The sequence below is a fragment of the Rhinopithecus roxellana genome, chromosome 1 (genome assembly GCF_007565055.1).
Source record: "Rhinopithecus roxellana isolate Shanxi Qingling chromosome 1, ASM756505v1, whole genome shotgun sequence".
In the NCBI taxonomy this organism is placed as follows: Eukaryota; Metazoa; Chordata; class Mammalia; order Primates; family Cercopithecidae; genus Rhinopithecus; species Rhinopithecus roxellana.
The window spans coordinates 110,737,197-110,806,905 of NC_044549.1; the positions used below are offsets into that span (position 1 = coordinate 110,737,197).

A 69,709-nucleotide genomic window follows, 5' to 3' on the forward strand; every position below is an offset into this window, starting at 1 on the left:
CAGGATTGCCTGGGAACCCTCAAGTATCTCCTCTTGGATTTTGGGACAATTTGGTAAGTCTCATGACACCTACATATATGTGAGGAATGCACAGATGTTGGTAAGTCAACCACAATCTCTACTCCCTCACTGAATAAATACACCATCCAACCTAAATTACTTAATATTCATACCTAATATTTACCATCCCAACTCTGAGTCAATACATTTTAATATGTTTTTGTTTTGTTTTAAAAAGACTTCCCTTTAAGTCTTTTGAGGGTTTTTTCCCCACAACAAAAAGTTACCTTCAACTCCTGAGCATACCTTTTTATAATATAGACATAGGTAAAATCTACATCCTTTTGAAAAAATAAACATGAGGAAAATATTTCACTTTCAAAGTAGCAAATATCCTTAGTTCTAGTATATGTGTACACTGTATTTTTTATACATAGCTTATACATGCATTATGTACATTTTGATAATTTAGACATAAAATCAGTTACCTATTCTAGTTAAACTTTTTGTGCCTCGCCCTAGACTGTGTCAAATAAGGCTAGTTTTTAAGAATGTATTTAAAGATAATAAAGAGCCCACTTGAGGTGAACATGCATTTTGAGGGGCGTTGTATACAGGGTTTGAGGTCCAACTGGTTCACACATTTGCATGTAATGAGCACTGGTCATGTTGTTTTAATTTTTTAATTCTTCCATTGCATCTACTCTCTCTTCACATAATATTTGCCTCAAAAATAAGTTAACCAATGTTTTAAAATCAAATATTTACTTATCACAGTCATGATTACATTTAGAGCAGATTCATATTCTGATTACATTTTTTCCAATTGTTTTAGATTTATTTCATTATGCAAATTTAAGATCAAGATGATGCTTAGCACTTCACAAAAAAAAGTTATACAAATTATTTTAAAAAGAGAAGGATACTTATTCTACAAATTAAATTGCCTACTTTGCTGAATTATCAAAGAACTCTCATTTTCTAATCTCCAGTGAGAGTGATTTTTAATTTTTTACCATTTTGTTGTAACTTACTTTGTATGTTTAATTTATGTGCTTTTTCATACACATCACAAGGGTAAATAACATCTTGACTTTTTTTTTAAGTTATGGACATTATGTATTTCCCATCAACAGTTACATTGATGATCAGGCATTTTCCATCTCTATTCTGTTAACTTTAGGATGTGTGTTTCATGTGCAATAAGGAAAGTCTCCATGTCATTCTGCTCAAATCCATATTATCTTTCATTGGTTGTTTTTCATAAGGAGAACATCTGGCTTTATCACCATTAAAATGCATGAAGTACTCTTTTGGATGCTTATTCTTAAAGGTGGCTGTGTGGCCAAATGCTGGCAGTCTGGTAGTTTGCCAAAGGTCTGTGGTCTAGTCTGCTGTGATGGTTGTCGAAATTTGTCCAGAGCTGTTCAACCATCAGGCCTGCAATTCCTGCACCTTCACTCTCAGTTGAAACTCCAAAGCTTTTGCTTTGAGAACAAAAGAGGATAATCCTTCCCATGTTTAAAAGAGAGATCAGAGAAACTGTGTTGGACTTGCTAAATGATAGCCCTAAAATAGTCAGACACCTTAGCCCGTCACCTACCACAAGGGTGTATAAGAGGCAGTGAGGATAGTGATTCTTGGATGACTGTGAGAGAACAGGTTTTTGGAGAGAATTGTTAGAGACCCATGCTATTTTCCAGCTCTGTAGAAAGTGGGAAAATGTGCTTCCTAGTCACATCAAAACAACAGGAGAGCTTCAACCCTATCACTTGGAAAACTTGATCTCAGATTTTGGGAGTTCATGGGTTGCTAGAGTCAGTGACTGATTCTCAATTGGAAATGTGTGAAAGTTAAAAATGCAGCAGGAGGCATCTTGACATATGAATGATGGGTGTGGGATGGGCAAGCATGTGTATGTATACTTCTTATAAGCCACATTGACCCAGGGAGGTTTCCAAGTAGCAGCACATGAAGTGTTTGCAAAAAGGATCCAGCAAAAAACAAAAAGAAGTTTGACCTATTATAAAACAAATAAATTCAAGGAGAGTCTAAGTCATCAGGAATAGAATAACTTTTCTATTTTCTGTGTGATTATGCAACCAATAATATTTAGTTAGACTTATTGCATTTTGAGTTTGGCTTTTCAGCATTGAATCTTTTAAATTTAAATTAGTGTTACAATCATTGAAACAAGTAGATGGTTGAAAAGCCAAATCTACAAAACAAAATATATTCAATGACATCTAGCTGATAGCCTATCCCTTCTGCCCTGCTCCTGCACTCTGTTTCCTCTTCTCCCATAGGTATATATTATTTTGTGGTTGTATTTGAATACACACCCATAACATATGTGGCATAGAATATTTACACACATAATGCACATCCATATGTGTGTGTACATATGATATATACATATGTAGTATATTATGTATACATATGATATACACATATAGTATATCCTGTATACATATAATATATACATATATTGTATATCATATACACATATTATATAATATATACATATATTGTATACTATATATACATATATAACATATACATATATTGCATGCTATATATACATATATTATATAATATATACATATATGGTGTGTTATATATACATATATAATAAATACACACACACACAGAGAAAATGAAGTTTTCCATAGAACTCCATTGTGTGGCTATACCAAAGTTAATTCAAATTATTCCTTATTGATGTATATTTGGTTATTTCCAGTTTTTGCCATTACCAATAGTTGTTGGAGTTAAGACAGAAACTTGGAGAAGGGAGGAAGATGAGCCTGAGAGCTAAGAATGGAACATAACTTGTAAGGCTTAGAAGGTCATAGTAAAACGTTTTGACATTTTTTCCAAGGGCATCCATAAGCCATTGAAGAATTTCAAGCAGAAAACTGACGTGATGTAATTTTGCCTAAGTCTGTGTGAACTGAAGAAAAGAGGAACAGGAAGGTGGCTATTGCACGAACTGCAAAAGCAGTTCTCTTGTAGGAAGATAATTTTTATTTTTGAAGTATGTTCTTTGCTCATCCTGAAGGCTACAATTTGGAATCATTTCCTAGGAGAGCAGATTGATATAAACAAAAAAAGTTTGTAAGACACTTCAGAATAGATTTCCAAGAATAAAAGCTCAAAATAAACTTTGATATTATAATATATTGCCTAGTCAACATACTTATATTTATCTAACATAGAGTATATCAAAAGTTCTATATAAGTTATAAACTAAGAAATATGCAAAGTAATTTCTATATGTATGCGAAGATATAAATCTAAAATAATTTCGTGGTCAATTAGACTACTAAAAATTATTTAGTTTTTCAGAATCTCTGATATGATTTGGCTGAGACCCAAGTCTTTTCTATATCTTTTTTCTAATCTCCAGTAGCTACTGTGGCTAATTTCATTGTCCACAATATCTGTATATATCTCCATAAGTACACTATGTCTGCACAGAGTGGTGGCATATGACCAGCTGAAGGAGGGTCCCTGGATTTGGTTTATTAATGGGTTAGCACAGGATATCAATTTAAAATGAACATGTACTACGTTGCAGTCATATTCATGTGTAGTCTCGAAGCTATTACAGATGGAAAACTTTCCAACACGCTGAGCTGCAAGCAGTATACCTGTTCATCTATTTTGTGAAGAAGAGACACAGAGTCCACTTCTGGACACAGATTCTTTGACACTAGCCAGTGGCCTGGCTTTCTTGTCAAGGAACCAGAAGGAAAGGATCAAGACAAAAAGTTATGGGGTAGAGTTATGTGTCTGGCTATATGGAGTGGGCAGAAGGTATGTATATTTTTGTGTCAATGTTAATGCTCACCACAAATCATACACTATGGAAAGGGACTGGAAAAACAAGTGGTCAAAATTACTTGACTAACTGACATTAGCATACATCATCATCGACAACCCCAGATCTGTCACAGAGGGTATATTAAAGGAATAGTCATAATAGCAAAGACGGACACGACATAGGGATCCATGAGCATAGACGTCCACTTACCAAGTTCTACAGAGCTATTCCTCTTTCTGAATGTGTAACTCGTTCAACAACAGAGACCAACTGTGCACCTGATTGCTGAAAAACAATTCTCCATGTGTCTCTCACATGCCTGCATGTCTGCAGTGGCTCGCTTTTGTTCAGAATCATCTTTTCAAGGGTGTTTTTATAGCAAATAACCTTGAAAGACAGATCATGTCTTTCGTTGGAGGAAAGGGCAGGTTTGTTCACTATCTGGTAAAATAATTACTTCTCCCTCTAGGGAAAAAATACAAGTTACTTGTCACATAAAATACCTGTGTTCCCTAAAATTGCCCTGTAGTTTAGCTTACTGCATGTGTGTTCCTTCTCACAAACCTCTTTGGGAATTGGAGCTGGGGAAACCAGAACAAAAATGATGATTACTTTTAGAAGAAGAGAGTTACCAGACGCTGGGGGTTCGGTTGGTGAACAAGGGAATGGGGAGTTGCTGGTCAAAAAGTGCAATGTTTCTGCTACACTAGAGGGATAAGTTTTGAGATTTATTGCACAGTTGGGTAACTATACTCAGTAGTAATATATTGTATATTTCAAAATATCTAAGAGAGTAAAGTTCAAATATGTCAACACAAGAAATCTTAAATGAGATGATGGATATGTTAATTAGTTCGATTTAATCATTCCACATTTTATACATGTATCAAAACATCACATGGTACTCCATAAATGTAATACAATTGTGATTTGTCAATTGAAAACAATATTAATTTTTTTTAAATGATCCTCTGACTAATGCTATTGCTTTAAGTATTAAATGGCACATTGTCTCTTATCCAAGAGTCTCAACTTTTCTACCAAAATCGATGAGACGATGGCAGACAAATTAATTACTGAAAAATTAGGTAAAATGTCAGATCCTCCACAGTTCTTGACATCAATATGGCCCATCAATATGGCCTTATTAGTTGGGGAGAGCAATCAACCACTTGGTCCCTCCCGTACTGGAAAGGCCATCAGTACATCTCTCTTAGAGGGATATATGCCTGTTCTAGGTTTGATTTTGCCATTTTTACCTACACAATTTCAATCGGTCACTTTGTAAGAATTTATGGAATTTCTAATCTAAAAGCAAGAATTTCACATAGCATAGAATCTGAGCAGGGGTTCTACAGAGCAGAGGTATAAGAGTGGGCCTATGACCATAGAAACTACAGATTAAATCATATACCTAACATCCAGAAGCGGCTGGTTTTATCAAAGCCTGGAACAACTTTTAAAGGCAGAGATTTAGTACCAGCCCAAAAGTAATTCTCTGAAAGGATGGGATGCCATTCTTTGGTATGTTTTATATGAATTAAAACAGAGACCTCAGTATGGTATTTTGTCCTCAATAGTAAAAAATACACGGATTCAAGAACTAAAAGATATACACAAGAGTGACCCCACTTATCATCACTCCTAATTACTCACTGGAGGATTTTGTGCTGCTCATCTCTACAATTCTGGGCTGTACAGGAAGGGGGGTCATGAAATCCCACAAGAGCATCCTCTTACCGCATAAAACAGCAAGAGTCTTATTAAATTATAAGCTACAACTGCCCAGAACACCATGTCCTCCAAGTCTCCTTATATCCAGGGACCAAATGACAAGAATAGTAATCAACATGCTAACAAGAATAATTGACACTGAGCAGCAGGTGAAGGTAGGGGTGTGTTTGTTTGTTTGTTTGTTTGTTTGCTTTGCAATAGGGACAAGGAGAAACACATGGAACTCAAATTATTCACATAAATACCTCCTGGTACTCCCTTGCCCATTTATCATGCAGCAACCCAGGCTTGAGTAGGATATATTCATCAAGCATTCAGATCCTCAGGAATGAAAATTTGACTCACACCACCAGGCAATCAATCAATATTTACCGATGTGATAGCTGAGCACAGGGATTTAGAATGGATTTTGTAGATGGAAACGAGTAAGTACCAACTGCAGCCCAAGATCCACTGCAGTGACTGGGGCTATTAGAGGAAAGACCCCTGGGAACAAAGATACAACTTCTCCCAAACCTGGGTAGAGAAGTAAATCTATTTGGAGGAAGTGGTGGGCTATGGCAGCCATGAAAATGCACCACTCAGACCTCTTGCTAAAGGGATTGTAATTGACTGACAGCCATAACTGTTGCACCCAAATCTGCCAACATTATTATGCTGAGGTCACACTTGAGAAATTCCTCTAATGGGTGGCTTTGGCTCAAGCACTCCACGTTGGCTTGACCAAAACTTTCTACAAACTACACTGCAGACGCTAATTTCTACTTTTATTCATGTGGGTCAGAACAGCATTATGTATAGTCCCAAGAATTCCCCATCTCCTCCAGCTCTTTTACACTTGTCCCTTACAGAAGTTTTCCCCAATACATTTCTTGCATGTCAAATTCTATCTTTGTGTCTGCTTCCTTGGGGACCTGAACTAACTCAGTGACTTACTGTCAATAAATACAATGAGAATAAAAGGCTTTGTATTAGGTAAGCCACTAACAGTAGTGTCAACAGTGATCCTCATTGTCTCTTGTGGATACAATCATCATTAATTTGGTGAATTTTGATAAGAAATAAAAGCTGAATATCCTGATTTGCATTTTAAGTTCAAAGGATATTTCCATATTTTAATGGAAGGAGGTTCTATCTAACCTTCAATTTTAAGTGAATAATCTGAAATGCAGTGACATACTAAAAGGCAGTATCTAGAGAAGAATCTATCAGAACTCTTTAAGTGCTTTCCATATGCTCTTGAGTTAATATCAGTGTTTGTCAGTACCTGTCTGTATGAAAGATATTTTCAAAGATTAAATACACAAAATCTCATTAGAGATCAGTATTAACAGATGAACACTTGCAATTTAATTTGATCATAGAAAACACTAATTTTGAACCCCAATTAAATGAAATAGTAATTCTAAAAGATAATTCCACCCTCTTAATTAGTAGGATTGGATTCCCCAAAATTATCTTCAATTTTTACGTTTTATAATTTCATAAATAAGATTTTTAGAAACCTATTTTCCCATTTGTTACAAAAAGACCTGTAAAACATTCCTGATTTTGCCTCTTGACTGGCCCACAAAGCCTAAAATATTTATTATCAGTCTGTTTAACTGTGACAACATACAGTATAGGTTATAACTACGACAGAGTCAAAAATTGAAACCATATAAAAATCCACAGTTTTGTATTTTATATTAATTTAATATCAGAGTTTTATTTGAGAGCAACTCTATGATGCCTTTTTCTTTAAAGGCATCATACAGACAACAAAACAGATATGTGAATGGAAAAGTTCAATGAGTAGTTTCAGAATGGTGCCACTTAGGTATATATAACCCAGTTCCTCTAATACCACCTGAAGCCATTGTTTGTGGCTTGACATATGACAAAAGTTATTTCAAATTGTTCAATATTTTCTATTGTATCAGAACTTTCACTATGCTGTCAGATGCACTATTAATTTAATTTGTTAATTATGTTGCTGCCTAAAATGTTTTAGCTGTATTTAAGACAAAATACAAGGACATACCAGTAACAGTAATCTAGGGTAAAATATATAAGTGTGCAGAAATTTTATGTTTGGTCAGACCAGGAAATTATTCATGGATTCTACCTGTTTTCTGTCATATTCAGTGGCACATCAAAAAAAAAAAAAAAAAAACCTATCTCAGAGTGAAATAAATATATAGTTCATATACAATTTCATGATATAACATGTTTAATGAACTTGTGTTCACATTAGTAATATTTAAAAGGTGTAACATTAGAAATACGGTGCCTCTAATAATGAAGGTTTTAAAAAATATACACACCCAAAATAAAACTTTAAATTAAAAATAATAGATATTACTTATATTGCTCTTCTGAATGGAATTTCAAGACTGTTATTAAAAGTATAAAACAAATTAGACTGAGATTGTTAATGTCCTTTTTATTATTATAGAAGATAAATGCTTTGTTAGAATTAAATTCATCTCAAACTTATTCCTTCAACATGCCAATTAATAGAACCGGACCATGGATTTGTTAATTAAGATGAGATACCGCAGGGAATTGAAATTAATTTTGATGTCCTAATAGATACCCTTATATCAATAAATCTCCCAGATGTTTTGTCAGCATTATACAAAAGTGTATAAAGAGCATTTTTATCTTGATTTTGGCTAAAATGAGAAGGAATTATTCATTTTAGGCTAGTTACAATGTATGAGGTAGATTAATGTAGTTTTTCATTAAGACTAATCTCTATGGATATGTTAGAAATTTTAGAGTAAGCTCTCAAACACTATATATCTAAGTCATTTGTTCAAATGTGATCCTGTTTAATAGTTACTGAAAGCTATAACCATCTGGCAGATGTTTTCTGGCCTATGTGAAATGAGTTGAGGGGCTCATTTCTGTTTCTATTGAACACATGTCCAGGTCACCAGAAATACCACCACAATTTGTACCCTAATTAGCAATCTCAACCGTGTTGTGGGTTGCATGGTAATGGAACATGGGCTACTCTCCAAATTTGAATATAAATCTATTCAGATACAAATAGAAATGCCCTTGTAGGGTCAACATCAAGAGAGCTTGCATTTCTGTGTAGTGTAAATTTCAAGAACAAAAGAGACATTTTGGCTTATTCATTTGGCATTTTCTCTGAAAATTCTTCTTTCTCGGTAATAATTGTAGAATACAACACAGAGCAAAAGAGTATTGTGGCTTTAGTTCTTAACATTTGGGAAACACAGACCCCTTTGAGAATTTGATAAAAGCTACTGAGCCTTCACCAAAAAATAAATTTGTATATACATATGCCAATATTTATATATAATTTCAGAGTTTTCACAGAATATCCTTACTTTAGCATAATTAAAAATCTTAAAATATGATCAATATTTTCACTATGATGCATAGGCTAATATCAATAAACAGGGCTTTTCACTGCAATACTAAGGCCAATAAAAATACATCGTAAGAATTTTTAAATAAAAGTCAAGAAAATCTGTATCATTTCTTTTACATCCTAGCTAGAATCACACACACACACATACACACACACACACACACACATAAATTCCAGATGATTTCCGAAGTTAATAGTTCTTTAACATCGAAAGCTACATTTAAAAGTCTTTGGTCATATAGGCCACATGTTTATCAAGTCACCTGCATTACATGAGTCCTTCTATTTGGTTTATAAATATCAGACACATACTATGAATGGCTATATAGAATGTTCTTGGCCTGCTCGTAGAACCATTGTCAAAGTATAAAAATAAAACTCATTTAATTGAGGGAAAGCAAGAATTTTCCTTTTACATCAAATGTATGTAATAGTCATGTGGGTGGTGCTATGATCTGAATGTTTGAGTCCTCTATCTTCCAAATTCATATATTAACATCTTAACCCCCAAGATGATTGCATTTGGAGAAAGGATCTCTGGGAGATGATTAGGTCATGAGGATGAAGGTCTCATGGATGGGATTAATGTCCAGATATCAAATCTTCCAGTGCCCTCATCTTGGACATCTCAGTCTCCAGAACTGTGAGAAATAAATTTTTGTTGTTTTTCAGCTTCTGAGTTTATGGTATTTGTTTTAGCAGCCCAAACACACTAAGACAGTGGGTATGTGGCACTTGGGAAAATTCACTCAAAACCTTTATCAAGTTATGATGAAAGAAACAGGATAGGGGGAGTTTCTGTCCTTTTGACAGAAATGAACTTCAGGAAATAGTCAGTTATAGCATAGCATAACAAAAGCTTTGCTGGGGAAGGACAAGTTGGCATGGTAGCCTCTGAGAAATAGATCTAAGAGAGAGCTGAGGGTCTCTGGACTTTGAGCTTCAAAAGGTCATGTGTGTATTTCATTTGATTATAAGTACTTTGTCCAGGACCATGACAGGTCCATAGAAAGGCTATAACAGAGATGTATTGTTGTTAAAAATCCGATTAACAATGGAATTGGTGGTGGTGATGGTGTGCGTGTGTGCGTGTGTGTGTATATGTGTGTGTATAATTTATAGACCATCTGAGTTTTTTGAGTAATCAATGTGGATAATTACTGTTATATTTTATAAAAATTTTTATAGAAATCTGAAGATCAGAAGAGACGTATGAGCTAATATCATAGATTTTTGAGTTGATAGAGATTAGAGCCAGCATGTAGATACAATTGTTCAGGGAGAGGGTATAGAATGAAAAAATTAAAAGGGGGATCAAGGATGAAGCATAGATAACACCAAAATTAAATGTTAGGTAAAAACAAGAAAGCCCTCAGTGTCATAATAGCAAAACTAGGAGGAAACACTATCAAATAAGCTGGAGAAGGAAAGTGTTTTGAAACAAGGGAGTTATTAATAGTCAATGCCAAGAGAGGTCAAGTGAGTAAGGATTTCAAAGCATATTTAGGTTTGGCAACCAGAGTGCCATATGTTACCTTGGAAACAGCAGTTTCAGAGAAGTGATAGACCTTTGAAATAGCCAGTGGAAGCAGATTGCACTTGTGTCAGTAGAGAATGGTGGGTGGTGGGTGGTGAGAGAAAGTTGACAAGGCAAATATTGACACATGTCTTAGGAAGCTTCTACTCAGATGAAAGACAAAGCATTTGACATTGCAGAGCTGCAAATTAGGAAAATATTTATTCACATTTTCTGCCGTATGATATTTAAATCCTGAGCAAAGCATTCCACACAGATTTATGATCTTCATGCCAGGAATGGGAGGTCAAGAAAACATTACAATGAATTACTAGAAATAGTTTATGGAGCCACCTTTCCTCTAAGTTTATCTGCCCAAATTACTTATAAAATGTGTCTGAGGTTAATGAGATAAAGCAGATAAGCCCTGGACATTCCTTAAAACTCCGTAGCACTATCTACTACTTCTGTTTTAATTAGTCTTCTGTGGAACAACTTCCAAAGCTAATGTAACATTTCTCAGATTCTTCTTGGTTATAAAGAAGATAAAATATGAGGGAAAAAATTAAATAGAGATGATGTATAAGCCCTTGCTTCAATTTCCTTATCTACAAATACTTGCAACCAAATCCTGGCCAGATCCTACTACAATTTTCACATTTCTTCCTTGCCATTGTTTTGTTTGTTTTACTTAACAATGGGTTTTCTTCTTGCGTTCTCTTGTACACTAATATGTTCAAATGTAAATAAATTGAAACAGTCCAAATGAATTAGATGAAAATTTACATATTCCTTTTTTTCTATATATAATAATTTTTAAAATGGAAAACTCTCACATATAGTTCGTTTTTCATCATTGATTTAAACTGGAAGATCGTCTGACCCTTCGCTTTCCTCTAGCGTGCCAATAAGGAGGAGGCGGATGATGGGCTTCTGTGAGATTCCCTATGGTCTCCTCCTTGGGAAATCCTATTTTAGTTATAAATAAAAGATAAATTTATCTTGAATTATTTTCCTCTCACTCTTTTTTTAAATTGTTTGATTTATTTCTTTTTATTTTTAAATTTCTGTTTTTAATTTTTTGGGGTACATAGTAGGCTTATATATTTATGAGTAATATAAGATATTTGATACATGCATGCAATGCAATATCCATTACCTCCTTTGTGTTACGAACAATCCAATTATCCTCTTTTATGGAGGGTTATATGTGTACAAAAAAATGGAAAGAAAGACTAAGACCTGGTGTGTGGTAGCACAACAGGATGACTATAATCCCCTCATTCTTTTATCAAGATATCTTGGTGGCAGAGCCACTTAAGGCATTCTGTGTTACTTGATAGACAGGTTTCACACCTCCGTCTGCCTGGATAAAATCACAGATTACTTCTAGATTCAGCATAGACATGAAAATGTATTTATACAGTAAAGGGACAAATTATGCTTGCTTATTAATTGAATAATAAATTTCTTAAAGCTATTATCTTGATAAATGTAAGAAGACAATAAGAGAACTCCTTAAAATTGACAAATGCCAGGTTTTAAACAGGAACATGAAAATAATCTTTAGCCTGAGAGGTCTGGTGGTACTCCCTTTCTCACTTTCACTTTCTGAAGGAACTGCTCACGTGGGATCGCATATTTGTTTCATAAACTATCTGGCTTTCAATGACTTAATGGATCTTTGTTTGTGGAGCAAAATAGGTAATACTGAGTTTTATGTGAATAGCAACCTGTTGATCTAGTTTCTTAGTTTATCACCTTTCATTCCTTTTCCAACTTGGGTTATTTTATGGCTCATAATCACTTTCAACTGAAAAACAATCAACAACGTGGCTGGAACCAAATTTTGTAGAAAACATACACAGCATTTATGAAATTAAGAGAAAATTACTCACTGTATCAATTCACTGTAATTAAATCTGTGTGTGTGTGCGTGCGCGCGCAAGCAATCCCTTATTGTAGCATCTGATGCAAAATATGTTAAGTGCATGTGAATTTTCTTCCTTCTCTTTTCCTTCTTCAAGTACTCCCTTTCTCACATGAAACAAGGGATGTAGAGATACACCTTAGGCTTATTTTAAGAAAACAATCTTTATTTAAAGTCATTATTCTCTAATAAGAATTATTTTCCATAATGGTTGAACTAGTTTACAATCCCACCAACAGTGTAAAAGTGTTCCTATTTCTCCACATCCTCTCCAACACCTGTTGTTTCCTGACTTTTTAATGATTGCCGTTCTAACTGGTGTGAGATGGTATCTCATTGTGACCATTATGGAAAACAGTATGGCAATTCCTCAAGGATCTAGAACTAGATGTACCATATGACCCAGCCATCCCACTACTGGGTATATACCCAAAGGATTATAAATCATGCTGCTATAAAGACACATGCACACGTATGTTTATTGTGCCACTATTCACAATAGCAAAGACTTGGAATCAACCCAAATGTCCATCTGTGACAGACTGGATTAAGAAAATGTGGCACATATACACCATGGAATACTATGCAGCCATAAAAAAAGGATGAGTTTGCGTCCTTTGTAGGGACATGGATGCAGCTGGAAACCATCATTCTTAGCAAACTATCACAAGAACAGAAAACCAAACACCGCATGTTCTCACTCATAGGTGGGAACTGAACAATGAGATCACTTGGACTCGGGAAGGGGAACATCACACACTGGGGCCTATCATGGGGAGGGGGGAGGGGGGAGGGATTGCATTGGGAGTTATACCTGATATAAATGATGAATTGATGGGTGCTGACGAGTTGATGGGTGCAGCACACCACAAGTATACATATGTAACAAATCTGCACGTTATGCACATGTACTCTAGAACTTAAAGTATAATTAAAAAAAAAATTAAAAAAAACTCTTAAAAAAAAAAAAAGAATTATTTTGTTGTGTTTCCCAAACGATGGGTGTACATATTCTAAACGAGGACTGTAGAAAATGGAATAAATGTGAAGGAATTTCCCATTAATGGCTTTTAGGACCTGCTACACCTTGATGGGACTGGTTTCCCACTTTTGAATTCTATCAGTGTGACCCTGGTGATGTAATAAATTTTAAAATCACAGTAGCTCCATTTTACTGGTTAGTGGGGGCATTTTAAGCAAAAGACACAATGCATGGAGTCATGCTGGGTTCCTAATTCTGAATTTTTGCTCACACATGAGGCATGGCTTTGCAGGTTGTGCAGTATACAATGTCGTATTATCTATGAGAAGGCTATTCAGTTGTACATAGGGCAAAACTCATTGATTCCAATGATTTTTATGACAGATGAAAGTAACATCTCAGTTCTAACAAAATCAGAAAAGGGTCTCAACGTAGGGATTCCACGACAGATCTTTATTTTAGCCCCATACACCCACTCTCTGTCCATCTCCACCCATCCCCACCCTGTTCTCTGCCAAGGGAAACTGACTTCTTTCTCCTACAAAACAAAATTTTCATGTCCTCTGTCTTCTTGTTGACATTTAGTCAGTGAAGAGCCGGGAGATGGGAAGGTGGGAAGAGAGTGAGGTCAGAGTAGCTATTTCCCTGTTTCGATCCCTCTCAAGACGGTCAACTTCCATGACTCTATTCTTCTCGATTCCTGTTTTAATTCACATATTTCTCTTTAGGATTGACTAATAGACTAAGGGGTAATTGTCCTTGGTCCCACACTCACAGATTTATAAATAATGCCTTTGCAAATGAGCATTCTGGATCTTCTTCTATTTTGAAGGTGTCATCGAGTTTCTATTTGTACCCTGACTGCAGGAGGTCCCTTCCTCATGCACACTCAGGCATTTTATGTCTAGCCCTTCCTTGTGCTCATGCTCCACATTCAGAATCTCAGTTCTACTGATATATGCCTCTGCATCTCCCTAATAGGAAAAGGGAAGCAAGGGGACCATCTAAAAAGAAGTGTAGAGACCGGGCGCGGTGGCTCACGCCTATAATCTCAGCACTTTGGGAGGCCGAGGCGGGCGGATCACGAGGTCAGAAGTTCAAGACCATCCTGGTTAACACAGTGAACCTCTGTCTCTACTAAAAATAAAAATACAAAAAATTAGCTGGGCATGGTGGCGAGCGCCTGTAGTCCCAGCTACTCCGGAGACTGAGGCAGGAGAATGGCGTGAACCCGGGAGGCGGAGCTTGCAGTGAGCCAAGATGGCACCACTGCACTCCAGCCTGGGTGACACAGCGAGATTCCGTCTCAAAAAAATAAAAATAAATAAAAAGTATAGTAGAAAATCTAGCAGATATGCTTATGTTCATCTTCAATTAGGAGAGAAATAAAAATTCCTAGACATTCCCTTTTGCTGTGAGAAATGCTACTACAGATTGCAAAACAATAAATATTTTGATTTTAAATTTATTTAACGTGCTTAGTGCTCAAAACATGATATCAAGCCTTATAAAAGTTTTAAAATATGAGTTTTATATTCCATTCTCCAAACTCTGATTCCATTGTCTTATTTAACAATTTATTCCTTTCTCTTGGGATAGATGCCAGAAAATAATCTTAAAATGTTCTAAAAATATTCAACTTTCTAAATATTATAAATTCATAGAAACACTTATAAGATTAACCTAACATCATGCTTCAGATTCTTGATTTATCAATTTAACAGTATCCATTTATTCTCAATATAGATTAGCTATCTAAGGAGATTACACTTTCTCCATATACATGTGTGTGTACACATACACAACTGCTGTTATGTTTTCAAGGTTTATATAATTTATCTTCTATTATTTATGTATAACCAAGACCTTTGGATTTCATCCATAGGTGGATTACAAAAAGTGAAGACCAATAATATTATTTATAATATAATGGCATACAATACTTCAGAACAAAGTTACATGAAAGAAAAAAGTACAAGTAACCTTAAGCTACTAAATATGAACCACTAAAGGGAAAATATTCTCAGCATTAAGGTCAAATTAATTCTGTTTTCAGATCATCAATTGCTCAGAATCATGAGTGTGCTTGTTTCTCCACCTTGAACTGCAAATCTAGTTATATATAATTTTAAATGGAAGATAATTAAAAATAATTATATAGTCATCAATATATCATACACAAACATAGCGTTATTTATGTTAAATTTTCAATGAATTTATTAATCCTAGGAAAAACTGATAATGAGAATGAAATCACAGCTTCAGAAGGGTAACCTTGGTAACAGTTTGGCTAGGTTTCCATGGTTACAAAGAGTACAGCCGAAAGGCTCAAAGAATTACAATTTCCTTTGATTGGTACATTCTCAAAAATGATGATTTGGAAAGTGACAGAGGATTAAAAAAGAAAACATATTTTTGTTATAAGAAATTAGGCATTGGAAGTAATAATAGCATATTGATGGTTGGACACACGACAGACCTTTGAAAGTTAATGAAACTTTTGCTTCGTTATTAAATATTGGGCAGAATATCTCCATTTTTAACACCATGAATCGGCAAACAAAAATTCCTGCTCCTGATTAACTAGCTGAAGTATATTAGATTGTTTATAATCTACTTTAAATATTAGCTGAAAAATCTATTATTTAACTTACCTTGTGAATGAACCCAGACTAAAATACGTATTTTTTAAAATCTCTGTATTATTTTATGGAGTTTAATAGACCAAAAAAAAAAAAAAAAAAAGATTGTAATAGAAAGCACAGTAAGAAGGGCCTTTAGAAAACTAGAGTCGAGTGTATCTCTGTAGCTCGCTGCATAATTTGGGTACATCATTTTAGTTGCAAATTGCTTTTCTTCTTACCAAGTAATTAACAGTACACACTATCAAAAATAACACAGAAACAGAAAAACTACCTAAGTTACTGATTAGGAAACACTATTCTACGTGATTTTAAGAATGTCCTGTATGCGCTGATTCCTATGATTTTAAAACATTTTCTTTCAACTTGAAACATAAACTTGAAGAGATGTGTAGACAGTCCAGGAAAAAAATGTGGACAAAGCTTTAGTTTCAGCCCCCAAGCCTCAGAAGACTCAGGAAAAATATTCAACACTCTTTAGGACTTTTTCTCAGAAGGAAAAATGTTCAAAAAAAAAAAAAAAAAGAAGGATTGAACGATGCTTCCCAGAGTTAAGTGGGAAAAGCAAAGCAATTGAAGACAATGCATTGAAAAAAACAACACAAATCCTCTGAGAGAGGGGAAGAAGGTGAAATGGGTGCACTAAAGACCATGGATTTAGTAGAGACCCTAACACCAACCTCAGTCCCCTCTACTCTGCAGTGCCCTAAACCCTCAAACTCTAACCTCATAGTCAACTGATCAGTCATTCTTGAAATTTTGTGATAAAAAACAATGGTTTTCACTTGTGTTTCATTCCAGTGTGAGGAGAGAGTGTGGAAATGGCTGCTGGAAGAAGTGATGAGAGAATTACCTAGGCTAACCACCTCAGGAGCAAAGGAGGGCTCTAGGGTCCACTTTATTTTGAATGCAAGAGCACCCACCACAGAACAGAAGCAGGCTGCACAGCCAACTTAGTGTACGGAAACTTGATACAATATATTTCACACACACACACACACAAAAAAAAAAAATGGAAAAAGGAGCACGGAAAACATATCTTTTATATAAAATATCACAGGACCTAGGTTGAATTCTCCTCTTGAAACTTCGTGGTCTTAGGCAACATAAAAGTAATGCAATGCGAAATAACAGTGTTAAACTGAAGCTCTGTGAATTTTAAATTTGGTTGAAAAATTTACCCACACTGCATCATAACAATTAGAAGACCATGATATAGAAAAAAGAAAGCAGCATGTCATGCTGCAAATATGCCATTATAAAAGGAAGGAATAAAAGAGAAAGAAAGAAACAGACAAAAGAAAGAGAGGAAGGAAAGAGGAAGATGAATGATCAGGGAGATAGCAAGGCATGATGGCATACAAAAATGAAAAAAAAAATCAGCTCTAGAAGAAAAATATTACCTAACAAAATAAAGAAAAATATTGTACTGTTTCTTGGAGAAGAACTTAAAGAAAACACACATTCAAGGTATCAGTATACTAAGTTTACAATAATAAAATAGCAGACTAAAGTGAAAATACAGAGCTAAGACAAAACTGAAGGGGAATTAGCAGCATTAAATAATTAAAGAATAATTGGAAAATAACAGGTAAAATAAGTAACCTAGATAATATTAAATAACATAAGTAGAACAGATAACATAGCCTTAAGGCTATAAAGTGAATGCAGAGAAACAAGACCAAGTGATTAAAGTAACTAGAAAAAAAAAAAAAAAAAACTATAGACACAGAGCAGGGAATAAAAGTAAAACCTAAAATCTAGAATAATTCTTGTATGCTAAGTAGAGAACACAATCAACGGGACGAAAAAATTTCTTAAGAAAGAAATCTAACATACAGTAGTCCACCTCTTGAGATTCAAGGGTAAAGATAGACTTCTTCAGTCATGTAAGCAGTAAAAGCAAGACATTTATGAGGTGGAGAATGCATATTGCCTTTAGACATCCACATGAATATTCAGAGACCATAGAACAGTCTACAGTGCAAAGGGAAATGAAAGTAAACCAACAATGCTGTACTCAACCAATATGCCAAGGAAGTATAAAGGCAACATAAATTTTCAGATACACCTGAATTAAGAAAATATGAACCCATGAACGCTTCATGAAAACACAGCATTATGACATATATTACCATCAAGGATATGGTAATGTTGTGGTTAAAAGTCTAATGATAAGCTCTAAAAATTCTATGTATAAGACTTAGACTTAAATGTTGTTAAGAAATATGATTGTGGAAAACAACTTTTGACTTTATTTAATATGCATGATCAGTTTTTAAGGTTGAGGTTCTAAAAGAATGCAAATGAAACCTTCAACTTCCAAGCCGAGAAAGAAAAAGAAAATAAGGAGGAAGAATTAATAAAACTTTATCAATTCAAAAAGAGACAATGTGACCTTTTTAAAAGAATCAGGAAAATAATAGGTAACATATGAAATAACATGGTAGAAATAAGCCCAAATAAATCAGAAATTGAAATAAATATAAAGGTAATATGCACATTATGTACTTATATACTGGAATATGTATATTATCAGATAGGATGGTTTTTTAAAAATCAGCTATATTTATTTCACATTTAAAATTTTGGAGGGCATATGATCTTGAAAATGAGTTAATCACAAACCTGTTTAATTCAACATTATCAGAACCATCCGTTATTTATGTATTGCTTAACACTAATGTACTTGGTGCATGTATTGGTGTGTACCTTGAAATACCTGTAAGATCGGTTGATGTTGTGTGTTTCAACAATCTTGTTGTCATTTTGAGAATTAACTGTAGGGAATGGGTCAGAAATGAGAAGCTTGTTTATGAGATGACTGCAATAACACAGGCAACAAAACATTATGACTGGACTAGGATGGAAATCATAGAGTGCTGAGAACTGGTTGGAGTCTTCATGTATTTTGAAGGAAGAGCCAAGGGATTCTCTATGTAAAATGTAAGGTACATGATTTTTTTTTTTTTTTAACTCTGCAGATAAGTAAAAATATAAGGTATGAGATAAAGAGGGGAGTCACTAATGGCCACAAGATTCGGCCTAACTGGAGAGATAGAGTTGGCATGGACTGAGTGGGTAAAGCATATTAGGAGTTCAGTTTTCATCCTGCTGAGTTTAAAGTGTTATTATACAAGTAAAGAATACAAAACAGAAGCCTGAGCTAGAGAAATAAATTGGAACAGTCAACATGTATATTTTATTTAAAGCCTTGAGACTAGACAAGATATCCCAGGAAGTAAATATACAGATAAGGGATTAAGGAAGAAGACTGAGGCACTACAAAATAGATGTCTGAAAGAAGAGGTGTTGCCAGCAAAACAGACTGAGAAAGAATGATCAGTAAAACCAACAAAATGTGGAATGCTAAAAGCCTATTGAGGAAAGTGTGTCAAGAAGGAGGACGTGATCAACAGTGTCTGGTGTCAGTAGGTCAAACAAGAGGAGACACAAAAATTAATCTTTGGACTCAAGGACAGGGAAATTATTATTAACTTTAACAAATGCAATTTGTGGAATAGTGAAGGCAGAAGCTTGAGTGGAGTGGGTTGAGGGAGTATGGGAGTAAAAAATTCAGGGACTGCAAGTACAAAACTCTTCTGAAGAGTTTTGCTACAAAGTGGAGCAAAGAACGGGATAGCAACAAGTAGGGGGGAGTCGAGTTGGTCAACAAAAAAAACATTTAAGAAGGGAGGGAGGTGGATATGGCTAAAGGGGACAAAAAATAGGAAAAAAAATGAGTAATACCTGCTATTTGATAGCACAGCAGGGTGACTATAGTCAATAATAAGGTAATTGTACATTTTTAAATAGCTTAAAGAGTGTAATTGGATTGTAACTCAAAGGATAAAAGCTTCAGGGGATAGACACCCCATTCTCCATGATGTGCTTATTTCACATTTCAAGTCTGTATCCAAACATCTCATGTACCCCATAAATATGTACACCTACTATGGACATGATCACGTGGAAAGTGAAAACTTGATGAAGTAGGAGAGAAGAGAGAACTGCTGGTGCACTGTACTTGAGTGTAAGAAGAGAGGATGAGACCTAGTGCACCCGTGGAGGGAGAAAGCTGGCTGTATCATCCTGGGAAATAAGGGGGAAAGCAGACTACATGTGGGTGGACTTGGACACTGGTGGGGAGACATGGTGGGGGGAGTTTTTAAAAGTCATCTTCTGATAGCTTCCATTTATCAGTTTATGTAAAGTCACTGGTTGAGAACAAGCATAGAATAGGAGGTGTTGGGTTCTTGTGAAAGAAGTTTGAAATAGTCATCTAGGAGACTGGGTGACATGGGCATCTTGAGCATTGAGGGCCCACTTGATTTTCAGGCTTCTGAATATGAAAGTGAGAACAGTAAGTATTATTTTATTTGCTTTATATGTATTTAGGCACAAACTTGTAAAAGGAGAAAAGTCAGAATAAACCAGGATTGTTCTTTTTTTTTCTTTGATCAAGTAAGTACTATCTAACAAGATATGCTTATATTCGGGAGTGAAATTATAAAAATTCTTTCTGGAATTTAGGCTGGGTGACTAAGAGAATGAGGACATTAAGGAGGCAAAAACTAAGTGAGATCAAAGACCTTGGTGCATCAAAAGCTCATTTCAGTGGGAGTACCAGAGGGAGTGGGCCAGAAATAGAGGAAGAAAATAGGGCAATAGGATACCTGAATTTCATATTGTAGTAGGACTGCATTTACAAGTTACAACAAATCTAAGTTATAGCTATAAAATTATGTTTATTTAAATCAGGCCAAGGTAGAAGAAGAGACAAGATCGTTGGAGAAAAGTTAAGAGGACATGCAAATGTTGGAATCATTTATATGTACATGGAGTTTTCTAACAGTTAAGATAAGGGTGATATAGGCCTACCTTAGAGATATCACTGGTTCAGTTCTAGACCACTGCAATAAAGCAAGTAACACAAATAATTTTGGGTTCTCAATGCATACAAAAGTCATGTTTACACTATACTGCAGTCTATTAAGTATGCAATAGCATTATGTCTAGAAAACAATGTACATAACTTAAAAATATTTTATTGCTAAATAATGCTAACAATCATCTGAGCATTCGGCCAGCCAAAACCTTTTTGCTAGTGGAGGGTCTTGCCTTGATGTTGATAGCTGCTAACTGGTCAGGGTGCTAGTTGCTGAAGGCTGGGGTGGCTGTGGTAATTTCTTAAAATAATACAGCAATAAATGTTGCCACATCGATTGACTCTTCCTTTTTCAAAAGATTTATCTGTAGCATACGATGTTGTTTGGTAGCATTTTACCCATGGTAGAATTTTCAAAAGTGAAGTCAATCTTCTCAATCCCAGCTGCTTTATCAACCAACTTTTATGTAATATTCCAAGTGTTTACGTCTTTCCAACAATGTTCACAGCATCTTCACCAGGAGTAAATTGCATCTCAAGAAACCTCTTCCTTTGCTTATCCATAAGAAGCACTCCTCATTCATTAGATTATTTTATTGTGAGATTGGAGCAATTCAGTCCCATCTTCTGGCTTCACTTCTAATTCTAGTTCTCTTGTTATTTCCACCACAAGAGAATTAGTAATCATTTCCTCCACCAAAGTGTTGAACCCCTCAAAGTTATCCATGAGCGTTCTTTATTTCAACTGCTAATGTTGATATTTTGACCTTCTCCCATAAATCATGATCTCAATGGCATCTATTGTAGAATGGTGAACCTTTTCCAAAAGGCTTTCAATTTACTTTGCCCCGATCAGAAGCTAAGAATTGACTTCTCATCTGTAAGTATGAAAGTTCTATTTAGTATTTTCTTCCAGTCAAAAGCTGTTTCATATACAATGAAAATCTATTTTTTGATGTAGCCACCTTCATCTATTATTTGAACTACATCTTTGGGAAAACTTGCTGCAGCTTCTACAGCAGCACTTGGTGCTTCACCTTGCACTCTTATGTTACGGAGATGGCTATTTTCTTTAACATCATCAGTCAACTTCTGCTAGCTTCAAACTTTTTCTTTACAGCTTCCTTATCTCTCAGCCCTCACAGGATTGAAGAGTCAGGACCTTGTACTGGATCAGGCTTGGATTTAAAGAAATAATGTGGCTGATTTGATCTATTCAGACCACTAAAACTTTCTCCATGTCAGCAATAATGCTGTTTCACTTAGTTTTCTTCAAGAATGTTTCTTTGCATTCACAACTCGGCTAACCAGTGCTAGCATTCAACCTATAATGGCTTTTGACATGCCTTGCTCAGTAAGCTTAATCATGTCTAGCTTTGATTAAATGTGAGAGACATGTGACTCTTACTTTCACTTGAAGACTTAGAGGCCATTATAGAGTTATTAATTGGCCTGTTCGGCTTGTGTCCCTGAGAATAGGAAGGCCTGACGATGAGGAGAGAGATGGGAGAACACTCAATAGTTGGAGCAGTCAGAATACACACATTTATTGTTTGCCATTTTGTAAGTTGATGGTTCATGTATTTCAACAAAAACAGTTACAGTAGTCACATCAAAGATCACTGATCACATATTATCAAAATAGATACAATAGTAATGAAAATGTTTGCAATGTTGTCAAGATGTCCAAAAAGGGATACGAAGTGAACACATGCTGTTAGAAAAATGGCACTGATAAGCTTGCTCAATGCAGTGTTACAAACCTCAATTTGTGAAAAGCAAAAAAACAAAAACAAACAAACAAACAAACAAAAAACACGTATCTACAAACAACAGTAAAACAAGGTATTCTTGTATTGCAAATGGTGACAGAAAGTCAGGATCTAAAATCATTAAGAAGTAAAAAAGGAATGTCAGATACCAGCAACAGAATGAACTTTGTTGTATTCTTACTATTTTACTAAACATTTTTGTCAGTATCTACTTCGGTAACTGTATGCACATCTACTTCATTATTTCTACTATTTGTATGCTATTCTACAGTGGGCCTCCATCACATTTTACTTTTATCCATTTTTTGTTATGAACACCTGACTTGCCTACAACTTCTCACTACCTCTAGCTATCTTGAGTGTCCTCTATGAGCCCATGGAAGAATTTCACTGAGGTATGCACCCTCTGTGTACCCACAAATACTGCCAGATTACACTCCAAAGTGGCAACACCAATCTACAAACCACACCAGTAAGAATTAGAATATTCCACGAACTAAGAATCTAATTGTAGGTCCCTACCCTGTTCATATATCATTCTCTTCCCAACTAAGGTAACTAAATATCAGTCTGATGTTTGTATTAGTCATATGCCTGTTTTATTTTTTGAAGTATAGTTTTAGTATTCAGGCATGCCATTGGTTTAAGCCATTTTAAATTACATAAAAATTGAATCATACTTATAACCAGTTGTCTCTGAGTTGCTTTTTACCTTTGACACCATGACTATAATACCTATGTTATATGCATGTAGCCATAGGTCATTTATTTTCATTGATGAATAATATTTCATTATATACATTATATAGGTATACAACTGTCTCATGTTTGGTAAATGGACATTTTGGTTGTTTTCTATTTGAGGTAATAATGACCAATATTTCTACAAATAATTTTACATAGTGTTCATGGTAAAACTATGCAAGGTTTAAGCCTATACACCTAGAAGTGGAATTGCTATGACATAGAGTATGTATCTCTTCAAATATACTAAATACTGCCAAACTGTTTCAACAGTATTGTAGACATACAGTCAGTTGCCAGGAGTATATAAGAGCTGATATTGCTTTACATTCTTCTAACACTTGATATTGTCAGTCCTCTTAATTTTTGCCTCTCCATCTAGTATTTAATAGTAGCTTATCTAATAGATCTCTATTTACTATTGAATTGGGCAGTGTACAGACAAAATCATATAAGATTTCATATGTGTAGAAATTATAATATATATATTCCATATATAATTATAAGCACATTTTTGACCCAAAATAGATACACAATAATTAAAGCAATTATTTCCAGGGAAAAGAACTGATGGCAGGGGGGAGATAATATTTTCAATTTTTATTTCTCATTTTACAGTATAATTAAAGTTAGTTTTTCATATTAATGTGCTACTTTTATTTTTAAAATATAAATTAAAAATTGAAGTTCAAAATTATTTTCAAACACTTATATTTAAACAAACACATAAAGTTAATAAACAACATGTAATCTGTCACCAGCCAAGTCTTTTGCTAGATCAATACACCAGGATTTTCATGTTCAATACAGTAGTCAATAGTTACATGTGGCTACTGAACACTTTAAATGTGCCGATGGCCACATGATGAAATAATAGTATTTTTAAAATAGTTGGTTAAATAAAATATATTATTGAAATTAATTTAACCTATTTCTTTTTTATTTTCAATGTGATTTCTAGAAAATATTAAATTGCCTACATTGCTTAGAATGTATTTCTAAGGACAGCATCGCACTGGAATCTATTTAGTAAATTGAGAAAGGAATGACTAAGGCAGTTAAAAAAAATGGACATAAAAAATGTACTTCACTTGAAACAAAACAGAATTTGATCAGTGTTCACAGAAAGTGAAATAGGAATTTATGAATTATTTTGTAAATAAGGTAGGCAAAGATAATTTAGTTGAGTATTTAATATATTTTAAATTGATTTACATGCATCTCTTTACATGCATCTTTTTAAGAATTTGCTTATTTTATACAATAACCCCACTGAAGTTTCATGTCTATATTTATTATCGATGCCATTCATTCAGCCTGGAGTGCTTGTGTTTTATTACTCTACTTGGCCCAATACTCGTACTATTTAGAATCAAGGTAAGATATCTCATCCCATAAGAAGTCTCAAAAACCCCAACATCAGAGAGAGTGCTATCCTTTTCTTTATATTATACATATTTTAATTACAGGACTTTGTACATGTTATGCTTTGCATCATGATTATTTGTTTATTTATCTGCTTCTCACTGGACTACTCATTGCATTTTTTATTTGATCTTTTAGCCTCAAAACATAATACAGTACATGGTAATTCCAAAAGGCTCAATAAATATTTTTGAATTGACATTTGATGGATACCTCTTAAGAGTTATGGGTCAAAATGCCCGGTCAAAAATTTCATATAAATTGTGTGTGTAAATAAGGTACAGTAGGAATACGAATCTGAGGTAAGCTAAAAATCTCAAAGCCTAAATTTTTGCCATGTCCATTTGATCATTATTTACTTCTGCAAAAACATCTTAATAACACGTTTTCCAAAAATTATAGCTGTCTATATTTCTAGTCACACCAAAAATGCAGTTATATATTATATGTGTGTGTGTGTGTGTGTGTGTGTGTGTGTGTATATATATATATATTTTTTTTTATGACTATAATTTGAAGTCAGGAGCCAGACCATAGTTTTTATCTATTTTTCAAAGTTCAAGGTCCAGGCATGGTGACTCATGCTGTAATCCTAGCACATTGGGAGGCTGAGGCTGGAGGATTACTTGAGCCCAAGAGTTTCAGACCAGCCTGAGAAACACAGCGAAACCCCATCTCTTAAAAAAAAATTATCTGGGAGTGGTGGTGTGCACTTGCAGTTCCAGCTACTCAGAAGGCTGAGGTGGGAGAGTTACTTGTGCCCAGGAATTTGAGGGTGCAGTGAGCTTTGATCATGCCACTGCACTCAAGCCTAGGTGACAGAGTGAGACCCTGTCTCAAAAAAAAATATATATATATATATATATGTATATATACTTGTATCAAAATTGTTAAGGAGGAAGACTCAAGCCAGAAATAATGCTTAGAGTGACATCTATTCCATCATTCTTTCAATGAACATTTCAGGAAAGCAGATAATGAGCCAGGACCTGCATTAGCAGCTTCTCTCCATTAGGCAACAACAAAGAAAAAAAAACTCACAAACAGCACAAACAGACCTTTTTCCACCAAACTTTAACCTTTCCTTCAGGGAAGCAAGATTCTACATGGTATACAGGACACATCCCACACTATTAGCCACTGCTTAGCAAAGCATGCCTTCAAATGCAGTAACATTTTCTCAGTGATTTAGCCTATAAATAGCACCAGAAGTAAACACTAAACATGAACTATTAAGCATAAATTAACTCTAATGTGTTTTGCCTATATATTTAATGTATATTTAATACAATAATTATCTCAATTTCTTGAAAACTTTGCTCTTGGAGGATCCAACCTCAGAGAAACTTAGTTTCATTGCTGGAAATGCAAAGAAAATGTGCTGCAGAAACAATTTATATACACTTGCTGGCACTGAATTGCAGCTCCACTGGCTGTGCATGATATGGCTGCTGTCAATGAAGGCAGTTGTATGCAGAGCACTGCTGGGCTGTCGGCTGCAGCTACCAAAGGGCACATTGCAGTATTTTGGTGATATCTGAAGATGCAGACAGATGTTGGGAAGACAAAGTGACTACATTGAGCAAAACACAAGAACGAAGGCAAAGGTAAATATAATTTAAATAATGGTAGAAATAAAGAGATTTTAAAAACAGTAAAGCAATTCTTGGTGGAAAGAATTGGGGTCTCTGAAAATTGTTAATGTCTTCTTAATTCTTCCCTTCATCTACCTAGTAGCTCCAAATTCTTCTCTTCTCTCCTTCCTCCCTCTCTTCATCTCTCTCTCTCAGACACATACATAAACATACACTCTGAAGAATATCTAGATAAATAGTCGCTGCTATTTCACGACTCTGTAGAAGGCAGTTTTCTGCTTGCAATTTCCATCTCGTTGTCTTGTAACATAGCCTAGAATGTTTACATGCAAGAACCTCTCAGAATATTTGCTCTTCTTTCTAGACTCTTTAGAGGAAAGTCTCATCATGAACTATTAAAAGTTCATATTGTGGGTAACAAATCATGCAAATGCCAGAAGACAAAGGCACTAGTCTTGCTCCAAGAAAATGTATAAGGTTGAACATTTAAAAAGAACTTCTATAGACGAAACTTTTGCTTCTGCCTTGGACTTTATAATCTACTGATAATGAAATATCATTTGTCCCATGTTGTGTCTGTGCACAGGACTCCAAATTAAAAGTTTTTTCCATGTTACCTTGGTGCATGGAGACCTAGATATATCTGCTCCAGAATTATCTTTTTCTTAGTTTCAGACAGATTCTACCATGTATCCAGGATTCTTTTTCTTTCATTCTAAAGAATGGATATTGGGTCAATATAATTTTAGGTAGGCAGAAAAAGAGGGAATTAAAAAATTATCTCTTATCAGAAGCTAAGAAGGGTGATACAGTTTATTATCCTCATTATGTAAGAAAGAATATCTTAATACTTATTACTTTCCTGTTTTAAAGTAACAGATTAAGGAAAAATCTGACACATATGTATGAAACAATGAATTTCTCATTTGAATGATACATTACTCATTCAATTTCATTTGCTTTTTAGGGAGGATGAGTTATATCATTTTATTTTCTGGAGGTAGTAACTAACTTACAATTTAAAAAAATAAAAAAAAATTGCAATATTGCATCTTTGTATTATGATACTTCACTAGAGTACATATTCCCCAGAGTGGAGTTCACATCATTAAACATCAGTATGCTCCACAATGTCATGTACATGGTAAAAAGTTAGTAAATGTTTGCTGAATGAATAAATGAATGAGGCACTGAATAAAAAGGGCAGGTTTAAATCAGATACTAAAAAATACACATTGATAGGAGATTTACAAAGGGTGAATAACTGGCTAATAGAAAAGCACATTCCCAGAACAGAAACATCCAATTTACATTAAGAAACTGGTGTTTCATATTTAATATGGTAGTTATAAATCATATGACTCTGGAAAAACTATTTATAGTATTTACTCCCATAATTGTTTTATTTCTATTATTTTTTATTTACACATACACTGTCTTGCTCCACAATGAATTTTACTACAGAAAATTATAAATACAGGAATGATAAGACTTAAGCATAGAAATGCATGCCTTAGGTGCTGCCTGGTTGAATTCTTATGTGGATTCATATTTTAGCAGATCATGCCAGTAGCATCACTGAATGAAAGGAGTTATTTATCACTGAAGTGTAGCTAATTTACACACCATTCCCCACCTCTACAGTCACTTTTATAACAAATTATTCACAACATGTGCTATTATTCTTATATGATGCAGTATAAGAAAAGACGAAAAAAACACAAAGTGTTTTTGTTACCCAGATTATAATGTAATCAAGACCTCTGAATGCTGCCTTCTCATAAATGAAAGACCCCTACTTAATCCTCTACTACACTGACCAAACCAGTATGGGAACTGACATGTGGCAGTAGGAACTCTTATCCACTAATGTTAGGAATGTAAACTGGCACAAGTACTTTAAGAACAATTCAGTGCTATCTGGTAAAAATGAAGCTCTTCCTACCCCGTAAACCAGAAATTTTATTTCTGAATATATGCCTTCAACAGACTGCTACAAATGTGCATAAGAATAATTGTTTTACATAATGGAAACAATTTAAATGTCCATTAAAAAGGCAATGGCCAAAAATTATGTTCATTATATTTATAAAATGAAATAACATGCAGTGGTTTAAAATAAATGTAATTTTATGTATTAATATGAATTTTTAAAAGATATAATCTTAAGTGAATAAAATTTTTTTAGAATTATACCTAAAATAATATTTATGTAACTCAAAAAACAAATAATTATCTCTCACTCCATATATTTGCATGTATGTATGTTTGTATACGTATATATGTATATAATTTTTAAGATATATACACTTTATAGTAAAGTTAGAGGCATAATAACTGTAAGTCCAGTAAAGTATTTCTAAAGCCAGTTCATCCCTGTCCTTGGTTTTGCCCCAGACCTGTAAGATTATATCTTACTCCATTTTCCATTCTAGAGAATATTAGTCTTTGTTTTGATTCATAACAGACATTTCTTTTCTGTCACTACATAGATTTAATTGACATTTCTCTCACCTTGTGCTGAGAGAAAGCATTTTGATGCATCTTTCAGACATTAAAATGTAAGTCAAATACTAAACACTAAATAAAGAGTAAAGTTATGAACATCACTGGAATACTGAATGGACAGCTCTTTAGAAACAGCTGTGATATGTCCTGAAAATAATCTATGGGCAGAAGGTAATTGTGCAAGAATTATGGTGAAGTTTGTTTCCATTTCCTTTTGGCTGAAACTGAAGAGAAGGGGGGATATCAGAGGCTCCTCTTGTTTCAGGAGGGACAGGACCAGAAAGGCAGATCATCCTGAGTAAGTGAGCAAGCCCATACAGCAGAGCAGCAGACCAGTGGCTCAGGAGACAGCGATGACCAATAAGGAGTTTCCTGGGAAGAGGCAAAGCCCATTGACCCTATGGTTTCTGACATTCGTGTTCAAGTTTCCTGTTTCTTACAGCAATGCCCTCGATGTGATCTCAAGCCTTGCGTACTGTCTGTTAGTCATGCTACCCTGGGTTGCCATCAAGTGAGGGGGCCAGAAAAACCGCAGGCTGGTGGCAAAGTGGAACTGATACTTCTTGAAAAGGTCAAGGGCTTCATGGCACAGAGCCAAAAGGATGGTGTGACCATCTTGAGTAAAAAATGGTTGCCCTGGTTCTTCTGGGAAGGCAACAGGTGTTTGGAGAAGAGCACTGAGTACTATGAAGGTGAAGTTGAATGGTAGCAGCAATGGCAACAGGAGATAGGCCACCTTGTGGAGCAGTATTTCTCAGCTGCGTGAACACACAGTGTTAGAACACTTGAAACATGTGAGAGTCCTATTAAACAGAGTTTGTGAGCCTCTCCTTGAGAAAAGTTGAGAAAAAGAGAGGAATGAAGGAAGGGAGATCTCAGGTTGCAAACACTGAGCCTTTAAAAAGAAAAAAATACACTATTGGTATTGTCTTTGGCAAGACAGGGAGAGTGCATAAGGGAAGAAAGAGGCTTTGGCTATACCTCACCAGTAGCATTACCAGGTTAGATGATCTGAAAAGCCTACACTGCAGATTAAATATTAAAAGATCCCATCAGTCAGTCATATGCCTATGTCATCATATGCCCATGTCATATATGGTTGTCCTTGGAGAGTTCACAAATATGTTTAAATCACTTAGATTTTTATCTTTATTCCAAAATTTTTGCTGTGTAGAGCAGTCAAAGTTAACTGGTGAATTATGACCATATTTCAAAACATCTTATTTGATAGTGTTAATAACTTAATTTTTTGTATTAACGTTTTTCCAAATGCTCATGACAAACATTAAAAAAACTTAGGAAACATACAGTTTAATTTAAAAATACTAATCATATTTACACATCTTTTCTGCCAAACGACAACTTAAATAATGGTAGCTTTTTTCAACTCCAAAAACTAAGAAAACAACAACAACAACAAAACCACTCCTCTTTGTCAAATAAGGAAAATTCACACTTTTGGCAGTGTGCAAACTGTGAGATTGACTTATAATTTTTCATCACCAGGTATACCTTCTGAAGTCTCACAACACCCATTTTAAGTCTCTGAAGTCTCCTAACTATTTTTAGAAATAGACACTATTGCTGATAACGCAATATACCCTGCATGTTCAACCTTTGTGAATCATACCATCTAGGGCAGTTGACTTGGTGAGCAAAATCTGCATGGTCACCTGGGCAGCTGCATTTAGAAATACAAGCTGTCTAGTCAAGGTTACAGCATTTGTTTTCTTTCCTTAGAATTCAATGCAGTTAAATATCATCTAAATTTTGATTTGCTTTGCAAGGTTATTCAAGGTTTGTATATTCCAATGCCTCTGATTAATCAAATTCAATTAAAAATGAAAATAAAGATGTATTTTTATAATTGTAGGGAATATATCCTCTTCTTGTTTGTTTTGAGTTGAAGGGATGGAGATAAAGCCAAAAGAAAAATATGAATAATAATGTTCAAACATTTTCAACATGTAAAGAATTGTATTAAGGACTGTCAAAAATTTACATGATAGGAGGTTTTATCACAGAATCTGGAATGGAGACTTCTAGAAATTAAGAAATACAGGATATTTCTGATATAAGGCTGAATGCAAACGTGTATATTCTAAGAAATATAAAAACAACTTGGTAAAAAAAAAAAAAGACACTTAAAATGAGTTGTTGTGTGCTTTCCTTTCTGATTTTTATTATTTTTAAATTGTTCCTTCAGCCACCAAAGTTATATGATGGTTTCTGAACAGTGTTTACTTTTGTGACAGTTTCATCTCACTCTGTTGTCCAAACTGATAAAATCCGGAAGTCTAGAAACAGCAAGGGACTCCCTTCCTCTGTTATATGTAAGCCGACAAGAGGTAGACAAACACCTTCTGAAGTTTTATGCATGCTGCGTTTTCTCTCCTTGCTGCAACAAGAAAAGCCTTTGTTTTCCAACCTGGCAGCCTTTGAAGAAGTGACTCAGACATCTTCATGGCCTCTAAAGGTAAGAGTAAATATAACCAACTAATAATTTTTTTCATATATTATGACTAAAAATAAACAATTGTGGATGTGTTACAACCAGTTAGATTGGTATCTTAAAAGCTGTCATTTGTCACTTTTGAATATTGTGATTTTAAAATCCTAACTCCCAGGAGCATGTTGAGTTAAATTGAAAAACACTTTATCTGACAGACTGTAAAAGTTCAGATGTAAACGATGTTTTAGGTATCATGAATACAAACATAGTGAATTAATAAGAAAAGCTGCATGGCAAAGTTTAGAATGGGAACTTTTAATGCTAAACACAAGGACAGGGTGATGTTTTAAGTTTAAAAGGATTTGAAGAAAACTTTTCACACATAAGTCAGAAAGTGTTAAAGTATAATTTAATAATTTTTTAAAAATTAAAATTTTAAAAATTTATGTGGGTACATAGTAGGTGTATATACCTATGGGATACATGAGATATTTTGATACAAGCAGGCAATGTGAAATAGGACATAAAGGGGAATAGGATATCCATCACATCATCCATCCCATTTATCCTTTGAGTTACAAACAATCCAGTAACACTCTCTAAGTTTTAATTTTCCATTTGTTATTCAAATTATGTGATATAACCATTTATTATAAAGAATCTGACAGGTGTTATTATTGGTTCTTAAATTTGATTGGCTAGAAATAAGTATTTCTGAATTATAAAGCAAAAATATCTTGAAATTTCCTTATGGTAAATTAAAGATAGAAAACAAACAGAAAATACCTACTTTAAGCACGCAGATCACTTAGCAGACTTTTGGGAGTAGGACTGATGAGTTTTTTCTCAAATTCCTAAAACTGCAAAAATATGGTAACTGTTATCTTACTTTAAAGAAATTCTCAAAAGACAAGAGATGTAGTTGTTTTTAAAGTAAGCTGCAATCTCACTAAAAACACTTGTGAAACTGTATAAAAAATAAAATTATAATGTGCTCTCCTTTCATTGTCAGAATGAACCATTAAAGCCTAAGCTATAATTAAAAGTTTTAGCATGAAGAATTATGATTAGTATAATTGGTGAAAACCTTTAAAATTAATTACAAATAGGATAATAGGGCCCATCAGTTTGTGGTATCCTAAATTAGTGATCCATTCAAATAAATACGTATGCTTACTTTCTTCCTTTATCAAAACATACTTTTGGACACTGTTTAATATGAAACAAATGAGATAATCTTTCCATTTTTATCAATCTTTAATGTAGACCAGTCCCTCGGTCTCTCAGAATCACTGGGAAAGCTCACACAAATTGTAAAATATAGATGTGAAATCGCAAAATCGTGAATTTGATATATGTCTCATCATTTTTTCTGTCTGAAGACAAACAAAAAACCTTGACAAATATTTCCTTTCATTTAAGACTGACACTAACATTTAGTCCAAAATACTTTGTCACTTTATAAAATAAGAGTTACAGCAATACTGTAGCCTGCAAGGTAAAGAGTTGCAGAGTGTATAAAATATTTATAAGCTGGTTATACATTTTTAAAAGAGTAGATAGAAATTCAAAGCCAGTAAGAAATTCAAAGGAGTTCCTTCTTCATCTGGTGGTCTGAGTCTTTGAAGAAACTTGTGACTGGAAAGTAATATTATGTCAAAATATGATTAATCTACCAGGAAGCAGTGATGTCCCATAATGATAAAGACCCAAGTCTAAACTCAGAAGCAAAACTTCAGGTGGAAAACTGGCCCTCCTTCTGCAACCGGCTCAAAATCTTTAATACATGGAGTGGATAAAACACCTATTAGAGACTTCATACTACCTAGGAGAATATAAGTGACAACGAAGCTTTCTTGTAAATTAGATACCTGGTTTAAGAGGACAAGTCAAATTATCACCATTATCTAAGTAAAATACTTTTGTGGATAGTTTTCTTCAACTGTATATAAAGACGTAATTTATAACATAATGTTTTCTTGCCCAGTACCTATATTGGCAATTCCCATTTTCCCAGCGAACGCAGACTAATTGTACATTTCACACATTTCATAGGCAGATCAATTAGCACTACTAAACCAAAAGACAGTCTAAATGCTGGGTGCCATTAGAACTGAAGAGACATTTATGTGATCTGGAACCCCCTGACTCGGTATAAATTAACACAATTTAAGAGCAAGTTGCTCTCAAACAGGGTGATCTGAACTGAGCAAGAGCTGTCTCCAAAGGTTACTTCAATGTGAACTAAAATCCCAGAAGAAGCAGCAGGTGAGCTCAGAATACTGATGTCTCTCAACAGTCTCAGGCAGAGACTCACCCATACTCTACTCCTAAACAAAGATTTTGGACATGATATCCTCTGAGCCTCAAGTACATTAATGCCCCTGGACCTGCTGTGAAGTCTAAGGCCCTCCAAGCCTGGGTGGGAATGTAGAGCGACTTGCCAAACCCTCCATAACCTACTGCATTTTGTTATAGCAAACACAATTTACAAGATAAAATTGGGGTAATCTGTGCATCCCTTTAACAATTAAGTTTACAGTGAGAGAGAAAATAACAATCTTATACCAGCTATTGTTAGAAATTGATCCCTACACATGATTTTTAATTGAGAGATACCATGTGCAGTGAAGGACATAAAGAGCACAAAACCTAGGCTCCATGATTTTTAAAATAAGGACACACTCATGACCACCACCAAGATCAACATACAGATATTTCTAGATTCTATAAAGTTCTCTTTCTAGCCAATAGCCATGCATCCTCCTTTTCCCAAGATGGACCACTATTCTGGATTTTATCATTGTGAGCTAGTTTTCCCTAGATCATAATTTTGCCTCTATGTTTTTCTGAAAGTGATAATGGTACATTTTGCACTAATGCTAAAGGAAAAATGTTTATTGTTTATTACCTTTTAATATTTTTGAGTCATTATTGCTATATTAATGGCCATTAGCTCTTCTCCCAAATCTGACATAGTGTTACATAGTCTTTCTCTGGGTTTACTTCTTAGGATCCCATTGAGGAGACATTCTCAAGAGCAAGGGGAGGTCTAAAGCCTATATCCTTTGTATCTGTCCCAGATGTATGAGAAGTTCAGCATGGGGCTCCTTGTGGAAACCAAACTGCTGTAGTATTATCAGTAGGAGGCTGTATTTTAGTGGGGCCATTTGACAAGTTATTCCATTTGACCCTAACCATAAAGCATGTCTACATTCTATATATCACAGACCAGTACAAACCGAATGGCCCTACACTAATAATAATAAACTCAGTTTATTCTAATAACCTTAAGGTTAAATAAATAAATGAATGAATTTACTTCATGAATAAATAAAATGAATGAATGAATGAATTCAGAATATGCTTGAGTTTTCTTAATGATGAGAAATTTACTACCACCAAAGGAAACCCAAATTCATTTTTAGAATTTATTTTTCACAGATTTAAAAGATAAAGATATTTCTTCCCCACCCCTCCCCCACACACACATACAAACCTTCATGAATCTGAGAGTCATTGCTGAAGTGCGAACATTGCAATTTGCTGCTAATTATATAGATTCCACTTCAATTTTGGTATGTGAGTAATAAGAATACTTATTCAAATCTTTGTGTAGCTGTTATAAATTTCCTACTTGTTGTCAATGCAGAAGCAATTTCCTTGCCTTTATCTTTTATATGTCTTTAGGACAATCTGAGTTGCTTGTCTTCGTAATGGCCCTTCTTATATTTGAAAATACCTGTCACAAACCTTGCTTCACATCTATACCCAATCTAAAACAGCATAATGTGGATAAACTAACTGAATGCACTTGTGAAAGCTCTAACACTTTATTGATTACTAAACATGAGAAGTCAAAATACTGATATTCTTTGAAAAAAATGATATCTAATGAGAGAGATATCCAAATGGTAGTTATGTGAGAAGAAAAAAATCATAGAAAAGCTATCATTTATATTTTTAAACAAAAAGTTCTTTGCATATACTACTTTATTAGAGGTTATACATAAAATTACACAGAGCAATGCAAAGTAAATAATAAACCCCCAAATTTCAAAATAAAAGACGATTAAATTGTAACATATTTACCTGGCAATAATTTAGAAAACAGGTATCTTCTCTAAAAATTTTAGTCAAACTTTATATAATTATTTGGTTCTGATATCTTTTATATTTTGTAATATTGGGTGAGCTACAAAAGGATACATAGCTTCAAACTATTATTGGTTATATATAGACTTATATAAATATAAATATATAAAAATAAGTATATATAAATATAGACATATATTACTGCATATATATTCAAGTAACATCAATTTATATGTATAGACTTATATATGTTTATATAATATATAATTTTTATATGTATAAAGTAACGAATAATTACTCTCCACATTTTGCTTTGTATATTTATATAATATATAATTTACATATGCATATAAATATATATGCAGTAAGTGTATATATATATGCAAGTAATTATATATATACACACACATATACACATATGCATATTTTTTCTAAAGTCATTTATTTTGGCTAAATTCAACTTTTTCTCACAACTACTACCAGAAGTCTTCTGCATTTCATTTTTTCTAACTTAGGGGACAAGTGGTAATGGTAGTGAGTAGTGAAAATAAGGAAAAGGGCATTAAAATGAGAGGCAGGAGATAAACTATCCTATCAATCAAGAAGTAACAAATATTTTAAGACGGACTAAATAAAATGGCCTAAATTTAAATATGGATTGGGATTTCCATTCTCTTGCAGATGCCCAGAACCAAAGAAGAGGTCTGCCTAGTTTTCTTCCTGGAGCTCCAGACCCAGACCAAAGCCTTCCTGCCTCATCTTCCAATCCAGGGAACCAAGCATGGCAGCTGAGTCTCCCTTTGCCAAGCAGTTTCCTGCCAACAGTCAGTCTCCCTCCTGGTCTAGAATATTTAAGCCAGGTGTTTTTATCTTTCTATTCCTACAGATATGTTCTACCCTTAAAATTAATACAAACTTTCTTTCTGACTTTTCAATCAAGGTTGAAAGACTTTAACCAATAATTTACTGAAGTGAAAGAAGCATTATAAATCATAAAATTGTAAAATATTAATTTTATTTATACTATTTTTAAAAGTGTGTCTTATTACTACTTTTATCTTCCTTATTTATTTGACAGAATGATGAGACTAAATATTTTTGATGGAGCTGTTTAGCATGTTTATCCACTTGTTCATTGATCAAGGTGTCAGCAAATTTTTCCTCAAGAAATTGTCTAATATGCCAGGAATGGTGGTTCATGCCTGTAATCCCAGCATTTTGGGAGCCCAAGGCATGTGGATAAGCCAGGAGTTCCAGACCAGGCTGGGCAACATGATAAAACCCCATCTCTACAAAAATTAGCAGGGCATGGTGACATTTGCATGTGGTCCCAGCTACTCAGGATGCTGAGGTGGGAGGATCACCTGAGCCCAGGAAGGTCAAGGCTGCAGTGAGCTGTGATCACACCATTGCACTCCAGATTGGGTGATAGAGTGAGACTCTGACTTGGAAAAAAAAACAAACAAAAAAAAAAGAAAAGAAAAGAAATTTTCTAATGTATCTAGTCACCTACAGCTATTTAAATAAATAATATTTGTCGAGTGCTTGCTATACTCGAGACATATAAAAAGCATGAAACCTAGCCCCTGTCACCCAAAAGTTCTGCAACCTAAATGGCAAGACAAAAAAAAAAAAAAAAAAAAAAAAGTTAATGCAAAGTGCATGCCTATATACAAATGATTGATAAGCACACTATTGTAATTTGTTCAGGTGGATAGAGGAGAGAGAGGTTCTTAAGGATCAAAGTACTTGAAAGAGACTTCAGCAATGAGCTGAGAGCTCAATGTCTTCCACTGAATCTCAAAAGGAGGACACAAATCCAAGAGAAAGCAGTTATAAAGTGAGCATTGTCTGCTGATACCACTGCATCTCCAGGCCAATTTGCTTAAAAGAGCATATTGCTATTGGATATAGTCACTGTTCCAGTCATTGTAGAGTAGGCAGGATTCAAACCTTATAATAAATCAATCAAAATATCACAATCTGAATTTTATGACATATAAATAGCTATTGCTATTCGTGTATGTATATTATTGTTGCTTTTGTATTTTATCCTAAAAAAGATTAGAAGTACAATTACACTAATATTGAGATGTCAGCACATCTGCTGCAATTTTCAGCTTGTTTGACATTCTTTCAAACTATAAAGTCTATCTCCTTTATCAAAATCAAATATCTGTGTTAATTCCCTTAAGGTACAAGAGATTTCTGTTATGCCTGATAGGGTGTAAGCTGAATGCAGCATATGTTCCTGGTAAAATGTTTATAATTGCGGATGCCTTCTCCAGAAACCCACTGGCAGACAAATGTACTTTAGAGACTGGAGAGCTCAGGGAGATATGTAAAAGAGCTGGAAACGTGAACCTACCATCTTCCATCTGCAGAAAGGATCAGCTGTAATAGCTGACTAGAGTTGATTAACTGCTGCAAGCTGTTTGGGAATGTTGTCAGACAAGGTTTTGCCAAGTATAAAAGTGATATACCAGTGCCAGAGGGCTGAGGTTTGATGATCACATATGGTCATCACATATTCTTCTTCCATTCATGAATGATGACACACCCGGAGCCAGATGCTTGACATGAATACATTTTTGTTACATTCAATAAGTAGAGATATGAACCCATTGGCTTTGGTTCTAAAATGGAATAAATTTTCCAAAAATATACCTTTGTTAATCGTTCCAAGAAAAGAAAAATATGCCACCAATTGTTGAATATTCTACTTCTAAAGAGAAAGATAATTTCCTCACTTTATACTAAAAGAACACTTATTTTATTTACTTTAAAGCTGTGCACATATAAAACCATGAATGAGCATTTCAAAAGTGTTATGCCATGAGTCTGGAAGAGGCACAATACAGAATGAATTTTTAGATGATACGTTTTCTCTAAAAGTCACAAAAATCAAATAAAATAATGAAGGTTTGGAAATAGTACATTAATCAATGAATAAACAGGAAATATACAATAAATATCTTTCTAAATTAAAAAATTTAAATAAAATATTTTAACATTATTCTCTTTTAATCAAGTCCATCCAATTACTGTTGAGAATCTTGTTTCCATAAACAATTTTAAAATATACATATATGAGTGTTTAGCTATATAATGTATATTAAATCTAAGAATAAAATTGATAGATTCATTACAGATTAGATTTACATGTTCATACAGTCAATAATATTTTATTGTATAGTGTCAAAGTGCCAAAGAATAATTATTACAATTTAGTCACCTATATGTAAGAGTAATGAGGTAGTCTACAAAACATATAAATATCCAATTTATTTTGAAATACGTATATCAAATGGAATCATTGATACCTGTCAACTTGATTTTTTAAGAAAATTAATTCTTAAGCCATACATCTAACCCTCTCATTGTATTTTCATTTCTACAGCTTTGATACTGAAGGAGTTAAGTTTTACTTGCCATAACACCTAAATGTATAATTCAATCTGTTTAAAGTTTTCAAAATTCCTAGTCTATCAATCAATAGAAAAAGAATGAAAAATGCACCTTTGGGCCATGGTTTATAAGTGGCTATGTGCTATTTAAAGAAAACAACAAGAACAACCAAAAACAACTCCCTCAAAGCCAGGAGATTTTTTCACAGAGAAAGCAAATCAAATGTTATTACAGAGGGTGGGGAGGGTCTAAAAGTAAAGAAAATATGAAAGGTATTCAAGTTTCATATTGTCACTTAAGATTTATTTCCCTTAAATTTAGCGTAGTGATGTCAGTATAGAAACAGAATAGAATGCATGGCAGAATTGATGGCCATTTACAAGTTCTGTGATTGTGGGCAAATTATTTAATCTCTGTGGGCTTGTTTCCTCACATTTAAAATTAATATTTATCTCTCCGAGTTTTTGTGAGGATTAAATCAGACACTGTCTAAACATCTAGCACAGTGACTACCTTATGGTAGTTATTCAATTTAAAAAGCTACTATTGTTGGATATTAGAGAGGTACTACTTCTTTTTCATTGTCAGGTGGATTTCAATTAATAGTTTCTAAATTTCAACACTAAAACTTGATTCACGACATCAGTATTCAAATTACCTAAACTCCCACTTTATTCTTGACCACACAGATCTCCATTTCTAAGTTACTTGTGCATAGATCAACTGCTAAATAATAATGTACATCCTTGTTCAGGCTTACCACTCCATTTTCCTCAGAAGATAACAGAACTAATGCAGTACATTACTAAAGACTTGGTCAAGTATTTTTTTTTCTGATAAAAAGCTTTGTCATTATTGTTAATTTAGGTTTTAGAATATCTTCGATCATAAATTATTTTTGGAAAAATATTTTTTGTGAATCTTAAAAATGTGGCCACACATATTATTTTATCAATAATAAGATTTAAATAGAGAAAATGATATTAGTTTTACCTTCACCTTAGGACATACAAAGAGAATGAGGGAAATCACGTAGCTTCAAATGTTCTGAGATTGTAATGTCCAATCAATACCAAATTTTAGCAATGACTGGTTAGTTTAAAAGTTACTGGTGAGTTTATTAATGCGAAGGGAGAATATGGGCAAGAAAATTTTAAGGTGGAATGAAAAATGAAGCATTAGAAAATACAATGATCAGCAGCATATTAAATGTTCATGCTTTTGCATTACTGGATCTTCAAGTACTGAATATCACATTGAAAATAAACACAAATAGGCCAGACACAGTGACTCATACCTGTAATGCCAGCACTTTGAGAGGCTGAGGTGGGTGGATCACTTGAGGTCAGGAGTTTGAGACCAGCCTGGCCAACACGGCAAAACCCTGTGTCTCTACTAAAAATACGAAAATTACCCAAGCATGGTGGCGAGCACCTGCAATTCCAACTGCTCAGGTGGCTGAGGCATGAGAATTGCTTGAACCCAGGAGGTGGAGGTTGCAGTGAGCCAAGATCGTGCCACTGCACTCTAGCCTGGGCCACAAAGCTGAACTCTGTTCAAAAAATAAAAATAAAAATAAAATAAGCACAAATAAATTTCTTTATAAGAACAGAACTTTCATATTTCCTTTAAGAAACAATTTGCATTGCAGACTTTTTAATTTAATAGTCATTTCTCAATTATCTGTGGATACTTTATCTCTGTAAATTAACGTTATTTTTAATTACATAAGTCAAATTTTGTAATGTATTTAGTGCCATAACATTTATTTGACTTAGATAGGTATTTTGTTGGCATCCGCAGGAACTCATTTTTATTTTTAGTCCATAGGAGAGTGTGAGTGAGAGAAAAATATATACAATAACCTTTCAGGTTTAACAAGTATATTCCATCACTGAAAGAAATGAGTTGCGGTTTGACAGAGTGATAGTAGAGGTAGGCAGAGGTTAAGAGGAGAGACCAGGCATTCAAATCATTATTGTGTTGTTTCCTGTATTTTAAAAAAAAGTGAATTATAAAACATCTTAAACATTATAATTCAGAGATTGTTTAAAAATCTTCACAAACTCTTGTTTTCAAGATCAACTCTAATTTTCTAATTATCGCAGTTAACGTGTAGTTCTGTCTCAGCCTCCTTTTTTTTTTTTTTTTTTTAAATTGAGACAGAGTTTCCCTCTGGGGACCAGGCTGGAGTGTACTGGGCTCTTGGTTCACCGCAACCGCAACTCCCAGGATCAAACGATGCTCCCATCTCCGCCTCTCCAGTGTAGCTGGGACTAGAGGCGCACACCACCACAGTCAGCTAATTTTTGTATTTTTTGTAAAGACAGAGGTTTGCCATTTTGCCCAGGATGGTCTCGAACTCCTGGGCTCAAGCAATCTGCCTACCTTGACCTCCAGAAGTACTGGATTTACTTCTGGAGTAAATATAGGAACTGCGCCCAGCTCCGTTCCTATTCTTATTCTTGCTCAATGCTGCCTTGGAATTTTCAGGGTTCTTCTAAATTTTTACTTAAACAATAAAAATAAAAGTTACATTCTTTTGCATTATAAAATGTGAGATATTTTCAACTGTTTTCCTAATAGAAAGCATGAAAATCACCTAATTTTATGCAACGTAGTAAATAGGGTAATAGTAGTATCTCCAAAGGTTTACTATGTGATGTAATACTTTATTTCCTTTATGTCATCCTTTACAGTTAGACCTGATAATTATACACCAGCAGGTGGAGCTGCTTGGAAGTAAGTGCATTATATATATTATGCATTTATTAAAACTATTGAAAATATTTTAGTTTTCACAAGTTTCTTTACATCTAAATATGTTATAAACGAGAAAGTTAAATGTGTAAAATAGAATTAGATCAAAAAAGAGTACTAGTTCTTTTTTTAATTAAAAGCTAAAAGTAAAATTATTAGTTTTATTTAGATAAAATAGAAGCATAAAACTCTGAATCTTTGGTGATATTGCCATTCAAATTCTGACATTACAGCTACTTTAAAATAGTAAAACATATTTAATTGTTTCCATGGATGCTAATCATTTAAATTTCTTAATAATTTCAAAAATGGAAGTCGAGGTTTTGACTAAATAACAAAAAGTTATCAAAATAAAATGTTACTGTTTTATCATTTTTTCAGTGATTTACCAAATAGGAAAATTATTTAAGAATCTGCAAATTTACAAGCATGACTAACTGGATTCAAATTACTTGAGTATTTTCTGGTTTTAGTGCTCTACATTATTCCTAAATATATGTGAAAATTGAAATAGCTGGATAGCATACAACTTTAGATATATTACCAGCAAATATTTTAGACAAAATCACTATTATCACCATATGGTGCCAATAGTTCTATAACAATAATATAATTATTTTTGAGTTATAAATTATTCTTTAAAGCATTTGTCCTTTAGTGAAAAGCTACACTATATGTTCTCAAGTAGGTCATATATCTGGAATAAATATTAATTAATTATATAGCTTTATTCTCACTATTTACTTTTATTTCCATGGCTAAGTCCTACAGATTTAGAGCACAGAAATAAATTTGTGTGAAGAAGATACCATATACTTAATAAGTGATCAGACATTGTATTCTTTTAATGACATCTCCCCTTTATTTAAAGTTATCAATACTAAGGAAAAAAATGTTTTTATAAAAAATGGTTTTTTTTTTTTTTTGCTCCATCAGTGATACTTGGTACTGAGACCTCCAACAAATATGAGATTAAAAACAGCTTGGGACAAAGAATTTACTTTGCAGTGGAGGAAAGCATCTGCTTCAATCGTACTTTCTGTTCCACTCTGCGATCTTGCACCCTGAGGATCACAGATAACTCAGGTCGAGAGGTCATTACAGTGAATAGGCCCTTGAGATGTAACAGCTGCTGGTGCCCTTGTTACCTCCAAGAGGTTAGTTACTGGCTATGGTTGTCTTTTTTGATTTTTGAGATTAGCATTTGCTTCTTTAAAAGGAATTCATCTGGAGCAATGAAGCAATTAACCTGTCAAGTTGTTTCAATTATTAATAGTATGTTGTTCCTTTAAGATCAGATCAGCTTGAGGATTTGGTGATTCACTAAAACTTTTTTCCTTTCCAACCAAAAACTATGGTGGCTTTCGTGATGTAAACTGTTGAGGACAGCTCATGCATCATGTAAATGAGATAGACCTCTGGAATCTCTATAGTAGTCATGTAATTGTAATGTCTACAGGTTCTACCATTGGGCATATATACCCTTTGTCTTCTCCAACTGGAGCAAAGTCCAGGAAGTGCTAAGTGATACTAAACTCCTCTAAGGTGTCCTCTTGGATAGGTATTATTATTTATTATGGAATCTTACAATGCATTTACCCGTTTATGACAAAACCCAAGGTTTGGTAAGACAATGTTATTGTTCTATAGGAAATAATTCAACTATTTTATTTTAATATATAATAGATTTACATTATTATTTAGTAGACCTGTAATAATAACTTTCATTGACATATGCAGTTCAATTGACACAGAACTTTTACTTACTTTGCTGGCTTTGATACCAGGATATCCTACTCGTGAGCAAGAATAGAGTCATGAAATCTCTAGGAGCTAGAAATAATTACTCTCTACATTTTGCAGTCAAGGAAGGAGAGTGGAGGCCGCTAGCCTATGACTATACATTCAAGAAATCAGGAAATATCATAGATGGGACTTGATCCAGGTGTCCTAACTTAAGCCCAACCTTCTCTGTTAGAACCTGTGGATAAGTACTGGCCTTAGGATGATGGGAAAATATTAATATGAAAGATGACTATTTAGGGAAGTTTCTAATAACATACATCAAAGCTAATTCTCCAACTATCTTCAGGCAAGCATCTGACTAAGTGATAAGATGACTGAAGTGCTCATGCATGGAGCCCAAGAATTTCCATCCATCTACTGAAGATATTTAATATTAATATGCCCCAAGAGAGTGCAGTCATTATGATCACAGAATTATGCTCATTTAAAAATTTTTGATAATTAATGTTTTCTTTAATGGTAGTCCAGGGTCATAAATTAAACATAATATATATCTTGATACCTATTAGTAACTTTTTAAAAAATTTAGTCTATAGCAAATTAATAACTTTAAAAGTGACCGCAGAACAAATCTATATTAATTCTAAGCAGTCTAGTTGAAATCACTTTTATCTATCCAAGAACGTTACAGACATATGCATAAGACTATGAACTTAATAAGAAAAGTCAAAATGAGATCAGATAATGGAGAGATAACTTTGTTTAAATGCAAACATTTTAAAAATTTGTACCCACCCCAATTTATTTTACAAAATATTTGATTTGATTACATAAATATGTAACGGTAATGGAGTCAAATACTAAAGTAATGACTGATAATGCAAAAATCCAACGACTAGTCTCCAACACTGTGGAAGCCACAAACCAGCAATCGAACTGGTGTTTAATGACTATAACTCTGCAAGAAGCATTCGTTTTCAATTAAATGCAGATAATCTGGGAGTTTATAATCTGACTGAAAAAAGTATGAATACTCAATAATTGATAAAGGAGGCTTAAAAGAGATGTGTGTTGTGGCTACAATTAGAAGGAGTAGATGTGAGTTACTGCATAGAACAGCTTCAGTGGTTGAACAACTGTTGTACTTGGGATAAAATGGCAAAGAAGCCATTGTCTCAGGGTCAGAAGATAGTCGTTGGGTAGATTCTCTTTAGGGAAATAAGACAAAGACTTTTAGTGCACAGTGCTAAACATATGTTTACACAGTGAATTTCTTTGTTTTCTGTAAAATATTTTATAAAATCTGTATCCTTAAAAGCAGATATTTAGAATGATTTATAGGATATCAAAATAATTTTTTAACAGTATATTGTTTACAGGTAAATTGACATTATAGTAAAATTAAAATGTGATAACCTAAGAAAATCTTATTTTGTCATTATCTCTTCTTGCAGTTAGAAATCCAAGCCCCTCCTGGTACTATAGTTGCTTACGTTGCACAGAAATGGGACCCCTTTCTGCCTAAATTCACAATCCAAAATGCAAACAAAGAAGACATTTTGAAAATTGTTGGTCCTTGTGCGACATGTGGCTGTTTTGGCGATGTGGATTTTGAGGTACAATTGACAAAATGAAAGAAGTTTTCATTTAGATCCTGATTTTTTTTTGCAATATAATTCAATTTTTTATACTTTCAAATTAATTTCATCTCAAATAAGTTCAGAAAAATAACATATTTGTAATATAATATAATCAGCCCATATTGTACATGCTAATAGGAATATGTAAATCCAGAGATATAAAGTCCAAGGACTTTTTAAAAATAATATTACAAAATTTATCACCTTGGCCATCGTATCATATGTCATAGACCAGTGTAAGTATTATTCAAAATAATTTTAATAAATTTAATATAACAAAAGCATATTTATCTAAATATAATTCTATGTGTTTTATGGACAAAGCTACTGTATCTCTTTGATTAAAATAGTAAATGTGTTGCTATTTTAATGTGTCCAAGACTTTGAACATCAAAAATTTTTGGACATATAGCTTTGCTTTCTTAAGATAACCAATATTTCCTGATTTTGAAAATTAGCACTTCATTCTCTTTTCAGTATGTTTTATTTATGTAGAATCACAGGACACATGCCATAAACCCAATAAATATAGTTTAGAATTACCTAAATTATGTATCTTCTTTCCTATGGCCCTTGTGATCACATATCACAGTTTAGGTCTCATTTCAGCAGCACATTGCATTAAAACAGCAGTAACTCAAAAGCTGTGTTTCCAAGACCTGCTAAGTTAGTTTTGTAAAAAAAAAAAAAAAAAAAAAAAAAAAAAAAAAAAAAAAAAAAAAAAAAAAAAAACCTTATTCTTATATGTGTATAGATTGAATATTTAAAAAATGGAAAGTTGCAAATTTGACCTGTAGCAATATAAACTATCTTAACAGGTTGTCCTGGACATGCATCTTAGGTAGACGAGACAGCCTAATTGAAAGTGTATATTTATTTTTCATGCATTCATACATAAATATCTCAGCAAGGGCATTTAGTTCTCAGGATTTCGGGAAACACTATGCACATAGAATAACATGCAAATTTTGCAAACTGAGCTGTTCTAACTTCACCCTGTTCCCAAAGGATTTGACATGACTTTCCTAAGAGTAATATCATTGAGGAAGATTTTAAACATGAGTTTTAGCATTCATGCTATAGAAATGTCCTAAGTAACTCTCTCTATTCTCTATCTTTTACTATCCTGAAAAAAGTGATAGTTTCTCTTAAATTACTTTCAGCATCAGGATGGGAAGCAGAGTAAACAAACGAAAAACTGATAAAGTTGATTTGTGAACTCCTAGCTGAGAAGGACTGATAGACTTTGATGTTCAGTTGGTCTTAACTTCCTATGTGGTACATTAGCCAGGAGGACTTTTTTAATGTAAAATTGGATTTAAGATTTGTTAGAAAGGATTGACCTAATAAATGTCTGAGTTAATATAAAAACGTGATTTAACAATGGCTAATAATATTTAAATGTTTTAATAATTACAAAATTTTAGCAACTGAAATTTGAAAGTTTACAAATTATGCCTAGAAATAAATTTAATTCCTTCTGAAATATTTTTCAAGCATATCTTCTTTTATATATTTTTAAGATACAGAATTCAGGTTTAAAATCTGGACCGCAGGTAAAGAAATTGCCTTCATGCTTAGATAATACAATTGAACTATGTACCTGCTGCCATCTTGTGGTGGCTGAGCCTTAATTATTTATCCTGCATACAAAAAAAGAAAAAGAATTATGATGGACTAGAAAACTGTCAGAAAAGCAAAGTTTCTAAAAAGTAAACTGAAAAGCTAAATTTACAAACCTATGCTTATATGATGGAATGAGTAACATGGAAGTGTCATTTGGAGATGACAAATAAAATAATTCAAATCTCTCATGAAGTAAACACCCTTGGAAGTACAAAACCAACTTTTTTCACTTTCAAATTTAATACTCCGTTTTTTCTTTCTAAAGGTGAAAACCATTAATGAAAAGCTTACAATTGGGAAGATTTCAAAGTACTGGTCAGGATTTGTAAATGATGTCTTCACAAATGCTGACAATTTTGGAATTCATGTTCCTGCAGATCTAGATGTAACAGTCAAAGCAGCCATGATCGGTGCCTGTTTTCTCTTTGTAAGTATAGGCTTCGAGAGCATGAATGATTTGTTATTCTCCTTCTTGCTTGTTAATTACAATATAGCCTATTCCATTTACACAGTTTTTACCCTCCAAGACTATATTTTATTCATAGAAGGATAGCTTAGGACCAATGTTCTTCAAAAATTAGAATTTAGAACCCTGCATTTCTGTTAGGCAGCCCCTCTCCAGTGATCTCACATCCCCTTTCTCAAAAACTGATACGCTATCCCATCCTCTTCATCATTTCCTTAAAAACCGAGTTTCCCCTTGCTTTTATGTTCAATTTAGATTTTTGGCTTATTTTCACTTTAACTAAAAAATATGCAAACATAAATATCACATGATTTATCCTGGGTAAAGTTCAGACTGGTTCATTGCATGATAGTGAGCTAGATGATATTAAGGATGTTGCCTTCTCAATATGAACATAGATACATGAAATGATTTGATGAGTTAATAGGCACCAGTTGTCATTATTTCTAAGATATTATGTTCTTGTTATTACTTTCCAACTTACAATTATATTGAAAACCTTTTCTTCTTTGGTGTATGGAGATTGATGATAGAAGAAAAGAAGTCAACTAATAACTGTGTCAAAATGCTTGACCTATATCCTGTTGTTAGTTTTCCCTCTAATATTTACCTAATTTCCTACTGCTTTCAATGCAGCCATAAAGACTTACGGAGTTTTTATTTTTTGATATACAAACACATGTATTTTTTAAAAATACGTGAAAAATATGTGTATACACAGGCACACACCTAAGTGATTAAAACAACATAATAGTTGAGAGTAGGTTGCAGACATTATGCCTTTTCCCCTAATTATACTAATGTGCATTTGCTAAAAACAAGGAATTTTTTTACACATCACAGTACTATTGTCCAGCTTCCTTTCACCTGGAACAGTTCTTAAGGGGTATGTGCGTGTGTACATGAACATGTGCACACTCATGTGCGTTTTCCTGAGTCTCATGTCACTGGCATTTTTGTTTTTGTTTTATTTTTGGAGATAGAGTCTCGCTCTGTCACCCGGGCTGGAGTGCAGTGGCGCAATCTTGGCTCACTGCAACCTCCGCCTCCCAGGTTCCAGTGATTCTCCTGACTCAGCCTCCTGAGTAGCTGGAATTACAGGCATATGCCACCACACCCAGTTAATTTTTTTTGTATTTTTAGTACAGACGGGGTTTCACCGTGTTAGCCAGGGTGGTCTTGATTTTCTGACCTCGTGATCCGCCCGCCTTGACCTCCCAAAGTGCTGGGATTACAGGTGTGAGCCACCTCGCCCAGCCGACATTGGCATTTTTTTAAGTGCATAAACCAATTATTTTGTAAACTGTGGTCTAATTTCAGTTTGTGTCATGTTTAGATTCAGGTTATGCACTTTAGGTAATCAAGAAATTTTTATAAAGCTTAAAGTCTTTCTCATGTTTTATTGTTTTCTGGGGTTTCAGAATGCTAAATCTGATTATTTACATTAATGCCCTACTTACTGAGTCTCTTCTAATGATATTTGGAAAATATATGAACTAAAAATTATTCCCGATGACTTCACTGATGGAAACTCAGAATTTAATACAGACATAGATATACATAGGCATATATACATATACATATGCATATATACATATACACATACATATACACATACATATACGTGTATGTATATTATGATTATTTCTCCAGGATTTTGGAGGAATTATTTTAACTTACCCATCTCCTATTATTGGTAGAAGGTGGAAGTAACATCTATATAGTGCTAGATTTTTAAACTGACTAAGTTGTCACTCTCAACTCCCATTTTCATCTGCAAATCTAAGCAGTTCAGTCCACCTTGCCTGTTGCCTAATGTCATCTCTTCCGTATTCTCCTCTATCCACTGGACAGTACTTTTAACTTATCACCCTTCCTTTGCTTATTTTCCCATCTTTGATCATTCTGACTTCAACACCAACCCGTCCACACACACACACCCTTTCCCCAAGATCTTCATTAGGCCTTTCTGATTCAGCCCCTCACTTAACGTTGATATTTAGAAACCAATCATTTTTAATCTGCCCTACTCATCTATTTTACTTAACAATCTGATGGTTAAAATGTACTGCCAAAATTGGAACTACAGTTCTCTGTATTTTAAACCTTATCAGTTTTTCTTATTGTTTCAGAACCTTCTAAACATATGTTCTTCTTGAAAAAGCATGTATTTCTTAGTCCATATGCTTTGAGAGATTGATGAGATGTAGGTTCCATAAAGGTTGATCTAGGTCGTACTCAAAGTGTGGTGCAAAGTGTAAGTATCTGCACCACCTAGAAACTTACTCAAAGCAAAGAATCTCAGATCCCACCACAGATGCATCAGGACCTGCACTTGAAAAAGATGCCCAGGTGCTGCTTCTATGCACTATAAATTTAGGAAGCACTGATCTAGATAATACCCTAATCATCTAAAAGGATAACTTCTCTCAGCATTTAAGGGAGAAATATGTTCACTGAGAATAGTTAATGACTCCCATTCACTTCTCTTTATTTCTTTTTATCATCATATTGTAAAATACTTGCCTTTTTTTGCTAGCCAATATAGCTTTTAAAACTATTTCTTACATGTATTACCTAGGTAAATTACTTTGTTCTATATATAATTTTATAGAAAGAATTATCTTGTTATTTTTTAAATGCTGTTTCTATTTTATTCAGGTGAAAGCTTTAGAAAGCTGCTGGTATAAGGGTATTTCCTGATTTAAATACAAATCTAAATTCACAAATGAAATCTAATTTTTGGTCTCCTCTAGTTCCAGGCTACCACTTCACAACCCACCACTCCTCCAACTCACCACTCACTCTTTCAGTTCTCTCTGGTGTAGTTTTTAGTACTCCCTCAACCACCTATTTGCTGACCACATTATCTGTGACAATAAATCTAATTTTTGTTCAAATATTGGTATCCATTATAACTTCCTACACTGACCCAGAATGCCTACTGTCTAATTCTGCAAAGGGTTTATCACCCAAAACTTTGACAATACTATGCAGAGTTAGATAAAGTTTCCAAGTTACTTATACTCTGAAAATTCAACATGAAAATAAAATGTCATGAAGCTTAAAACTTTTAAATTTTTATCTCCTGATAAATCACATAATAGTGGAACACTTTGACAATACTATGCAGATTCAGATAAGGTTTGCAAGTTACTTATACTCTGAAAATTCAGCATGAAAATAAAATGTTGTAAAGCTTAAACCTTTTAAATTTTTCTTCTTCTGAAAAATCATAATACTGGAACACCGCTGGAAATATAATTGCTTTACAGAATCAAAGCTTGCATGTCAAACTTTTGATCTTGTTTTCTTTTTGTAAATTCACTTATATTCAGTTTATTTATTTGTAGGATTTTATGTTCTTTGAACATTCACTGGCTGGATTATAATAACCAAGATAATGAAAACAATAAAATATGCAGAACATATTTCAGTAAGTAAAAAGCAAGTTTAAATGATCTCTTTCCCTTTGAAGATGTCTATATTTGACGCTATCTAATTCTTTTTCATTTTCTTCTAGAAATCCCTTGGGCTCTGGATTTCATTTCTGAATGATTTGAGTGTTTGCTTTTCTGTAAAAAAAAAAAAAAAAAATGTTAATTACTATATTTATTAAAACAGTTTAATGAGGCAATTATCTAGTTGTGAATGCATGATAGCTAAATACATGATTACTGGCCTGAGCACAAGGTTGCTTTGAGAGATTACCATTCTTTCTTTTTATCCTTTTGAAGTTATTGCAATGGTAAGCATGAAAGATGAGAACTAAGGCTTGCAGCATCACTGATGAAAGTTCAATGTTTAGAGAACACTTTGAAGTTTTTCTGGTACTAAGCCTGGTTACTAATCAAAAGGACTGAATTTCTAAAACATTTTTTCAAAAGTAGTCCCTTTATACTTTGTTTATTAATTTTCTTATTGTAGTGAGATATTACTACTTTACACTGGAAAAGTTAAAAGCTGGGTAAATAATACATCTAAAGATGAAGAGAAAGATAGATGGTATCAATTCATTCTAGTGGTAAGAGGCACAGTTATATTCCATAAAGAAACTAGTATTTACAAACCAAAGAATGCTTTATATACCTACTCATGCCAGAGATTTAAATAAGCATATAAACAGACCTCTAAGTCCTACAGTGTTGTCTAGCAGGAATTTTATCTATTTGCAGAGAAAATTCAGTCAGTTAAGGGATCTAAGGATCTGAAAAATAGACAACTCAAGGACTTAAAAACAAGCAAAGGAAACCAAATAAATAAAATCTTAATCCATGAGTCAAATGCAGAAGTAAAAGAGTACAGTACATTCAATTAAATTAGTATCTTTCACTTCAACATTTATGGAGTTTTCCTGATTACTATCCACTAGTTATCAACATATTTCCAAAACCTACACAAAAGGAAAATTTGTTATGAATGACAGTAATTATTCTCTCCCTTTTCCAAATGGAACAGATTTCTTTTAAGCAAGGCACCATGTAGCCATGTAGGCTCTATTTTAGACTTACACAAATACTACCTACAGATTTGTGTACATACAATGGTGTTTCGAGAAACTCCAGGCAATTCTTCACTTAGAAAAAGGGAATACATGCTAAACATCTGTTACTAAGTTAGTCAAGTTAGAGTCATTTGAAATTAGGAGATGATCATTTCCTAGAAATAACATTATGGGTGGTAGTTAAATTCCCCAAAGAGCACACAAATATCAATTTAGTTCTAGACTCTGGAGTAAGGGCTTTATGCTGTATAACATAAAAATGAAAAACTTCTTTCCCCCATATTTTGGTTCAGTATTCTTCAGTTTATTTGTCCTTATTTACACCTTCACCTTTTCTGACAACCCCCCCCCCCCCCCCACTTTGGCATATAAAGACTATACATTGCCTCAATCGACCGTAACATATCTTGTACCTGAGGCAGAGTGGTTTAGGTATTAACTACCAAAAAATAACTATATTTTAAAATCACATGCAACCTTTCTCCCCAGTCATAGCATTTGTTTTTTCAGTGTAACTGGTATCACCTTCATGCTGGAAGCAATGCAGTCATAGAAGGGAACAAAAGTCTTATGTGCAATAGACATAACCTGGAATCTAGTTTAGCTCATTGCCAGTACTGCAAACTTAAACTGTGATCTTTGGGGATCTCCTTGAGATTCTTGTATTACCTTGAAGAACTCTGGTGATGATGAAGGAGAGCTCAGCATTTCTTCCCTTTCCTCTTAATCTATTGCAATTCAAGTGTATGGGATTTATGGTTTTCTTATAATCAGCTAAAGTAAATTACACTTTTAAAACTGATACTTATTAACTAATAAAACAGAGGACAAATAACATGCCAGGCACCTTGCTTTATATAAATTTCTGGTAGGGTAACAAAATGAAATGACAGCAAAGGAAAATCAGGCAGTATGAGGATGACTGCCTGGGAAATCGTCTTCCCCGCTTCCCACCCGGCACCCCTGCTTCATGTCCCAAATTTTCTTCCTAAAGATAATCTTGTTTTCCTATCTTCTCTTGTCCTTTACTTTTGATTTCTAAAATATAAGATTTTTATAACTGATGTCACAACAGCAACAGCTGAGATTTTCATCATGGGGCAAAAATAGGAAAAAGGAAGTATCATTTGTAAGTGCTGCATTTTACCATGATAAACTGCTTTGGAGGTTTTTTTAATATTAAATGAACCCTAAAACTATTGGACAGAGCTATTCAACACTTATGCCTAAGGGAGACTCACTAAAGATTAAAATCCTTCTTAAAATATATCACTCATTTTTAAATTGGCTGCATTTAAATAAAAACCTGATGTAGTGCTTTGATTCCAAGTTGGCATAGTACAATAAACTGAGACCCATTCTGTCTCTCCTTTCTTATTAAAGGTAAAATTGATCTTCTTATCTCTTCTATGCTCTACTTTTCCCTTTTCCACCAAACGTAAGTCCATGAGAGACTAGCAAGACCTTATGATTTTTAGTGAAAAGCATGCAGCTCTAGAACAGGACTGATACTTGTACAACAGTCTTTCCTAGTGCACTACTGCTTCTTGTCCCCAGAACAACCCCAGAACACAGGCTCCAACTCTGTTTACTCCAACTCTGTTTACTGGGGAAGACTTGACCAGATTCACACACCTCTCATTCATTCATTCATTTAAATAAATATTTATTTACTTGCTCTTACATGCCAAATATCTAGACCCTTCTCTTATAGTGGTAACCATTTAGTTGAAGAGATAGCTTTTAATCTAATAATGACAAGAACACGTATTACATTTCAGATATGAGAAGTGTTTAATGGAGATGGACAAGATGTTAAGGTATGGCAATTTGACTTGGTCAGAGAAGGAGGGAGTGATGCTGGATTTAATTACTACTCAAATCAGTCTCCCTGAAAATTTGAAGGCTAGGGTTTTTCAAGAATAATTTGTCAAGCAAGGGGCTAGGGAATTGGTGCTGCTGATTGGTTGGGGATATAAACATAGGGGTGTGGAAAATGGTCTTCATGCACTGAGTTCACTTCTGGGTGGAAGCCACAGAGGAATTGCTGGTCTAGGCAGGACCATTCAGTTATTTGAAATGCAGAAGCCTGAAAAGACATTTCAAAAAGCCAGTCTTAGTTTATATAATAGTAATGTTATTTACAGGAGTAACTGGGAAAGTTGTAAATCTTGTGACCTGCAGTATAATGGCTGGTAATCTTTTCATTACACCTGTGTCTTAGCAGAATTCAGGCCCCTCTCATCCTTTTAGCCTGGTGGCCTTTCATTAGATTTATAGGGGCAGTTTTGTTCTGGGAAGGGCTATTCTCTTTTAAACTACAAACTAAATTTTTCCAGAGTTCTTTGTCCCATAGCCCAGAAAATCAAGAATGAGACATGCCAAGGGTGAGGTTAGGACAACAGTTTAGGCCGGGCACGATGGCTCAAGCCTGTAATCCCAGCACTTTGGGAGGCCGAGACAGGCGGATCACGAGGTCAGGAGATCGAGACCATCCCGGCTAACACGGTGAAACCCCGTCTCCACTAAAAAATACAAAAAACTAGCCGGGCGAGGTGGCGGGCACCTGTGGTCCCAGCTACTCGGGAGGCTGAGGCAGGAGAATGGTGTAAACCTGGGAGGCGGAGCTTGCAGTGAGCTGAGATCCGGCCACTGCACTCCAGCCTGGGCGAGAGCGATACTCCGTCTCAAAAAAAAAAAAAAAAAGAACAACAGTTTAATAAGCAAAAGAAAGAGAGAAAGCTCTCTGCCTCAGAGAGGGGTCCCAGAAAAGGGTTGCCATTTTACAGTTGAATACAGAAGCTTTTATAAGAAACCAATGAGGGCTGGGCATCTAATTTGCATAAAGTGCAAATTTCTGGTAGCTCTACCCTGTCCTCCTAGTGTGCATGCAAGCCCTTACCTTGAGTTACTCCATATTGCTTTGTTCCCCTTACTGCACGTGTGTCAGGGAATGGAATTTTCCATTGCAGACATGTCTGGGCAAGTCAGCCGTGTGGCCTATCTTATCTATGCAGTGTGGCCACGTCTTAGACAAGCTCTCCTGTGCAAGTTCCCTTATTTATGCTTGCAGGCTGTTCTTTTGTTTGAAAGAACTCAACCAAGGACCCACCCTAACTGACTGCCTGACCAGTTTCTCCCTACCTACTCTCTGTGAGCAAGAGGGGATTTCAGGCCTTTGCCATTTACTGACAGAGGAAATATTAAAAGAGGATCTGGTTTAGGGCAAAGAGCATGGGTTCAGTTTTAGTCATGGAAATTGCAATGCCTTTAAGTCTTTCAAAAAGAGATGTCAAAAAGGAAAGTGGGTATCTTTTCAACTAGAATATTTCTAAAAAGAGAAGTGAGTTTATGAGAACTATATGGACCCATTAAGATCTGAATACTTTCTGGTTTACTTCAAGGATGTTCCTAAAAATGTTTTAAATAATACACAGACAATCATTTTTTTCATTTTTATTTATTTTATAATTGACCAATAAAAATATAATATCTATCATGTACAACATGATGTATTGAAATATATCTATACATTGTAGAATGGCTAACTTGAGCTAATTAACATAGGCATTATCTCACTTTTTTTTGTGCTGGGAACACTTAAAATCTGCTCTTAGCAATTTTCAAGAATACAAAACATTGTATTCTAGAGTCACTCCTGAACTTTTTCTTATTCATTCACTTATTTAGCTAATGTTTTTGAAACCACTTCTGTGTACTAGGCTCCATATTAGGCAATGGGGATATTATACTCAATGGTACATTGTCCCTGCTTTAAACTCTCTTCAACAAATATTTCTGGAATGCATACACTGTACTAGGCATCAATGCCAGCATTAAGTTATAGCAGCAAACAAAAGCAACAAGGTGCCTGCCTTTGTGGAGCTTACATAGAATAGAGTTGATAATAAACCAACAGGTAACAACATGATAAGGTTACCATAGATAATCACAAATATTGACAAGGAATCTACCACTCAATATCTAAAACAAAAAGTTAAACTTATTATGTGTTCAGGCAAGGGAGAACTGGTTTTGCAAGACACAATTTATAAGCGAAGAAGGTAAATTATATAGGGTTTTGGGAAAGTGTGGTCTAAATAATGGAGTATTGACTTTAGCTATGTAAATATGTTCACTATACTAATTGCTGACTGGCTGACCCTTAGGAATCTGTTCACTGGACTAAAGTTATTACTGACTATCTGATTTTCAGAAATTATGTGAAGAAGATGTTTCCAATTGTCTTTCAGAAGTGTGTGTACTTTTGCAATCAATCATTGATTGATTAAACAGGTGTAATACTAGTTTTGATTGTTACTCGTTTGATTGTTAATGCAAGGAGTGAACAATCAATTCTTTCCTAGGAGGATGAGAATTTTACACCCTCAAACCCATGAAAAAAAGTAATTCAGGGTAACAAAATAGAAATAGAACTGCTGTTACATTTTAGCATAGACCAGAAAGAAGAAAGCAAGACTTAAGAATATTTAGGAAAAGAGTGTACCAGGCAGATATAAAAGCAAATGCAAGGCAGGTGCAGTGGCTCACGCCTGTAATCCCAGCACTTTGGTAGGCCAAGGCGGGCGGCTTGCCTGAGCTCAGGGGTTCTCAACCAGCCTGGGCAACACGGTGAAACTCCATCTCCACTAAAATACAAAATATTAACTGGGCATGGCAGCTTGCACCTGTAGTCCCAGCTACTCGGGAGGCTGAGGTAGAACAATTTCTTGAACCCAGGAGGCCGAGATTGCAGTGAGCCAAGATCACACCACTGCACTCCAGCCTGGGTGACAGAGCAAGATTCCATCTCAATTTTTAAAAAAAGCAAATTCAAAGTCTCTGAGTTGAGAGCAACTGGGCAAGTGTGAGAAGCACAGGAAGCCAGTATGGAGTACAGTAAACAAGAGAGAGAGAGAAATGAACTGCTGTAGAAAAAGTAGCCAGGGGTTAAATCACATACAGTCTTGCAAGGCAAGGTTAGGAAGAGGAATTGACAAAACTTGGCATTTCGTTAGCTATGGAATGTAAAGGATTTTAAGAATTCTAGTATAAAAAATCAGTTCATTCCAATTTTTGTCATTAGAAACTGAAGGTATGGCCATGACACTCATAAGAACAGGTTCAATTCAGTGTTACAGGTGCTACAATAAAGAGAATATACGACAAAGGCACACAAAAAGGAAGCATCCAATATCATTTAAGGTGGAAGGTTAGTATCCCTAGAAAGTAGTAACAAATAACCCATGAGTTGAATATGTGTCTTCCATGCTAGGTGGGGTCAAAGCTAGGTAGTGTTTGGCTGGGAAAACATTCCAAGCCAAGAGCACAGCACAAACAAAGGTACAGAAGAGATAGAAATATAGTAGTCAAAACGAAGAATGAAGAGGATGCATAAGATCAGAATGTGCTTAATGAGGTCAGACTCTCTTGGGCTAGGCCACATCTTCCCACTCAGCTGTGCCCCAGGTATCCTCCAAGTAATGGTTCAAATAATATTTTCATCTGAATGTATGTACTTTGTCTGTATTTGGCCAAAGCATCCTCTAGGGGCTTTGGAAATTGTTTAGAAACTGTATTGAAACTCGGAAACTGAATCTGAGCAAATAGACAACTATTAAGGGGGAACAAAACAGTATTTTTCCGAAGCCATAATATCTTGAAGGAAGGAAGCTAAAACTTGTTAGATAAATCAGACTTCCCTACGAAAGAGAGGTTTGGATAGATGATCTGAAGGATTCAGGTTATAGCCCAGACAGGTTGCACACTGAAATTCTAATTCATTTGAGCCTTAATTAGAGGTTTACGGACATATTATTTTTAGATTTGTTATATTTTATTTTCAAAATGAAAACAAACTGAAGAAATAACATAAACATTTACTACTTCATAATTTATTTTCACTCCTGTTTTGTAAGTTTTATATTATTGTTTCTTTAATTGCTAAAATAAGGTGAAATGAAATTGTTGTTTATCATATTTTGACTTTTCAAATTAAGCATTTTTTCCTTTCTCTACATTTTGATTTTTATCATTTCTCCTTACATTGTGTTTTGCTCATCTTAGAAGAAAAAATTCTTTTTAATAAAATTTCTCTAAATAAATGTAAATGGATTTTGTCTATGTCTTAAGCTGTGAAATTTTTACCATTAAAAATAGGTGGGAATTGTACTTAGTGACATGTATTGTGGTTCATTCTGTCTAGGTGTTAAATTTAGGCATCACTTACTTAAATAATTTGAATTGAATAATTTAAGGAATCTGTAATATATCTTAAAAAGAAAAAATTTTCGTTAAAAATCTTGTTAAAGAAATGGAAAAAACTAACTAGTTTTGTTAACTGAGCCTCTATTTTATGACTGCCTGCCAAGTATTATCATTAGCATTATTGAAAATGCATTTCAAGGCATTTTTGATTTAATTATAAATATATTGTTTTTTTTAAAAAACAATTACAATGGAACTATAAGAGATTTCAAATATTAAAATTTGATATTTTGCCTGAAACAAAATTAAAACACAATAAAACACAATAAGATTATTTGTTTCACAAATATGTAAAGCCTAGCATTAATGAGCATTAGGAGACACTGGGCTAGACTTCTTACCTACATTTCTCATCTGATTCCAGTGCCACACATTACAAGCCCAAAGGTACAGATGAAAAAAATAAATGCTCAGTAAGGTTAAGTAACTTGCCAGATTTTACAAAACTGTTAGCTTTTTTTCGACCTTCCAGAGTGAAGAATATGAGTGGGCACGAAATGGCACGATGAAATAACTGTTAAAATAAAATAAAATGAGAATCCAAAAAACTAGGGGAGAGGTGCTTTTATTCCTTTAAGACCTGAATTAATAATATTCTCATCAATATTATGTGCTGATTCTATTTAGAAAGGTAACATACAAACAACTTTAAATCTTTCATCCACTGATAGTGTATCTGCGGTGTTATTCTGTGGATATCTTTTTGGTTATTATTCCATATAATCGATGAAGTAGCTAATGTGTAAGATTGAAAAAATACCTTTGAGAAAAAGTTTACATTATATTGGATTATTTAATTTAAAAAACTTTATTAAACATAAAAGATTTGGAAAATATTTTCCAATACCAATAGATCATAAACGTTGTTTTGGTCTACCATTTCATTGCCTCTTCAGTATTCATTGTAGCTTAACCAAATAATAAAATAAAATGTCAGTATTCATTTTGGCACCTATATTATATACCTAAGTACACCGAATGTTTTAAACTCTGCCATATTTTTAATTACGTTGAAGGCTAGCTGTGGAAAATACACAGAAAGACTAATAGAGAAATTAAATAGTTCTTACTTTTTAAAATCCAGTTACGTATGCCTAGGTAATATACACGTTTAATAAGTCTTTCATGCTGCAGATGGCAACAACACTTCACATTGTGATGACATTGCTTAGCTACACCTGCAGAATCTTGAAAATACAAGTTTCTACTGAGCATTAATTTTACTCTTTCTGTAATCTGGGAAATAGAACACATCAATTTTGTATGTAGAAGGGTGAAATTTGATGTTATGCTTTTAATAAACTGAGAAACACTATATTTGTTGATGTATTATGCACATGATGATAGTTTAGTAATTATTATTTTTAATGAGCAGACTGAATTGATGGACAATTTCCATCAATTTAGTGAATGCATATATTCCTATTTTTCTGAGGAAACTGAGTAACATTGGCTTATCAAATAGTTAAATAAAGCACCATAAAATCAAGCATATAATTGAAAGTAGAGTCTCAACTCTGATTTTTCTATTTATCACTTAAGAGTTAAATCATCAGTATACACAATCTAAAATTATTTAAAGTTATGCAGAAAATCCACTCAATTTTGGCCGTTTGTATGTTGCATCTTGATCACCTTCAAAGGAGATTTGTAGGCCAAGCCAAGACACATCCATAGAGTCAAGTCCCAGTTTGGTGACTCAAGGTCATCGAGCAAGTGTGAGTAGGTCTAACAATGGATACGAATGCCCCACCATTTTAAATAGGCTTTTAAGATAACAAAGTGATACGACCACAAAACCATAATAAATATTCTATCTAGAGTTAGGGTCCGGGTCAGAAGCAGGGAAAAGTAACATAAATGTAGAAAAGTCAACTAATTCTATGTTGACTTTTAACCCAGGTTAAACGTTTAAATAGCATAGCTATTTTTAAAAAATATCCATACCCAGACCTCATTCTGTACCAATTAAGTCAAAATCCCCAAGAGTATTTTTTAAGTCACTTAATTCTTTTTTTTTAAATGACTAGTAATTCTAATATACAACCAGTGTCATAAACAACTTCTTTTCTAATGTTGACAAAATAGTATAACTTCTATTTTTAAGTCCAGATCCAAAATTTGGTTTTCAAATGCTTTAGTAATCAGTGTCTGGCTTACGTACATAGACTTTCTTTTAGTCTGAAACTTTATATTATAGTACTATAATGCCCCTCTGGAATCCCATTATAGATCTCTAGCCTATTATCTTTAAGCAATAATAACAATGATATCATCTTATTTTTTAGAATTCTTTAGAATATTTCAAAGCACTTCCACACATATGAGTGGCCTGAATTGGACCTCACAAGAAAACAGAGAGTTTCAGTTGTACATAACATCAGAGATGACCAGGTACAACCTCTGTATATTGAAGACTTAGAAAATGAGAAATATAAAAACTAAATTACTTTATTTTACTTTGTGCCCACAAGTCTTTCTACTATACAAGAGTATGTTTAAAAAGACTATACATAAATATATAAAATACTCACCATGGTAAATTGTTTAATAAATTATGGCTCATACATAGAATGGAGTTCTTTTTTCTTAGAATGAGATTTTTAGATGATAAAATACATAGAGAGATAGACAGGATGGAAATTATAATATAGGTGGTAAAGGAAAAGCATTTACTTTGCATGTGTGCAGAACTATGATTCAATTCTTGTAAAATTAAAAAATAATTACATATAATGTATGTGTGTGTGTGTGTGAGAGAGAGAGAGAGAGAGAGAGAGAAGTGGAAAAGGTTAAATTTCTTAATTGCTACAGCAGAAGCACAGGTATGCAAATCACGTAAAAGCCATATTGATTTATTTAAGATATACATTTAAAAGAATGCTAGCCTGGACATAGATCTGCTCTAAGGTATTTCAAATTAGTAGCTCACCTTTCAAAACCATGAGATAACTTTTTTGATCAACAGAAATATTGTAAAGATTTGAGAGAAGTATTAAGCCGTGTGATTGTGATCAAATTCAGAACAACACATTTTTTTTTGTGGAAAATAAGTTCTTCCTGAGGGCTGTTCGTAAATTTAACTTAGTCAGACAACCTTAATGAGCAAGGTTATTCTGGCCTACAAAACACAGCTGGGAGAAATAGACATGCAATCATAAATAGGAATAAGTGTCTTCCTGATTCTTGGCAGCCAAGTTCCAGAAACACAGTTACTGACTCTCACAGCCTCTCAGTACAAATAAGAAGAACTACAGGAACTAAGACAGTTTGGTTCTTAGTAGAAATTTTTTAAAAAATGGCATACATAGTCCAGAAATATAATGATGCTTACTCTATATGGAAAGTTAATTTATGATAAAAGGATGTTTTCAAAGAAAGAAGTCAATAAATAAATGACTATTTATTCATTGAATAATCATTCAATAAACTCTGGTAAGGAAAACCTTAGCCAATATGGAGCCACTTTTGTTTAGCTAGTGCATTTCCAGACTCCCTTTTGTCCATATCAATCTCAGAGGCTAAATGTGTGGTCTGTGTGTGTGATAGAGAGAGAAAGAAAGAGAGAAAGGAATATGCAAATGTTATGTTCCTTATTTGCTACAGCAGAAGCACAGGTACACAATCATCTAAAAGCCATGTAAGATGTTTTTGATATATGTTTAAAAGCATGATAGCCAGATTATAGGTCTACTCTATAGCCCTACATCTATTACTTTCTCAGCTTCCTTGTATCTAGGGGCCCCATGTAGTCAGGTATTGTCAATGAAACATAACCATAACTGTATTAGGACTTTTAGTAAAGCATTTACTTTTCTGTAAAAAGGGGAAGATGTTGCCGGTTCTATTTTTCTGATTACTTCTTCCTCCAGGGAACACAATGTGATACCTGAAAACAGAGCATTGATCTTGTGTGAACAAGTCAACAAGCCAATACTCTAAAGGTGTAAACTAAAAAACATAGAAGGAACACAGGTCTTTGATAATACGATGAAATTGTTTTCCCTGTCCTGGAGTACATACCTCCAAAATTCTTAGCTGAGACCATTAGTGGTGTTATTGCTTAAGTCACAAGTGTTCAGGCACACTGTAACATGAGGCTGAAAAGATTGTTATCTAATACGACCATTTAGAAAAACTAAAATATGATTTTAGGCCACATACAAATATAAATCTAGATATAAAAATAGAGAAATAGAATTCAACATTAACATTCTTCTTATGCAATGAATTAAAAAACAACTAAGGCAAATGAAAACTAAGACAATTGAAAAAAAAAAAAAAGCTTGCAATATAAAAGAAGACACAGTGCTTATCCATAATGAGGATAGAGCTTCTGCAAATATATGAGACAAATATACTGAAAGAAAATAGGAAAAGCACAGAAACATAAAAATCACTAAAGGACAGTATTAATGGCCAGTAAAAATAAAATTATGTTCAAAGTATCTATTAAAGAAATGAATCAGAATAGAAGATTCAAAAGTCTGAATTATCCATTGTTATCAAAGATTCAAGAAAGTATATACTCTTGGAAGTAAGGTAAATTGATACAACTAATCAGGAGAGAAAATTTGTTTCAAGTGCATTCATTATAAATGTATATTTTAGTGGAGTAAGCAACTTTGCCTGTATGTTTGCTAAGTAATCACAAAAGCTTTCAAAGATGTGTCAGGGTGCTTGCTGCAACATTGTTTTAATATTCTCAGTAAAATAAATGAAGACATACTAATGTTCACCAATGATGACTTAGTTAATAAATTATTGTTCAAACATAGAATGGAATCATCTCCTCTTAAAAATGAAATAGATTGGTAGCCAAGTAGATGGGAGTGGAAGGGAAGGAAGCAGGGATGAAAAGTATCTGTAATATTGTTGGTAAAGGAAAGACAAGCCCTTTTCAGAGCATGTGAACTCTGAAATGAAATTGAATGAAATGAAATAATACATTTAAAATGTTAATAAACAAAAATAATTACATGTACACTAAATAGGGCATTCTAGAATTCAAAAATCTAGAATACATACCAAAATTTTGACAGTAATTATTTCAATGTAGGGTCAGGCATAATGGGGGAAATTAAATACTACTTTAAATAATTCTGTGTTTTTAAATTTTTGAACAATAAACCCATTTAATATATGGATATAAAAATACATATAAGCACACACGGCTCATACACACACAATCGTTAAAGTACAACTATTTTTTAAAATAATTATTCATATTTGCCTCATTAGGAAAACCTTGTGACATTTGAATTCATAGGAAAAAAGTTAAGAATAAAATTTTTAAAATTAATGTTTCTTTTCTATATGACTACTGTCAACCTTTCTTTTCAGTTGTTTCTAAATGAATCCATCTTTGGTACATATCTATTTCATTTTTTCATTGATTTGTCAAAATGTCTAACTCATAAAGATGGATAAATTTTCCTGGGATTTATCATACTACTCAACATATTAGAATCTCAGCTGTCAGTATTTTATTTCACAAAATTCAGTGGTTATTTGATTTGATATGGCATCAATCCAACGTGAGAACTCAAGGTTGGAAAGATATATTCATCCTTTTTAAAAAGTGTTTTAAATTGTTATGTTTATGGGTGCATTGTAGGCGTATAATTTATGAGGATGTATGTGTCCTTTCATCAAAATAATAAATAGGACAAAATATATACTCTGAAATTACTTGGTATCTAATTTAACATCAATGCATACTGTAATACTTTCATTACTAGTTTATTGTACAGCACGTAAGTGCAGTAAGAAGAGAAGTTGAGAAGGTGGAATTCATTTCTTAATGTACTGGTCTTGAGGTGCTTATGGAACATTAAAGTCCAGAAAATTTGCAAGTACTTGCCAGGAGAATGCTCTAGCTTAAAGTTTTGAACTTAGAAATTTAAACCATGAGTGCATGATGTAAAACCTTGAAGCTTTAAAGCAGGAAAAGATAAGTGTCACAAGTGGAAGAAAGCCCTGGGACACCATACTTTCAAGAATAGAAGAGTCCACAAGGGACAGAGCAAAACTGCCTAGAGAATAGCAGGAAAAACGAAAGTCTGATGCTTTAGAAATTAAGAGAGGAGAGATTTCTATAAAGTGGGCAGTGATTAACCAGGCTAAATGCTACAGCAAGTTAACAAAAAAGATAGGATTTAGTTATTTCCTTTGGATTTAGATCTCAGAATATTATTAGGCCTTGGAGAAGGCAGTTTAAATTTATTTTGTTAAGGGTCCTAATTTAATGCATCTGGGCAAAATGAAAAGCAAGAAAGCAGATAAACTGGGGGACTTTTAAAAATGTAAGAAAATAACTTGGAATTAACATAAAAAGGTAATAACAACCACGATGATCTCGGAGAGGGTAGCACTGCCAGGTCCCAATGAAGCAGGGACTATTTTATTTTGCTGCAGAGGAATTACTGGAAATATAGACAAAGTCCAGAGAATAATAATATAAAAACAGCTCAATAAACCTGTTATTCTGGTAAGAGTGAGGTACTTATTCCAGAATCAAAAGCCTGCACATTCTGTTAATCATGAGTTAAAAGATTAAGCTCAGATATAATTTTTCTGGGGGTATAGAAAAAACACAAAGAAAAATAAAGAATTAGATAAAGAATTAGAACTTCTAACTTTGAATAAATTCCTCTGTATGGGTTGCATGCAAACCCAGATGTCATGGTTCCATATTAGATTTTAGAAAATATAATTTATCTATTAAAGTTAGCAGTTAAAATTTTAATTATGTAGAACCTAACTATAGAATTAGAAAATAATTTAGAGCAGAATGTAGTCTGGATATTCACATATTGTATTTACATTAAAATTGTATCTGTCATTCTAAGGGAAGAAATTATTTCTTCTTGTGTATTCACAACTGTCATTATCTTATTCCTAAACCTACTTATTCTCCCTGACACCACCCAGTCTATCCTACAATCCATTCTCCATATAATTGCTAGATTAATCTTTTTTTTTTTCTTTATTTTTGAGATGGAGTCTCCTCTGTCTCCAGGCTGGAGTGCAGTGGCGTGATCTTGGCTCATTGCCACCTCCACCTCCCAGGTTCAAGTGATTCTCCTGCCTCAGCCTTCCAAGTTGCTGGGACTACAGTTTTTGTTGTTGTTATTGTTGTTGGGTGTTTTTTGTTTTGTTTTGTTTTTTGTTTTTTGTTTTTTCAGTATTTTAGTAGAGTTGGGGTTTCACCATGTTGGCCAGGATGGTCTTGATCTCCTGACCTGGTGATCCACCCTCCTCAGCCTCCCAAAGTGCTGGAATTACAGGCACTACCCACCACACCTGGCATAGACTGATCTTTTAAAACCAAGTGTCTGAAAGTGCCTTTTAAAGTTCAAAATGGCGCAATGAAAATAACTTGTCTCTCCTCTCTACTAAGTCCTCAATACAATTATAGCAAATGCAAATGATGATAGACAAAACAACCTCTCAAATTTGCCTCACAAATTTGTGTGTCATCCTTGTGCAGTGGCCATGCTAATCTTCTCTGTATCGTTCTAATTTTGGTATATGTGCTGCCAAAGCAAGCACAGGATATTTTTAAAAAGATACTCATAAATTCTAGGCTGAAGTTCCAAGTCATATTGGGACACTGATGGATTGAGGAATATGTGAACCTATTAGTCAGATTAAATGTGTACATGTGAACAGTCTATGATGGAGAAAAGTCCTTATCCCAGGGAGTTACCTGGCTCAAAGACAGCAATACCATGCAAGATGAGAGTACGAAGAACAACTAAAAACAGAGTTAACTGAAAGTCTGTCTAATGAAATATGCTAGTCAGGTGTCCCACACCAACCTCGCTGCTAGCCTCTTCCTTGCCTCAATGAACACTAAGCCTAAGCAGCCCAGCATTATACTTTCAGGAATCCAAATTAGTACTCTTATTGAATCTTAATTAATTGCACAGGGAGAACCAAGATTTTGAGGTTTCTGGAATGGCTTCCCATGCCAAAGGAAGAAGTTCTCCTCATTTTAGCATCCAAAGAGTGATTTCCTCATCTGCTCACCCTAATTGCGATAAGCACAGTCTCTACCTTGGTTCCCAATCCTAGTCCTACTAGTGGGAGAGATCTAGTAGAAAAATGGACAACAGTATATACAACAGATAAAAATAACAAGAGTCACCAGTCTTCCATTCTTAAATATAACCGAACTAAGAACCACTACATATATGAAGCATAGAAAACCAAGATAACCAAAACATAGCTGAACAATGAAGAAACAAATGTAAATCAAAAAACATAAAAAAACTTTAAAAACAAAATTTTACTGTATTTTGAGGAATTTGAAGGATTAATACATCCATTAAGGAAGAACAAAAGGGTCTGAAAAATAAATAAAAGGAAATATAAATTACACATGCAATATAAACATATTACTATGTTCCTGGAACAGCTATGATTTAGTATTATCCAAAGAAAATTTTTATTTTCTATTTGAATTAAGAGTTTTCACTCCCTTTCCAGGAAATATTTTAATATAAGTGTTAGTAAGAAGCATAATCTACAAATTATAAATATTATGTCTTTTTATTCTCAAATAAAGGTAAATATCAGCAATAAAGACATCACTAACCCAAACAAGAAAAAGTAATCAAAACATGTAGATTTCACATAAACAAATGTATAATCAGTTGCTGACTGTTTTGCTTACATATGCTTAATAAATACACCAGTCACTGTGCACTTTGGCACAAGAATTAGGAGCCAGATTTATGTATTAGTAAAAGAAAATAAAACAGAATCTTAATTTTTTGCTTTATTTCATAATACTATAAAAGAAAGAAAAGAAAAATTGTAAATGTATAATCCACGAGTGATTCACAAACTGTCACAAGTAATTGACAAACTGCTAGTTGTTTTCTTATATATTAGTATTACTTTTCTGAAGCAAATAAAAATTCTGTCATATATATATTATAAAACATTTTCAGCTGTAGGAAATTAATGTTATCTCCTTCTTACCCACAGTCTTTAATAACCACTATGAATGAACTACTCACCTTTTCCATGAGATTGAATGTACAGAAACATTATTGTATTGCTTTGTATTATAAATAACATGGATTTTGCAAAAATAAATATTATAAGTAGAATGGGTTTTTAAAAACATGTATTCAATAATAAAAAAGATTTACAGTGACTGACTCTTAAAGTAAACTCTTTGCTATGACTTATGATTCTTTCTCATTGTGGGAGGTAAAACATATTTCAACTCTTGATATTCAAGTTGTAATTCTATCCCTTTGTTCTCATAAAATAGGGTCCACCATGTGCACTTATGACTGCAACAGACATTTATACAGGCACATCATTCACTGTGTTTATGCCTGGTTGTAGCTTCCAGAGAATACCAAAATGTAAATTTCTTTGCAAGATGGAATGTTTCAGTTATTCAAACTGCAAATTGAACAGCTGTGAGGGCTGAGAAATTATCAAAAATCACCACACAGGATGCAGATTTTAATTCCTGCCCTTCACACATGTATGTACAATTACAAAAACAAGAAAACAAAAGCAAACCTGCACATGTATTAGCCTACAAGAGAGGAAGGCAGTGAAACCTTAAGGTTAAAAAGTTGAAATATCAGTATAACACCTTTCAAATTTAATTCTGAAGCAAAAAGAATGACATCTTAATTTTAAATCTCAGCCTGACTAACTTTATTCAAATTTAACTATGCCTGAGGCACTCTGATTTCCCTGCATTCATTTATGCTTTTCCATCTCCCTTAGTACATTTTTTTTTTTTTCTGTTTTTCTACTGGTCCGAATACTCTTCATATTTAGCTTTTGTTTCTATTTTTGAGGCAGGGTCTCACTCTGTCACCCATGCTGGAGGGCAGTTGTGTGATTACAACTTATTGCAGCCCTGACTTCTGGGCTTAAGAAATCTTCCCACCTCATCCTCCTTGAATAGCTGAGACCATAGACACATGCCAGGATGCCCGGCTAATTTTTTGTTGTTGTTGTGTTTTTGATTGTTTGTTTGTTTGTTTGGAGAAATGGGATCTCAGTATCTTGCTCAGGCTAGTCTCAAACTCCTGTCCTCAACCAATTCTCACCAAGCTTCGTGAAATACTGAACAGGCATGAGCCACCATGCCTGATTTACTTTATCCTTTAACGTCAACATAATTTCTGCCACAAAATTGTTCTCTAATTTTTTTCCAGTGTGTGTTACTTTCTCCATTCACTTCATGCAAAAAAAAAAGGCAATGATAAGTTTACTATGAAATTACCATATTCTACTGTGTATTGCAGCTATTTACTTTCTGTCCCTGATGTACTTTCTTTATTAGACTGTGAGCTTGTTCTGGGCAGGATTTGACTCAGAACCATTTTCCTGTCTGTTCCCCATGGTGTCAAGAACACTGTGCTTTGGATATAATTAATTTCCATAAAGATCAATTGTCTTATTGTAGAACAGATGAAAATTTAAGCAGATACTTGTAATAGCTAAGACTTGACTAATATTCATCATTGAAATTTCAAAATGGAGAGTATGTCAATCTTCCATCACAACCATCCATGTAAAATGAACAAACAAACAAACAGGAGTTTTACATAACTACAAGCTCAGGTAACTGCCTAGAAAGCCAGCTGTTTATTGAGATGAACTGACAGAAATGTATGTCCATAACATAGGGGTAGCTATTGCATTGCATGTGTCAATAATTGATTTGGTTTGGCTGGGTCCCCACTCAAATTTTACCTTGAATTGTAATAATTTTCATGTGTCAAGGGTGGGGCCAGGTGGAGATAATTGAAAAATGGGGTCAGTTTCCCTCATATTGTTCTTCCGGTAGTGAATAAGTCTCATGAAATTTGATGGTTTTATAAATAGAAGTACCCCTGCACAAGCTCTCTTTCCTGCCACCATGTAAGATGTCCCTTTGCTCTTCTTTAATCTTCTGCCATGATTTGTGAGACCTCCCCAGTCATGTGGAACTGTGAATCCATCAAACCTCTTTCCTTTATAAATTTCCTTTATACCAGTCTCAGGTATGTCTTTATTAGCAGCATCAGAATAGACAGATACAGTAAATTGGCACAGGGTAGTGGGGTGCTGCTATAAAGATACCCAAAAATGTGGAAGTGACTTTGGAACTGGATAACAAGCAAGGATTGGAACAGTTTGGAAGACTTCAAAGAAGACACGAAAATGTGGGAAAGTTTGGAACCTCCTAGAGACTTGTCGAATGGCTTTGACCAAAATGGTGATAGTGATATGGGCAATAAAGTCCCGGTTGATGTGGTCTCAGATGGAGATGAGAAACTTGTTGGAACTGGAGCAAAGGTGACTCTCGCTATGTTTTAGCAAAGAGACTGGTGGCATCTTGCCCCTGCCCCAGAGATCTGTGGAACTTTGAACTTGAGAAAAACGATTTAGGCCATCTGGTAGAAGAAATTCCTAATCAGCAAAGTGTTAAAAGAGGTGACTTGAGTACTGTTAAAAGCATTTGGTTTTATGCATTCGCAAAGATATGGTTCGGAATTGAAACTTACGTTTAAAAAAGAAGCAGAGCATAAAAGTTCAGAATGTTTGCAGCCTGACAATGTGATAGAAAACAAATACTTATTTTCTGAGGAGAAATTCAAGCCAGCCACAGAAATTCTCATACGTAACAAGGAGCCAAATATTAATCACCAAGACAATGGGAAAAATGTCCACAGGGCAGTACAGAGGTCTTCACAGCAGCCTTTCCCATTACAAACTGGGGGACCTAGGATGAAAAAATGGTTTCCACAGGCCAGGCCAGGGCCTTA

General features: G+C 34.1%; 1 protein-coding gene and 1 non-coding gene across 2 annotated transcripts; one reads left to right on the forward strand and one right to left on the reverse strand.

The window, feature by feature from the left end:
* Positions 1-31,392: 31,392 nt before the first annotated feature.
* Positions 31,393-60,373, forward strand: PLSCR5 (phospholipid scramblase family member 5). Its single transcript, XM_010363387.2, has 8 exons — positions 31,393-31,426; positions 36,179-36,321; positions 41,605-41,647; positions 42,602-42,822; positions 44,866-45,027; positions 46,943-47,104; positions 50,497-50,579; positions 60,203-60,373. Exons 1-7 carry the CDS (start codon positions 31,414-31,416, stop codon positions 50,533-50,535), a joined length of 783 nt encoding a protein of 260 aa, XP_010361689.1. The 5' UTR covers positions 31,393-31,413; the 3' UTR covers positions 50,536-50,579; positions 60,203-60,373.
* Positions 60,374-65,357: 4,984 nt separating this feature from the next.
* Positions 65,358-65,468, reverse strand: LOC115900835. The gene has a single exon (XR_004060484.1). It is a non-coding gene; the product is annotated as a U6 spliceosomal RNA (small nuclear RNA).
* Between the last annotated feature and the right edge of the window lie 4,241 nt (positions 65,469-69,709).

Excerpts from the sequence above, each read along its gene's own strand:
- PLSCR5 (XM_010363387.2), top strand. Across the intron at positions 36,322-41,604 it reads CAAGCAGTTTCCTGCCAACA|TTAGACCTGATAATTATACA; the intron begins GTCAGTCTCCCT and ends CATCCTTTACAG. Across the intron at positions 41,648-42,601 it reads GCAGGTGGAGCTGCTTGGAA|TGATACTTGGTACTGAGACC; the intron begins GTAAGTGCATTA and ends TTGCTCCATCAG.